The sequence below is a fragment of the Arachis ipaensis genome, chromosome B8 (genome assembly GCF_059453495.1).
Source record: "Arachis ipaensis isolate K30076 ecotype BB chromosome B8, ASM5945349v1, whole genome shotgun sequence".
NCBI lineage: Eukaryota > Viridiplantae > Streptophyta > Magnoliopsida > Fabales > Fabaceae > Arachis > Arachis ipaensis.
Window position 1 is genome coordinate 110,865,753 of NC_142443.1, and position 72,089 is coordinate 110,937,841.

The following is a 72,089-nucleotide window of genomic DNA, read 5'->3' on the forward strand; positions in this document are numbered from 1 at the left end:
CAAACTAAGTTTGGTGTCACCCCATGGTGCCACCAAAATGCATATAAGGACCCACCAATAGTTAGTTAGTTAGTTGGAATTCATAAATAAACAATTGAATCCTTTCTTCCCTTTTATTAATATTAGCCGTAAAGTTCATATGGTCATTTTAATATCTTTTCTTACTTCTCTTAGTTTGTCTTTATAGGAAAAGAAAAGGAGCATAAAAAGGGATTGATTGGACAATTAAATGGGGGAGATTTCGCCACTTAATGAAGAGCACTACACACATGTCTCAAGAGGGAACGCATGGGGAAACGCTGCCATGCAACATTGGAGAAAGAAGACCCTTGAAGACCGAACCAATCACTCTCATTAAGTGATGATCCTTGTCCTTCCTTCATACACAACCCCAACCGTCCATCAAGCAACAATCCTTGCAATCCACACCTTCCATCCACTCATGATCTCCCTATATAAGTGAACCTTAGTGCATGATCATTCCTCACACTCAAATTCTCACTCTCCACACTTCATACTTTCGGCTTGCTCAAACCCCTTTCATCACACTCTGTCCTAGCCAACCTATTCCTCATCTCTCCGTATCCTCCAACCTCCATCTCAAAACAGCAACTCAATTCATGGCATCATCAAGCTCAAAGAGGCAAAAGAGGAAGGAACCCATGGCGAGTGTCCCTTTCGATGAGAAGAAATTCAAAACTGCCTTTCATGAACGTGAATTCGAACGGATAAGGGCGAGAAAGATATTGCCAGAGTTAATCTTCCAAATCAATGCAGATGAGTCACCACAAATTCTGGAGAAAATCGAACAGAGGGGGTGGCAATTGCTCACAAGTCCAGAGGGGAAGATCAATGGAAACCTCATCAAAGAATTTTATACGAATGTAGTAAGAGAGGATAAAACCAAGGCCCCAACCTTCAAAAGTTACGTAAGAGGAAAAGAGGTGGACTTCAGCCCAAATGCCATAACAAGAGTTCTTCACCTGAAATCACCTCGTTTTGATGAGGAAAGTTATCAGGCAAGGATAAGTAGAAGCCCTGATAATAATGAGCTCTCAGAGATAGTGGCAGACATCTGTGTTATAGCAGCTGATGCCAAGGCATCTTAGGCTAGTTTCACTAGCCTTTTTCTTTTATTTTTAGTTGTTTTATGCATTTTCTTGAGCCTTAAGTAATCATTTTGGGCCAAATAGTCATGCTTGTCTTAAATCATTCAACATGAAGATTTTGATGCAAATTCCATGAGTTTTTAGTTATATTCCTTGAAAGCTATGAATGGAAGAATTCTCATGAATTTTTGCAAGACTTTGATGCAATTGTTTGGATGATTTCAGGGAAGAAGAGGCTAGGCAAGGAAGCAACAAAATCAATAAAGGAAGCTTGAATATCACATGTGGAGTTTAAGATCCAGTTTAAGCTTAAACTGGAGCTTAAACGCCAGAATCATGAAGGCTAAGAAATGCTGAAACTGAAGTTTAACCTCCAGTTTAACCTTAAACTGGAGGTTAAACGCCAGAATGAGAATTCCACTCAGGAAGCATTTCCACGTTTAACCTCCAGTTTAACCTTAAACTGGAGGTTAAACGCCAGAAGTAAGAAAAGCACCAGGGAGCCATTTCCACGTTTAAGCTCCAGTTTAACCTTAAACTGAAGCTTAAACGTGTTCGACAATTCCACACTCCAGGGTTGCCTTCTTCCATTTCCACGTTTAAGCTTCAGTTTAACCTTAAACTGAAGCTTAAACGTGCTCGAGCTTGTGCCTCCAGGGAGTGCCAGCGTTTAAGCTCCAGTTTAAGCTTAAACTGGAGCTTAAACGTGTTATATGGAACAGCTTGACCATGCCTTCTTCAAACATAAATAACTTGAGCTACAAAACTCCAAATGAGGTGATTCAAACTGCATTGGAAAGAAGACATCTAGAGCTTTCCAAGCATATATGGCATGCATGGTGGATACTAAAAATTGAGGGAGAAAACAGCCCCGTAATGTGCATAGAAGAGCATAGTACCAACATGCAATCAGGCCAGCTGACCTCTTCACCTTCCATGGAGTATAACTCGAGTTGTAGAGATCCAATTGAGGTGCTTCCAGTTGCGTTAGAAAGCTGACATCCATAGCTTTCCAACGAGGTATAATAGTCTATATTTGGCATCAAATTGGCAAGGTTGACAAGAGAACAAAGTGACGACTCAAGAAAGGGGGGTGCAACGTTTGAGTGTAGTTTAATGGATCATTATCCTTTTTGGATCAATTATGTCACTCTACCCTTCAAGCAAGCAAGTCCCATCAACAACACCAAATCAAGGCCACAAGAATCATCTAGAATAGTTTATTTTCATTTGATTGTAATTTGCTTTGAATTTCATTTTCATTTTGTAATTTAGGGAGCCTATTTAAAGGCCTTAGTTTCTGCATTTGAAAAGAGGGGGGATTGAAGGGGAATCCAGCCCCTGAGGGGGACTTACTTTTACCTTTTCATTTGGCTAGTTTTCATATCTTTGTAATTGAATTCAGAGCTATGACTCACTAAACCCCCTTTCATTGGGTTAGGGAGCTCTATTGTAATTCAATGAATCAATAATAGTTTATCTTCTTCTTCAATCTTTTCTCTTGAATTTTGTTAGAAAGCTTCTCGATCTAATTCCATTGGGTAGTTGTCTTGGGAAAGAAACTACCCATAATTGGAATCCTTCGGAACCTTGGGAAAGGAATGGAGGATTCATGCTAGAGAAGCTTTCTCACAGTGAATTGGATTGGGGTTTGGATGGATATTGTGACATGTAATCCTACCAAATTGTGGTTCATGAAACTGTGTGGTATAATCAGTGATCGAGCATCATCTCTTCTTATGAACATTTAAACCAAGGGATTGGGAATTTGTTTGTTTTTAGAGAGAATTGGTGAGCCAAGGGATTGGGATCCAATCATATAAGATTGCCAAGCAAAATTCAATGAACGCATTGGTTGAGGAAGAGATAAACATGTTTTGATTCGGAGATCTCAATATCTCCTATAACCCAATGAATTCCCCATTTCTGATTTCCACTTTCTCTTTACATTCTGCAACTCAATTCATGCAATCATCCCCATTCCCTTTTAATTTCAGCAATTTAGCTTCTGCTCTTTAATTCATGCAATTTAAGATTCCGCCATTTCAATTTCTTGTCATTTACGTTTCCCGCCAATTTTACATTCCGCAATTCTCATCTAAATCTTGATTCCGCTCAACTAGAACACACTTCTAATCCGAATTGCTCACTCAACCAATCCTTGTGGGATTCGACCTCACTCTATTGTGAGTTTTTACTTGACGATAACCGGTGCACTTGCCGGAAGGAATTTTGCCGATCGTGCAATTTCCTAAATCGTGGCATAACAAGTTTATGCGCATCAAGTTTATGGCGCCGTTGCCGGGGATTGGTTTTCGATTGACAATTCTCCAATTGGAAGTTAACTAGATTGAGCAATTTTTCTTTTCTTTTGTTAATAGTTTTTGTTTCAGTTTATTACTGCTAATTTCTGCAAATTTTAATTTGTTTTCTTTGCTTATTCACTTGTTAGCATACTAACCACTAGCTGTTTGTGATATTGCCTCACTATGGAATTTCCACTATCTTTGGATGAGTATTGTTTGAGACTGAGCACATTGCAAAAAAGAAAGGAGTATCCATCATCTTTTGGTCAATCAAAATTCATGAGAAACTCTCCACCACCACAGAATGATTCATGTTATTATGCTCATGGTGGGTGGGAGTATCAGGAACAGGAAACGGGGTACTTCCCAGAGCCACAAAATGGTCCATGTTTTGGTGAATTTGATCACTACTCAAGTTGTGGCTGGGAAGATCAAAACCAAAGAGATTTCACTTATTCACACCCCATTCATCAAGAGCCATCACCTCTGAATTATCCAACCTCACCTCCTAGTTTTACATATCCAAATTCTTCAGCACTTGAGCATTTCTCAGCACAAAATTCCTTCTCAAATTCATACAATTCATTTCATTATCCACAAGACTCATTCCACTACACACAAGAGTCATACCACTACCAACACTCCAACCAAAGACTCTATCAGCCCACACAAAACACATACTCCCAACCACCATATCACAACCAAGATAATCAACCTCATCAACCCAATCCGAACCAACAATTTCAAGATCAATTAAACAGGATAGAAGGAATGCTTGCAACTATGGGCAGAGATGTGGCCGATTTGAAAGGCTTTAAGGAAGAAGTGATATCCAACTTACAAAATCAAGGTGCTGCCATTCAAAAGCTAGAAGCACAAATTGGATATCTATCAAAGCAAATCCCTACCCACAATTCTTCTAGTGATACCGTGGCAAACTCAAGGGAGGAATCAGAAGAACAAGAAAGGGAGAAAGTCAATCAAGGGAGATCACACTCCAATGACACAGAGAGTTGCAAAGAGGAAGGGTTCATTGAACCACAAATTCAGGAAGCTTTTGATGAACAGGATACTCCAACTGTCCAACAACAACCAAGTTCTGAGATCAAGGATGTGAAGGCAGTAGAAACAAGCACCAAAATGAGGATTGTGACCGAGAAACAAAGGACCATATCCATGAAGAAGAGAAGGTCGAAGAACAATCCAACTCCTGAGCCAACAAGCAAGTTCACTCAAGCCAATCACAAGGGAAAGCTTGCTGGAAAGAAGCATTCACAACAAGGGGCACTAACTAGCTCCTTTATCCACTTGAAGTCATTCCTCTTAACAAACTGGAGGAAGAGGAAGAAAGTCAGGAACAGCATGTCAAGCTAATGACGTTAAAGAAGCGCTTGTTGGGAGGCAACCCAACCAAAGGTAGTTTTTCTTTTCTAGTTATTTCAATAAAAGAGTTAAGTAGATTTATCTGTATTGCAAGGAGCTAAGTTTGGTGTTGCACACCAAAACAATTCAAGAGTGAATGTGAGATTCTAAGTTTGGTGTTCCACCAAAAACTTCATTAAAAGCACATTTCTACCTCAGCATGACTAGTCACTAGCTCCAACCAATCAGGGAAACTACTTAAACAATAGTTTAATTTCTAGTTCATAGTTTCTTTTTCTAGTTCATAGTTATTTTCTTAATAAAAGCACATGAGGTTTTCTGCATATGATCCCAATTGCTGCATATGGCAAGGAACTAAGTTTCGTGTTCACATACCAATCTAAGTTCAGAGGCCTACAAACATCCATGCATGCTAACCAATTCTCAAAGTGCTTGGGGAACAAGCAACTTCTAATAGCTTTGCAGGAAGACAATCAATCTCATGGAAGGAATATACATCATCATCAAAGAGAACACCAAGGCTAGGAAGGATGATGAACAACAAAGAAGATGCTAAAAGGTTGTATTGTCACTTAATTGCTTGTACTTTGAATTGCTGATATTTGAAGTTTGCATGCACCCCTGCTTTAAGTTTGAGTCATTGCAGTTTTTGTTTGTCTGTTTGTTTAATTTTCAAATAAGTGATAGTCTAAGTGTCTGGATAACTTCATCTTCTTAAACAAATGCTTGCCATGCTTGTTCTGTTTCCATAAAATAAAAGAAATGTTTGAACAAAAGTAACTCAATTCCATTTGGTAAGAAATCAAATAAGATTAAGTGGTGGTATGCATGTTTGATTGAATAGTCAGCTCACTAAGAAATAAAGTTAGAATTGTCACTTTTAGTGGAAATTAGGATGCTGTCTATGGATCTTGATGAATAAATGTCTTTGGCCATGAAAAAGAAAGAAAAAAAGAAGAAAAAGCCACTGAAAAAGGGCAACCAAAAAGCAAAAAAATTGAGAAAATAAGCTAGGCACCAATGGTTTGAACTTCTGAGACAAATGCCCGTGGTGTTTATGTATTAAGGATATGCTTGGATGAATAGGTTCTGAGGAGTGTTTCAACACTTGGTAACTTGGGTTAACTAACCCGGGATTATCAACCAAAAGTCCATTATCAAGAGCAACCTAAATACAAAACATTTAGTCACACAAAGAGGTGCTGGGTACCAATGTCTCAAGAAGAAATGTGAACTAAAATGCCTGTAGTGGATATGTGTAGTGCACTAATAAGAAAAAGAAAATGCCAAAGGCTTGAGCAACACATGACACTGAGCAACAAGGAGCAAATAAGCTCAAAGAAAAAGAAAAACAAAGAAAAGAAACTTGCCAAGGATATGTGAATAACAAGAGGCCATAAGCAGTGTTTTAGTGGAAACATAAAAAGTGACATTCTTACCTAAGAAACAATAAAGTGATGCTGCAACAACTTTCTGCATGAACACCCCATTAATCAATGTCAATTACTTACTGATATGGCTAATGAATTTACTTTCTGTTTCATTCTTTCTTCTCAATAATTCAGAACTTGCTTGGGGACAAGCAAGGATTAAGTTTGGTGTTGTGATGCCAAGGCATCTTAGGCTAGTTTCACTAGCCTTTTTCTTTTATTTTTAGTTGTTTTATGCATTTTCTTGAGCCTTAAGTAATCATTTTGGGCCAAATAGTCATGCTTGTCTTAAATCATTCAACATGAAGATTTTGATGCAAATTCCATGAGTTTTTAGTTATATTCCTTGAAAGCTATGAATGGAAGAATTCTCATGAATTTTTGCAAGACTTTGATGCAATTGTTTGGATGATTTCAGGGAAGAAGAGGCTAGGCAAGGAAGCAACAAAATCAATAAAGGAAGCTTGAATATCACATGTGGAGTTTAAGATCCAGTTTAAGCTTAAACTGGAGCTTAAACGCCAGAATCATGAAGGCTAAGAAATGCTGAAACTGAAGTTTAACCTCCAGTTTAACCTTAAACTGGAGGTTAAACGCCAGAATGAGAATTCCACTCAGGAAGCATTTCCACGTTTAACCTCCAGTTTAACCTTAAACTGGAGGTTAAACGCCAGAAGTAAGAAAAGCACCAGGGAGCCATTTCCACGTTTAAGCTCCAGTTTAACCTTAAACTGAAGCTTAAACGTGTTCGACAATTCCACACTCCAGGGTTGCCTTCTTCCATTTCCACGTTTAAGCTTCAGTTTAACCTTAAACTAAAGCTTAAACGTGCTCGAGCTTGTGCCTCCAGGGAGTGCCAGCGTTTAAGCTCCAGTTTAAGCTTAAACTGGAGCTTAAACGTGTTATATGGAACAGCTTGACCATGCCTTCTTCAAACATAAATAACTTGAGCTACAAAACTCCAAATGAGGTGATTCAAACTGCATTGGAAAGAAGACATCTAGAGCTTTCCAAGCATATATGGCATGCATGGTGGATACTAAAAATTGAGGGAGAAAACAGCCCCGTAATGTGCATAGAAGAGCATAGTACCAACATGCAATCAGGCCAGCTGACCTCTTCACCTTCCATGGAGTATAACTCAAGTTGTAGAGATCCAATTGAGGTGCTTCCAGTTGCGTTAGAAAGCTGACATCCATAGCTTTCCAACGAGGTATAATAGTCTATATTTGGCATCAAATTGGCAAGGTTGACAAGAGAACAAAGTGACGACTCAAGAAAGGGGGGTGCAACGTTTGAGTGTAGTTTAATGGATCATTATCCTTTTTGGATCAATTATGTCACTCTACCCTTCAAGCAAGCAAGGCCCATCAACAACACCAAATCAAGGCCACAAGAATCATCTAGAATAGTTTATTTTCATTTGATTGTAATTTGCTTTGAATTTCATTTTCATTTTGTAATTTAGGGAGCCTATTTAAAGGCCTTAGTTTCTGCATTTGAAAAGAGGGGGGATTGAAGGGGAATCCAGCCCCTGAGGGGGACTTACTTTTACCTTTTCATTTGGCTAGTTTTCATATCTTTGTAATTGAATTCAGAGCTATGACTCACTAAACCCCCTTTCATTGGGTTAGGGAGCTCTATTGTAATTCAATGAATCAATAATAGTTTATCTTCTTCTTCAATCTTTTCTCTTGAATTTTGTTAGAAAGCTTCTCGATCTAATTCCATTGGGTAGTTGTCTTGGGAAAGAAACTACCCATAATTGAAATCCTTCGGAACCTTGGGAAAGGAATGGAGGATTCATGCTAGAGAAGCTTTCTCACAGTGAATTGGATTGGGGTTTGGATGGATATTGTGACATGTAATCCTACCAAATTGTGGTTCATGAAACTGTGTGGTATAATCAGTGATCGAGCATCATCTCTTCTTATGAACATTTAAACCAAGGGATTGGGAATTTGTTTGTTTTTAGAGAGAATTGGTGAGCCAAGGGATTGGGATCCAATCATATAAGATTGCCAAGCAAAATTCAATGAACGCATTGGTTGAGGAAGAGATAAACATGTTTTGATTCGGAGATCTCAATATCTCCTATAACCCAATGAATTCCCCATTTCTGATTTCCACTTTCTCTTTACATTCTGCAACTCAATTCATGCAATCATCCCCATTCCCTTTTAATTTCAGCAATTTAGCTTCTGCTCTTTAATTCATGCAATTTAAGATTCCGCCATTTCAATTTCTTGTCATTTACGTTTCCCGCCAATTTTACATTCCGCAATTCTCATCTAAATCTTGATTCCGCTCAACTAGAACACACTTCTAATCCGAATTGCTCACTCAACCAATCCTTGTGGGATTCGACCTCACTCTATTGTGAGTTTTTACTTGACGATAACCGGTGCACTTGCCGGAAGGAATTTTGCCGATCGTGCAATTTCCTAAATCGTGGCATAACAAGTTTATGCGCATCAGCAGCTGACTGGGAGAGGTACACAGATAGGAGACCCAAGTTCATCAAGAGAGGAGACCTGATCCCTGAAGCCAAGGGGTGGTTTGAACTTGTGAGGAGGTCCATTCTACCAGCTGCAAATAATTCAGAGGTAAACATCAATCGAGCTACTATGGTGCATTGCTTGATACAAGGTGGGGAAATCAATGTGAATGAGCTCATCGCCGAGGGAATTCAAGATTCGGCTGAGAAGGTTGATTCAGGTGCCAGGCTTTGGTACCTCAGCACCATTCTCCGCTTATGCAATAAGGCCAAGGTAGTATTTGAGGACAGCAATCCAGACTGGGTGAACCCAGGGAGGCCAGTTACACTCGAGCGATTGGTTTATACTACACCTGCTCAACAACAAAGAAGACCACAAATAGAAAAAGCAAAAGCAAAAGAAAGAGTTTACCAAGAGGAACCTCATCAGGAAGAATATCAACAAGGAGAGTATTCTGATCCAGCCAACTTGAACATGAGTCACCTTCTAAGAGCCATTGAGGATTTGGGGATGAGACATATGGAAGGACAAGAGCAAATACTGAACCTTCAAACCAACTGGCTGAGTCAACAGGAAGCATGGCAAAAACAACAAATGGAGCAGCAGCAGGAACACTACTCCAGGCTCACTCAAGCCATCAACCAAGTGAATGAGAGGCAAGAGCTTCAAGAGAAGCACTTGCAAGAACTCAACCAGCGGCAAATAGCCCAAATGAAAACTTTCAATGAGTTCAGTGTACTCAATGAAGGAAGGCAACTACATAGGGAGGAGTTCTATGTGAACACTCAAGCCAAGTTGAACTACATGACTAGTAATATGCATCAGCTACACTATGGCATCCCTACATATGATGAGGTCCAAAAAGATTTCGTAGAACAAGAAGAGAGGAAGGTGAAACAGCAAAAGGAGACACTCAAGAAGAAGATGGAAAATGGTGGTTTCTGGAAGAAGCTGCTTGGAAAAGGCAAAGGAAGTGGGAGCACAAGCACTCAAGAGAGACACAATGAGGACAAGCAAGGATGGGAGCATGGGCACCCACATGAATGAAAGGTGGTGGAGTTCTTTTTAGTCCATCATTTTCTATGCTTTAAAATAAGGAAGATCTTGTATGAAATAGAACCTGCTTCCATGTTATGTTTAAACTTTTTAAATTCTGTCTTTTAAGTTTTCTTTCTGAATAGGTCCATGATTTCTGGTTTAAATGTCACTGCATCTTTCCCTTATTTACTTGTAAGCTTGTCCATTTTAAATCAAATGAAGAAGAGAATGTTTATGTTTTTAAAAGACCAGAGTAGAGTTCATAATGTGGGAGTGCATCCATGAATCTTTGGGGTAGTCATAAGTTAGCTAAGTTGGTTCAACCACAAGGCTAGGAGGACAACTATCTATCCTGAATACTTGACTTTGGATATACCCATGAGACTAAGTTAATAACAAGATCCTAATAAGAAAAAAAAGGGAAAGAACAATGGAAGTGAAAAACAAAAGAAAAAGAGTAAGCAATAAGGCTAGGCACCAATGGTTTGGACCTTGAGACAAGTGTCTGTGGTGCTCCTGTGTGAGGGATCTACTTGGATGAATAAGCTCTCAGGGGTGCTTTATCACCTGGTAACTTGGGTTAACTAACCCGGGATTATCAGCTGAAAGTCCATTATCAAGAGTAACCCTCACCACAGAGCATTTAGTTACCCAAAGAGGTGCTGGACACCAAAGTCTCAAGAAAAGAAAATAAATAAACTATATGCCTGTGGTGTGTATGTATGGGGGAGAGACTTGAGGGAGTAAGTCCTTAGGGGTGCTTCAACACCTAGCACCTTGAACCAACTGGTTCGGGAGTGTTGGCTGAAAGCATATCTTAAAGAGTTACCCCCTTACAGAGCACTTAGCCTAAATAACACAAATAACCCTTGAAATAACAATAAAAGGATCAATGAATAAAAGTCTCATGGGATATAAACAAAGTAAGTGTTTAGGGACATGATAAAAGTCTGAAAGCCAGTAATGGAATGAACCTAAGTTGCTATGCATGAAACCACCATAAAATCAGTGATATGACTTCCACAAGAATGACTCACTGCTCTTGGCATTCCATTCATCATTCTCTTGTTCCAGTACTTGCTTAGGGACAAGCAAGCTTTTAGTTTGGTGTTGTGATGCCAGGGCATCTTGGCCAGTTTCACTGACCTTTTCTTTACTGTTTTTAGGTTAGTTTCATGCATTTCCTTAGGAAATAAGCTAGTTTTGGGTAGATATTCACTTACACCTTGATTCAAGCATACATTGTGCATTTTACATTATTTCATGAGGATTTTGCATAAGTTTAGTGACAAATTGTAGGTTTCATTGCCCATGACTTGGACTAGAACTTTGATGCACTCTATTGCTTGATTTCAGGACCAAAGGAAGCAAGGAAAGAGAGGTAACTTGCAAGGATAATGAGAAAAGTAATTGCCAATAACACTCTCAAAGCCATCATTGCCCACGTTAAGAGTCACGTTAACTAAGTTAACGTGAACTCTAACGTGGAGAAGGGAAGTTGAGCCAACGTTAGTGACACTTAACATTGTCACTAACGTTGGCAAACACTCATGAGTGGCCACGTTAGAGCCCACGTTAACCTAGTTAACGTGGCCTCTAACGTTAAAGGGGGAAGAGGAGCCAACGTTAGTGACATTCAACATTGTCACTAACGTTGGCCTAAGGATGCAACACACCACGTTAACTCCCACGTTAACTTGGTTAACGTGGGAGCTAACGTAAGAAGTGAGAGTTGTCGACAACGTTAGTGACACTCAACATTGTCACTAACGTTGGAAGCAACCACACAACCCCCCCCCCCAAGGAGCCACGTTAACTTCCACGTTAACTTAGTTAACGTGGAAGCTAACGATGAGGAATGAATGATGAGCCAACGTTAGTGACACTCAACATTGTCACTAACGTTGGGATGGCTAAGAATGGCCACGTTAGAAGCCACGTTAACCTAGCTAACGTGGACTCTAACGTGAGATCTAGGGGCACACTAGAACGTTAGTGATAATGTTGAGTGTCACTAACGTTCTCGAAGTTTGGCAAAAGCCACGTTAGAAGCCACGTTAACCTAGTTAACGTGGGCTTTAACGTGAAGCAAAAAGGGGCACACTGGAACGTTAGTGACAATGTTGAGTGTCACTAACGTTCTCGAAGGTTGGCAAGGCCACGTTAGAAACCACGTTAACCTAGTTAACGTGGGCTCTAACGTGAGGCAAAGGGGTACATTGGAACGTTAGTGAAAATGTTAAGTGCCACTAACGTTCTCGAACTTATACTTTCACTAAATGTTAACACCCCTAACGCCCTGAGCTAAAGTCTCTGCCCACTTAGCACTTTCTCTCTGCAAGTAAAGCCAAGCCCAAATGAAGAAAAGAACTGCTTCAAACTCAAGATCCAAAGGCCCAAGACTTGAAGAGCAAACTAGAAGCTGAGAAGAGTAGTATATATAGGAGTAGCTTTGAATTGAGAAAGGAGTTCTGGAAGCTGAAGAAAGGGGATTACTCTCTGTATTTTACTTTCTCTGCAATTTCTAGTTCTATGATGTATTCTCCATCTTTATTTTCATTTTCTAGAGCTATGAACAACTAAACCCCTCTCATTGGGTTAGGGAGCTCTGTTGTAATTTGATGGATCAATACTAATGTTCATTATTCTTCTTCTATCTTTTCTCTTGATTTTACTTGAAAGCTTTCGATCTTCATCCCATTGAGTAGTTATCTTGGAAGAGAAGCTATTCAAACTTGGATCTCTTTTGAACCTTGAAAGAGGAATGAAGAGATCAAGCTAGAAATGCTTTCTCATGCTGGACCAAATTGGGTTTGGATGGGTATGTGACTATAACCCTCTCAATATTTGATTTGGGAAATGCATGTGGTATAATCAGTGACCAAACTTCATCTCTTCTCATGAGCAATTGACCAAGGAATTGGCTATTGATCAAGATTTGAGAGATTGAATTGCAAGAAATTGTAATTCAATCACTTAAGATTGCCAAGGAGATCAATGAGTGTATTGATTGAGGAAGAGATGAAAATGAACTTGATCCGGAGAATTGCAACATCTCCTAAGCCCAATGAACTCCCCATCTCTGATCTTACCCATTCTCTTTAATTTCTGCCATTTACTTTTATGAGCAAATCCCCCTTTCCCATTTACAATTCTGCAATTTATTTTCAGTCATTTACTTCCAGTCCTTTAATTCTAGCATTTACTTTTCTGTTATTTACATTCCCGCCATTTTATTTTCTGCAACTCTCAACCCAAATTCTGGATTCGCTCAACTAGAACATTCTTCTAATTAAAGTTGCTTGATCAATCAATCCCTGTGGGATTCGACCTCACTCTATTGTGAGTTTTTACTTGACGACAAATTCGGTACACTTGCCGAAGGGAGATTTGTTGAGAGACAAGTTTTCCGCACATCATGAAGTCACCAGGGACCTTTCTAGGCTCCTCCTATGGTTCGGCCATATCCTCTGTTTCTTGTTTAAAACTTTTTGAAAGGTCTCTTTCGGAGTGTTGTGCTTTAACTTGTTGTAAACGCCTCCTTAGAGTCTTCTCAGGTTCAGCATCAGGAGTCAAGAGGGGTTCTTTATCCTTGTTCCTGGTCATAAACAAGAAGAAAAAAAAAGAAAGAAAAAGAAGAAGACTGTTTCCACTAATAGGCAAGAAGCTCCTCCTTAAAGTCAGAAGAAAAGAAAGAAGAAGAAGAAAGAAAAGAAATAAAAGAAGCAGAAGAAAAATACCTTGAAAATAGTAGATAAGGGTAAATAAAAGAGGATGAAAGTTGAGAAGAAAGAATAGAGAGGGGGAGTAGAGTTGAATAATATAGATGTGAGAAGAAGAGCAGCATAAATAGAAGAAGTAAATAAGAATTAAAATATTTTTAATTTTATTTTATTTATTTAATTAATTAGTTTTCAAAAATTAAGGTTAATAATTTAAAAATATTTTAAAATTGGTTAGGGAATTTTCGAAAATAGAAGAGAGAAGAGGAAGTAGTTTTCAAAATTTAAGAGAGATGAGAGTTAGTTAGGTGGTTTTGAAAAAGAAGAGAGAGAGAGATTAAGATATTATTTTCGAAAATTAAAGAAGAAAAGAGTTAGTTAGGAAGTTTTGAAAAATAAGAGAGAGAAGATAAGATATTAATTAAAAAAGATAAAAATAAAAAAAATGAAAATAAAAGATAAGATAAGAAAATATTTGAATTTTAAAAATGAGATAGAAGATAAGATAAGAAAAGATTTGAAATTAAAATTTGAATTTTGAAAAAGATAAGATAAGATTTTTAAATTTTGAAAAAGATATGATTTAAAAATTTGAATTTTGAAAAAAGATAAGATTTTTAATTTTGAAAAGATTTGAATTTTGAAAACTTGACAACTAAGATAAGATAAGATAAAATTTTAAAATTTGAAATCTAAATTTTTATTAGTATTTTCGAAAATTAAGCTAAAATTAAGTTAGAAAATATATTTTTTATTTTTGAATTTTATAATGAAAGAGAAAAACACAAAAAAGACACAAGACTTAAAATTTTTAGATCTAGCACCCTTGATTTTCGAAAATTTTTTGAGAAAAACACAAAGGGTCACCAAACTTAAAAATTTTAAGATCAAAACATAAACAAGACTCAAGAACACCTTAAAGACTCACAAGAACACAATGAACAAAATTCAAAGACTCAAAGAAACCAAGAACCTAACAAGAACACCAAACTTAAAATTTTTATAAAACCAAGACAAAATTTTCGAAAATTGAAAGAAAAATAAAAAGAAAACACCAAACTTAAAGACTTGACACAAGATTTAAACAAAGAAAATATTTTTAAAAATTTTTTGGAAAGAAAGCTTTGAAGGAAACAAAAAATTCAAGCAAGAACAAGAACACAAGACTCAAGCAAAGAACAAAGATTAAACAAAGAAAATAAAAATATTTTTGAAAAACATTTTTAGAATTTTTGAAAATTTTGAAGAGAACAAAAATAAAAGACTCAACAAGAACATAAACAAAGTATAAAGCTAAGGATGCTCAAACATAAACTATATGAAAAAGGTTTTTGCAAAAGTTTTAAAATTTTTGGAATTGAAAAACAGGAGACAAGAACATGGAAGACTCAATACCAAGGACACAAATTAAACAAAGAAAAGAAAAATATTTTAAAAAAGGTTTTTAGATTTTCGAAAATTTGAAGAAGAAAAAAATAAAAATAAAAGACTCAAATCAAAGTTATACTCTTGCAAAAATCAAAGACTCAACAAGAACATAAATTGAACAAAGAAAAAAAAATTAGTTTTCAAAAGCTTTTTAATTTTTTTTTTCGAAAGTTTTGAAGAAGAAGAAAATCAAAATCAAGGACTTAACAAAAATAAAAGTTACTTGATCTAGGGAGTAAGACAATCTGTCAGTTTGTCCAAACTCAATAATCCCCAGCAACGACGCCAAAAACTTGGTACGTGTACGCAAACCCCACACCTCCGTACAGGCAATACCAGCAAGTGCACTGGGTCGTTCAAGTAATACCTGAGCGAGTCAAGGTCGATACCACGAGGATTGTGGTTTGAAGCAAGCTATGGTTATCTTGCAGGTCTTAGTCAGGGGGAATCAGAAGGTTGTTGGTTTTCATTCATCAAGAGAAACTATTTAATGCTAAATAAAGAAAAGAGGTAGAAAATACTGATAAAAATAGAGTTGAGAGTTGAAGTTGCTTTGTCTTTCTGAATTAACTCTGGTACTACTGTCTTCTCTGCTTGTAAATGATCTTCTTCTATGGCAGGCTGTATATGATCAACGCCATGGGCCGTGGTCATTGATCTCCTCTGCTACAGATTGAACGCCATTGGTCGTGGTCATCCAATCTGACGAAGGGTGAAGCGCTTAGCAAGTCATTCTCCTGGAGATCCTAACCAAAATGCCATAGACAAGGTCAAATCTTCCGGACCAGAGAACGCTGCTTCTTAGGATTCTAGCCTATACCATGGAGACCCTAATCTCCCCAGAAATCGGCTGAACTGGTGTCTTGAGAAGTCACCAACAAAGTCGTGGATTAACCGTCTGAGAGATGCATAAACATAGCTGTTGGCTTGTGCTTTTCAGTCACGTATTCACACGAACCCAAGGAGACGCGGGTGTTTGTCAGGCACGTTCGTCTTAATGTGATGAACAGAGCTAATTGGTTAGATCATCCTATTCACCACGATGAAGATCGGATATACATCTTAGAGATAGATCAAACACGGATCGGAGAAAAAATAGTAATACTTTAATTAATTCATAGGACTCAACAGGACTCCTCCCCTCAACCTAGGAGGTTTAGAAACTCATACTGAAGTAAAAACATAATGTAAAACTCGAAAATAGCATAATGGTCTCCAGATGTTTGAATGATTATGTAAAATACACTTTAAATACTAAACAGATGACTAGTAAGGGTAAAACAGTATATTTAGTGCTAAAATCCACTTTTGGACCCACTTGGTGAGTGTTTGGACTGAGCTTTGATGAGATCCACGTTCTACGAGGTCTCTTGGGCGTGGAACGCCAGCTAGGGAGTCCTCTTTGCGCGTTTGTACATTGATCTCTACTCTTTGGGCGCTGGCCTCCTAGAAGGGGGCAGGTAGTTGGCGTTGGAAGCCAGTTTTCAGCCTTCTAATCCAAAGCACAGTATAAACTCCTATATATTGCTGGAAAGCTCTGAAAGTCAGCTTTCCATAGTCGTTGAGTGCGCTCCATTTGGACTTCTGTAGCTTCAAAAAAGATCTTCCGAATGCAGGCAGGTCAGATTTGGACAGCATCTGCAGTGCTTTCTCTATCTCTGAATCAGACTTCTGCTCCAACTCCTCAATTTCAGCCAGAAAATACCTAAAATTGTCCAAAAACACAAAAACTCATAGTAGAATAAAAAAATGTGAATTTAACACTAAAACCTATAAAAACTTAATAAAAACTACTAAAAACTATATGAAAGTGATGCCAAAAAGCATATAAAATATCTGCTCATCAATGAGCAAGGTGGATTAGGGTGGGTAGCTACAACTGATGAGCTTCTTCAAAAGATTGTGCGAAGAGACTTGTTTGTCGCCCCATTTCAAAGCTTTTCCTTTCCCCTCTTGGTGGCCAGCCTGAAAGGAGAGAAAAAGACAGAAGATTAAGCTCAAAAATAACGACAACAAAGCAAATAGAACATAGGGTTCTCAACTACATGGTAGTTACATCATTTAACTGAGAAAGAAATACAAGCGAAGGGCATATCAACATGCACTTGATGCAAGAGTAAAATCAAAGTATAAGTAAATGAGATGAAGAGCATTTGGAGCATCAAGTTCAAATAGGAAAGAGTGGGTCATGAAAGACATGAAAGTTCATATTAATGCACAAAGGGTGCAAGAGTCATCTAAGAGTAAGCATTGACCTAAAAATTTCATCAATCAATCAATATCAAACAAGTCAAGACGCACCAAAATGATCCAAGAAATTTTCAAAGGTTGCATAGAAACATTCAACACCAATGTTAAAACAACAAATTTAGAAAATAAGGAAAAAGAACTAACTACAAATAATAGAACTAAATGCAATTAATAACAAAAAAGCTAGTCACATGTAACGAGCAAAAGAAAAGTAGAAAGAGAGAGGAGTGGAGAAGTAAAATTTTAAAAAGAGAAAGGTGAGAAAATGGAGGCATGTAAGTGAATAATGGTGTAAAATAGAAAATTGAAGAAGAAGAAGAAAGAAAGAAAGAAAATGGAGTTGGGAAGAAGAAACGGGGCAACTAAGGTCGCAAAAACGACGCGCACGCCTGGGTCACGCGTACGCGTGACAAAGAGGAAAAGACATGTGATGCGTACGCGTCCATCACGCTTACGCGTGAAATGAAGAAAAGGATATCGACACGTACGCGTCGGTCACGCGTACGCGTAAGGACTTTTCGTGCCCAGCGCACAATACCCGCATGGTTCCAGCACAACTCTCTATTTGGAACCATGCAGCAGCAGCATTTCAGCACCAAAAATTCACAATCTAGAAAAACAGGGTGACGAGTATGCGTCGATCACGCAACGCATGGGTAGGAAAAAATGGATGACGCGTACGCGTCAGCTATGCGAACGCATGGGGTTGGTTGTGCGTCTTGCACCCCACCCGCATGGTTCCAGCACAACTCTCTGTTTTGGAACCAAGTAGCAGCACCCTCCCCGCACCATTCTCGCATAGTGGTTTATACAGGGTCACGCATACGCGTCAGGCATCCGCACGCATGAGGTGCCCCTCGTATTTTTTTTTATGAAAAGGCAATTAAAGCACAAAACCAGCATCTATGCAATCAAAATAGCACTGGAACACTTAAAATTCAATGATATTACTCAAAGTAGGCAAACTAATCAAACTAACAACAATGAAAACCTTATCAAACAATCAAAATTCAAATAGATCCAAGCAAACTCAAGCAATTCAACCGAAGAAAGAAGAACAAAGTAAAACAAGCTATGAACAAGAAAGATCATACCATGGTGGGGTGTCTCCCACCTAGAACTTTTCTTTAACATCCTTAAGTTGGACGGTCAACGAGCTCCTGTTATGGTGGTCTAACCTCCAAAGGCTAACCGACGCCGAGTGATAAACCCCAATTTTGTGGTCTATCTTGTGCTTAATTTAGGAGATTTTATCAACTTATCTCACATTTATTCAATGAAATAGCATGGTTTTGTAATTCTCCCTAAATTTGTGTTTAAGAGTGAAAACATGCTTTTTAGGCCTTCAAATTGCTAATTTTGATTTACTTTGATTCCATTCGATGCCTTGATATCTTTGTTGAGTGATTTCAGATTCATAAGGCAAGTATTGGATGGAAGAAGTGAAGAGAAAAGCATGTAAAGTGGAGAATTCATGAAGAAATGAGGATTTGGAGGAATCAATGCCACGCGCACGCGTCACCCACGCGTACGCGTGAGGAGGAAATTTGCCGGTGACGCGCACGCGTGACGAGCGGCACGTGACTCACTTAAAGTGAATACACTGGGGGGCGATTTCTGAGCTTTTCCAAGCCCAAATACAACTCATTTCTGAGGCTATTTCATGCAGAATTGAAGATTAGACAAAGGCGGAGCAATTAGATTAGGTTAGCATCATGTTGTAGGTAGTTTTCTAGAGAGACAAGCTTCCTCTTCTCTCTAGAATTAGGGTTCTTAGGTTAATTTTCTTCTTAGATTTAGGTTTAATTTCTTGTTCTCATCTAGTTTTCTTTATAATTTCTTGTTCTTACATCTTCATTCTCTTAGTCTTTCTTGTTAATTTCCCTTTTTATGCCTTTTTTATGTTTATGAGCACTTTTGTTATTTTGATTTTCATTTAATGCAATTCATGTTTTATGTTTCTTTATTGTTTAATTGAATTGTTATTCTTACTTTTCTTGCATTGGGTAGTTGTAGATTTTATTATTCTTGTCCTTTTACCATGCTTTCCTTTTATGCATTCCAAGTGATGGTTGATGGGATCTTGAGCGGACAAGCCATGAAACTTATGAAGTAAATTGATCGAACCGGTCTTCAACTCAAAGTTAGCATCCAAGTCGGGATAGCGGACTTGGAGTGGTTAAAGAATGATTTCCGGTACACTCGCCTCCTTGAGAGTAACTCTCCTTGGAGTGGCCATGGTCTCAGTACCTAATTCAGTGGAAGCAATGTCAATAGAGTCAATAGAAGAGTAAACGGCTCCTCCTTCAAATGACGCCTCAAATTCAACCTCGGAAAAGGTTGGTGATTCGGCGAAAGCCACTTCACTAACCCCAAAGGCTAACCGACGTTGAGCTTGCTTAATATGTAACAATGTTCTTTCAATTTTGAGATCAAATGGGACTAATCCGACAATGAATGCGTCATTCATTAGAAGAAACATAGATTTCATGACAACAACATATATGTAAGTAAAGTAACTACCAATTACTACTAAATATAAATCCTAACTAAGAACTAAACCAACAAATAATCAAGAAAAGAACAACTATTCACATATGAACATATTCACACCAACCAATAATATGTCACACATGCAATTTCCTGGCAACGGCACAAAAAACTTGACGTGGAATAAATGCCAGCTTAGAAATTTCCAAAGGATTTTCAACTCAATGTCGCAAGTATAGCCTAAACCAACAAGTGATCCCCCATCAAAGTTTAGAAGAATGTCAGAACAATCAAATCAATTACTAGGAGTAGAATCCCAGGTCGTTTTCCATAGGAATCGCAATAGGATGCACATCATTGGTTAGGAGTATTTGGGGGTTTTTGAGTTGAGCACGAAAAAAGTAAAGTGATTGGAATTTAAAGTAATGAACAACTAGCAATTAAATTGAAACAACTAGAACTATCAATTAAACAATTAACTAACTAACAAGCATGCAATAAAAGGATAGTAATAATAGTAGCATATAACTAAATGTAAGGAATCAAGCTAAGAGAGCTAAGGAATCAAAGTCAACAAGAGAAATGACAATCAATCAATATAAGAAACCTTGGCTAGGGGTGAGAATTAGAATTTCTATCCTCATTGTCTTCCTCAAGTATGATGATAAATGTCTATTGCTCTCACTTAGTTATCCTCTAACAATTGAAAGAAAGTCAAATGAGCACAATTAACTCTAATCTACAAGTCCTAGTCAATTCCTAGTTTGGGCTGTTTTGGAAGGAGAACCAGTATACTTGCCCAAAATCATCAAGCACTCAATGTGAAAAGTGTCTGTTTCCCTTAATAGGATGGCAAGCTTCCATAAGAGTTGATTGCCAAGGCTGGCCTTGAGTGGGAGGAGGACGATTATCCGCCTACCATACCCAACTAGGAGTTGTACATCCCCTACGGCAACTACCTGAAGGAGGAGCTAGCCACTGGTGTCAAGAGGAAGCGGAAGAGTAGAGCATCCGCAGGAGAATCCAGCCAACCGCCGAAAGCCGCATCATCTGGTTCTCAGACACCCACGACTCAAGAGCTTGGTCTCTAGATTTTAGAGCAGCTACAATGCCTACAGAGGCGAATGAACAGAAGATATGAGCATATAAAGCTGTAAAACAGGGAATGGGATGACATGCTTGAGACCTTGGACACCCCTAAAGAGCTTTCCGAGGTGGAGGATGTTGAGGCATAGGTGATAAAATCCAATTTTGTGGTTTATCTTGTGCTTAATTTAGGGAATTTTATCATCTTTTCTCACATTTATTCAATGAAATAGTATGGTTTTGTAATTCTCCCGAAATTTGTGCTTAAGTGTAAAAACATGCTTTTTAGACCTTAAAATAGCTAAATTTAATTCACTTTAATTCCATTCAATGCCTTGATATGTTTGTTGAGTGATTTCAGATTCATAAGGCAAGTATTAGATGGAAGAAGTGAAGAGAAATGCATGCAAGTGGAGAATTCATGAAGAAATGAGCATTTGGAGAATTCATGGCCACACGCACGCGTCACCCACGCGCACACGTGAGAGGAGACCTTCAAGCCACGTGATAAACCCCATTTGGAGGGTTTATCTTGTGTTGAATTTAGAGGGTTTTGTCAACCTTTCTCCCATTTATCCAATGAAATAGCATGGTTTTGTAAATTCTTCTTTAATTGTGCTTAAGAGTGAAAACATGCTTTTTAGGTCCTTAATTGTTTAATTTTAATTTACCTTTGATCCCATTAGATGCCTTGATATGTTTGTTAAGCGATTTCAGATTTAGGAGGCAAAGATTGGATCAAGGGAATGAAGGAAAAACATGTAAAAATGGAGAACTCATGAAGAAATGAAGGAATCGCAAAAGCTGTCAAGCCGACCTCTTCGCACTTAATCGACCATAACTTGAGCTACAGAGGTCTAAATGATGTGGTTCCAGTTGCGTTGGAAAGCTAACATCCGGGGCTTCGAAACGATATAAGATTTGCCATAGTTGCTACACGTATGATGATACGTACGCGCACTGTACACGCACGCGTCGTTGCTGCCATATGATCCACTTAAAGCAATACGTGGCCAGCGAATTCTAAAGCCTTGTGGGCCTAATCCAACTCATTTCTGATGCTATTTAAGCCAAGGATTGAAGGGGAATCAAGATACTTTACATACTTTCACACATTAGTTTAGTTTAGGTTAGTTTTAGAGAGAGAAGCTCTCACTTCTCTCTAGGATTAGGATTAGGATTAGGTTTTAGATCTATATTAGAATTCCTTAGATCTAGGTTTAATTCATGCTTTGATTCACTTTTCCTTTATCAATTCTAGTTCCTCTTCTTCTTCTCTCTCTAATTTTGTATTTCATTCTTGTGATTCTCCACTTTTATGTTCATGCACTTTTGTTTCCTCTATTTTCATTTCAATGCAATTTATGTTTTCATGTTCCTTTATTGTTCATTTGATTTGTTATTGTTTAATTTCTTGCAATTGAGTAGTGTAGATTTAATTTTCCTTGCACTTTTTACTATGCTTTCCTTTTATGCCTTCCAAGTGTTTGATAAAATGCTTGGTTGAATTTTAGAGTAGATTTTAGTGCTCTTGACTTTGGTAGAGTAATTAATGACGCTTGAGTTATCTAATTCCTTTGTTGATTGATAATTAGAAGTTGCTAATTGATTTGGATACCACTAAAGCTAGTCTTTCCCTTGGGAGTTGGCTAGGACTTGTGGAATCAAGTTAATTCATCCACTTGACTTTCCTCCATGGTTAGAGGTTAACTAAGTGGTAGCAATTGACAATTTGTGGTCACAATTGAGGAGGATAACTAGGATAGGACTTCTAGTTCTCATACCTTGCCAAGAGTTTTGTTAGTTGCTAGTTTATTTTCATTGCATTTTACATTTCTTGTCTCCTATCTCAAAAACCCCAATATACGACCCATAACCAATAACAAGAATACTCTATTGTAATTCCTAGGGAGAACGACCCGAGGTTCAATACTTCGGTTTATAAATTTAGGGGTTTGTTACTTGTGACAAACAAATTTTTGTATGAAAGGACTATTGTTGGTTTAGAAACTATACTTACAACGAGATTTCATTTGTGAAATTCTAAACCGTACAAAAGTCCTCTCATCAAAAAATGGCGCCGTTGCCGGGGAGTTGCAATGGTGTTGTGTTATTGGTTATTGTATATACGTGAATATTGTGAATAGCTTGATTTTTGGATTGCTTGTTTGTTTTTGCTAGTTTTAGGAATTTGTTTCATTATTTCTTATTAGCTTTTATTTCTATTTTCTCTTTTTACTATGAATTCTCACTTTGGCTATGAGTTTGGTTCTAATTATGTTGTAGGAAATGAAGGCTACAATGAAGATGTGTATCAAGAATGGGATAATCAAAGGTGGGAGGAGCCATATGCATATGATCAATCTTCATGGCAACAACCTCCACCAATGCACTATGAACAAGAGCCATTCTATGATGCATACCAATCCAATGGCTATGGTGAATCTCCTTGTGACTTTCAAGAACCACCACCATATGCCTATGAGCCATACTGATAAACCACTATTTTATGGTTTATCTTGTGCTCAATTGAGTGGATTTTATCAACTCTTTACCCACTTATTCATACTATTTGCATAGTTTTACAATCCTTTCCTGATTTTGTGCTATGATTGAAAACATGCTTCTTTGACCTTATATTTGCTAATATTAATCCTCTCTTATCACCATTAGATGCCTTGATATGTGTGTTAAGTGATTTCAGAGATTATAGGGCAGGAATGGCTTAGAGGATGGAAAGGAAGCATGCAAAAGTGGAAGGAATACAAGAAATTGGAGAAATTGCTAAGCTGTCCAGCCTGACCTCTTTGCACTCAAACGGCTATAACTTTAGCTACAGAGGTCCAAACGACGCGATTCTAGTTGCGTTGGAAAGCTAACGTCCGGAGCTTCGATTTGATATATAATATGCCATAGTTGCTCTGACGATAGGCGACACGAACGCGTGATCCACGCGGACGCGTCGTAGTTCCGAAAATCAATGTGGCAGATTTCTTCTCCAGCGATTTTTGGGCTGTTTTTGACCCAGTTTGCGGCCCAGAAAACACATATTAGAGGCTATAAAGTGGGAGAATGCATCCATTCAAAAAAAGAGCTTTCACAATTCACAATTTTAGGAATAGATGTAGTTTTTAGAGAGAGAGGTTCTTTCCTCTCTCTTAGGATTAGAATTTAGGATTTCTCTTAGTTTTAGGAGTGATTCTCAATCCCAGGTTCAATGTTCTTTTTATTTCTTTTCCCAATTTCATTTATGAATTCTTCTATGTTACAGATTACTCTTTGAATTAATGTTATTTGAGGTATTTTAGAATTACGATTGCTCTCTTTAATTTATGTATTCAAATTATTTTCATTCAAGTAGATTCTCTTCCCTTTTGGCTTTGGTTGAGTCATTGGAGACACTTGAGTTATCAAACTCATTGTTGACTGAAAATTGGAATTTTTCAAGAATTAATTCGAGTTCCAATAACTCTAGCCTTTCCCAAGGAAAGACTAGGACCTGAGGAATAAAAATTAATTCATCCACTTAACTTACCTTCATAGTTAGAGGTTAACAAAGTGGGAGAAAAATCCAATTCTCATCACAATTGATAAGGATAACCAGGATAGGACTTCCAGTTCTCATACCTTGCCAAGAGTTTATTTTACAGTTATTTATTTATTTTTATTGCTTTGAAAATATACCTGTGCCCATTGCCCAAACTCCAAAACCCCCAATTTACAAACTCATAACCAATAATAAGAACTGATGAGCGGATAATTTATACGCTTTTTGGCATTGTTTTTAGTATGTTTTTAGTAGGATCTAGTTACTTTTAGGGATGTTTTCATTAGTTTTTATGTTAAATTCACATTTCTGGACTTTACTATGAGTTTGTGTGTTTTTCTGTGATTTCAGGTATTTTCTGGCTGAAATTGAGAGACTTGAGCAAAAATCAGATTTAGAGGTTGAAGAAGGACTGCTGATGCTGTTGGATTCTGACCTCCCTGCACTCAATGTGGATTTTCTGGAGCTACAGAACTCGAAATGGCGCGCTTCCAATTGCGTTGGAAAGTAGACATCCAGGGCTTTCCAGCAATATATAATAGTCCATACTTTGGCCAAGAATAGATGACATAAACTGGCGTTCAACGCCAGCTCTCTGCCCAAATCTGGCGTCCAGCGCCAGAAAAGAAGCCAAAACCAGAGTTGAACGCCCAAACTGGCACAAAAGCTGGCGTTCAACTCCACAAATGGCCTCTGCACGTGCAACACTCAAACTCAGCCCAAACACACACCAAGTGGGCCCAGGAAGTGGATTTATGCATCAATTACTTACTCATGTAAACCCTAGTGACTAGTTTATTATAAATAGGACCTTTTACTAGTCTTTTTAGGTATCTTTTGATCACCTTAGGATCTTAGGAACATCTTTGAACGCATAGTTCTTAGACCATGGGGGCTGGCCATCTCGGCCATGCCTGGACCTTCACTTATGTATTTTTAACGGTAGAGTTTCTACACTCCATAGATTAAGGTGTGGAGCTCTGCTGTTCCTCAAAGATTAATGCAAAGTACTACTGTTTTCTATTCAACTCATCTTATTTCGCTTCTAAGATATCCATTCGCACCCAAGAACGTGATGAAGGTGATGATTATGTGTGACGCTCATCACCATTCTCCCCTATGAACACGTGCCTGACAAACACTTCCGTTCTACATGAAATAAGCTAGAATGAATATCTCTTAGATCTCCCAACCAGAATCTTCGTGGCGTAAGCTAGAATGATGGCGGCATTCAAGAGAATCCGGAAGGTCTAAACCTTGTCTGTGGCATTCCAAGTAGGATTCAATGATTGAATGACTGTGACGAGCTCCTAACTCGCGATTGCAGGGCGTTAGTGACAGACGCAAAAGGATAGTAAATCCTATTCCAGCATGATCGAGAACCGACAGATGAATAGCCGTGCCGTGACAGGGTGCGTGAGCATATTATTCACTGAGAGGATAAGATGAAGTCATTGACAAGGGTGATGCCTCCAGACGATTAGCCGTGCCGTGACAGGGCATTGGATCATTTTCCCGAGAGATGACCGAAAGTAGCCATTGACAGTGGTGATGTATCACATAAAGCCAGCCATGGAAAGGAGTAAGACTGACTGGATGAAGATAGTAGGAAAGCAGAGGTTCAGAGGAACGAAAAGCATCTCCATTCGCTTATCTGAAATTCCTACCAATGATTTACATAAGTACCTCTATCCCTATTCTATTATTTATTATTCGAAAACACCATTATCAATTTATATCTGCCTAACTGAGATGTGCAAGGTGACCATAGCTTGCTTCATACCAACAATCTCCGTGGGATTCGACCCTTACTCACGTAAGGTATTACTTGGACGACCCAGTGCACTTGCTGGTTAGTTGTATCGAAGTTGTGAATCATGGTATTGGCACCATGTTCTTGGCGCCATTGCCAGGGAAAGAAAGAGCCATGAATTTTACATAATTAAAGTGTAATCACGATTACGCGTACCAAGTTGCTCACGTTGCCAGGGATTGTTCGAGCCTGGACATCACAATTTCGTGCACCAAGTTTTTGGCGCCGTTGCCGGGGATTGTTCAAGTTTGGACAACTGACGGTTCATCTTGTTGCTCAGATTAGGTAATTTTCTTTTTGTTTTAATTTCAAAAATTTTTCAAAAACCTTTCAAAATTTTCTCCTTTGTTTTCGAAAAAAAAAATAAAAATATTTTCAAAAATATATTTTTCTTCAGAATTTTTAAGAATGAATTCCAGTGTTTCATGAAGCATGTGAAGCCTGGCTGGCTGTAAAGCCATGTCTAAATTCATTTAGACTGAGGCTTCCAATTTGTTATCAAGAGCAAGCTAGTTGGTGCTAATCCACCTACTGCTGATTCACGATCTACCTGTTACATGCTAAAGCTTGGCTGGCTATTAAGCCATGCCTGACCCTTTGATTGGAGCTTTAGATTAAGAACATAAGATTCCTGGAATTCATATTAAAAATTTTGGAATCCTTATTTTTGTTTTTTCAAATAATTTTCGAAAAAATACAAAAAAAATCATAAAATCATAAAAATCAAAAATATTTTTTGTGTTTCTTGTTTGAGTCTTGAGTCATGTTATAAGTTTGGTGTCAATTGCATGTGCATCTTGCATTTTTCGAAAATTCTCATGCATTCATAGTGTTCTTCATGATCTTCAAGTTGTTCTTGGTAAGTCTTCTTGTTTGATCTTTGCATTTGCATGTTTTGTGTCTTTTCTTGTTTTTCATATGCATTCTTGGATCTTTAGTGTCTAAGCATTAAAGAATCCTAAGTTTGGTGTCTAGCATGTTTTCTTTGCATTAAAAATTTTTCAAAAACATGTTCTTGGTGTTCATCTTGACATTCAAAGTGTTCTTGGTGTTCATCTTGACATTCATAGCATTCTTGCATGCATTCATTGTTTTGATCTAAAAATTTCATGCATTGCATCATTTTACTTGTTTTTCTCTCTCATTAAAAATTCAAAAATCAAAAAATATCTTTCCCTTTTTCTCTCTTAAAATTTCGAAAATTAGATTTGACTTTTTCAAAAATTTTTAAAATCTAGTTGTTTTCATGAGTCAAATCAAATTTTCAAATTAAAAATCTTATCTTTTTCAAAATCTTTTTCAAAAATCAAATATTTTTCAAATTTTTTGTTATTTTCGAAAATTTCAAAAATATTTTCCAAAATCTTTTTCTTAATTTTACATCATAATTTTCGAAAATAACAATAACAATTAATGTTTTGATTCAAAAATTTCAAGTTTGTTACTTGCTTGTTAAGAAAGATTCAAACTTTGAGTTCTAGAATCATATCTTGTGATTTCTTATGAATCAAGTCATTAATTGTGATTTTAAAAATCAAATCTTTTTTCAAAAACTAATTTCTATCATATCTTTTCAAAAATATCTTCTCATCCTATCTTTTTCAAAAAGTTGGTTTCAAAATATCTTTTCTAACCTCCTAACTTCTTATCTTTTCAAAATTTGTTTCAACTAACCAACTAACTTTTTGTTTGTTTCTTAACTTTTTCAAAACTACCTAACTAACTCTCTCTCTCTCATTTTCGAAAATATCTTCCCTCTTTTTCAAAAATTTCTTTTTAATTAACTAATTATTCTTATTTTTATTTTTGATTTTAAAAATTTTCGAAAAATACTAACATTTTTCAAAAACCATTTTCGAAAATCACTAACTCTTTTTCAAAAATATTTTTCGAAAATTCTCCCTCTCTCATCTTCTTCTATTTGTTTATTGATATACTAACATCTTTCCTTCAACTCTCCAAAAATCCGAACCCCCTCTCTCTCTGAGTTCAGATTTTCTTCCCTTCTTTTCTTCTACTAACACAAGGATCCCTATACTGTGGTATAAAGGATCCATATTATTATTACTATTTTTTCTGTGCCATCTTCTTTGTCATATGAGCAGGAGCAAGGACAAGAACATTCTTGTTAAAGCAGATCCAGAACCTGAAAGGACTCTGAAGAAAAAAATTAAGAGAAGCTAAAATACAACAATCCAGAGATAACCTTTCAGAAATTTTCGAACAGGAAGAGGAGATGGTAGCCGAAAATAATAATAATGTAAGGAAGATGCTTGGTGACTTTACTGCACCTAATTCCAATTTACATGGAAGAAGCATCTCCATTCCTGCCATTGGAGCAAACAACTTTGAGCTGAAACCTCAATTAGTTTCTCTGATGCAGCAGAACTGCAAGTTTCATGGACTTCCATCTGAAGATCCTTTTCAGTTCTTAACTGAATTCTTGCAGATATGTGATACTGTTAAGACTAATGGAGTAGATCCTGAAGTCTACAGGCTCATGCTTTTCCCTTTTGCTGTAAGAGACAGAGCTAGAATCTGGTTGGATTCTCAACCCAAAGACAGCCTGAACTCTTGGGATAAGCTGGTCACGGCTTTCTTAGCCAAGTACTTTCCTCCTCAAAAGTTGAGCAAGTTTAGAGCTGATGTTCAAACCTTCAGACAGAAAAAAGGTGAATCCCTCTATGAAGCTTGGGAAAGATACAAACAGTTGACCAAAAAGTGTCCTTCTGACATGCTTTCAGAATGGACCATCCTGGATATATTCTATGATGGTTTATCTGAGCTATCAAAGATGTCACTGGACACTTCTGCAGGTGGATCCATTCACCTAAAGAAAACGCCTGCAGAAGCTCAAGAACTCATTGACATGGTTGCTAATAACCAGTTCATGTACACTTCTGAAAGGAATCCTGTAAGTAATGGGACGCCTATGAAGAAGGGAGTTCTTGAAGTTGATACTCTGAATGTCATATTGGCTCAGAATAAAATATTGACTCAGCAAGTCAATATGATCTCTCAGAGTCTGAATGGAATGCAAGCTGCATCCAACAGTACTCAAGAGGCTTCTTATGAAGAAGAAGCTTATGATCCTGAGAACCCTGCAATAGCAGAGGTAAATTACTTAGGTGAACCTTATGGAAACACCTATAACTCATCATGGAGAAATCATCCAAATTTCTCATGGAAGGATCAAAAGCCTCAACAAGGCTTTAATAATGGTGGAAGAAACAGGTTTAACACTAATAAACCTTTTCCATCATCCACTCAGCAACAGATAGAGAACTCTGAACAAAATGCTTCTAATTTAGCAAACTTAGTCTCTGATCTATCCAAGGCCACTGTAAGTTTCATGAATGAAACAAGGTCTTCCATTAGAAATCTGGAAGCACAAGTGGGCCAGCTGAGTAAGAGGATCACTGAAATCCCTCCTAGTACTCTCCCAAGCAATACAGAAAAGAATCCAAAAGGAGAGTGCAAGGCCATTGACATAAGCACCATGGCCGAACCTACAAGGGGAGAGGAGGACGTGAATCCCAAGGAGGAAGACCTCCTGGGACGTCCAGCGACTAATAAGGAGCTTCCCTCTGAGGAACCAAGGAAATCTGAGGCTCATCTAGAGACCATAGAGATTCCATTGAACCTCCTTATGCCCTTCATGAGCTCTGATGAGTATTCCTCTTCTGAAGAGAATGAGGATGTTACTGAAGAGCAAACTGCCAAGTTTCTTGGTGCAATCATGAAGCTAAATGCCAAATTATTTGGCATTGATACTTGGGAAGTTGAACCTCCCTTGTTCATCAATGAACTAAGTGATCTGGATCAACTGACATAGCCTCAGAAGAGACTGGATCCTGAAAAGTTCATAATACCCTGCACCATAGGCACCATAATCTTTAAGGCTCTGTGTGACCTTGGTTCAGGAATAAACCTCATGCCCCTCTCTGTAATAGAGAAACTGGGAATCTATGGGGTGCAAGCTGCTAAAATCTCATTAGAGATAGCATACAGTTCAAGAAAACAGGCTTATGGACAAGTAGAGGACGTGTTAGTAAAGGTTGAAGGCCTTTACATCCCTGCTGATTTCATAGTCCTGGATACTGGAAAAGAAGAGGATGAATCCATCATCCTAGGAAGACCTTTCCTAGCCACAGCAAGAGCTGTGATTGATGTTGACAGAGGTGAAATAGTCCTTCAATGGAATAAAGACCCCCTTGTGTTTAAAACTCAAGGATCTCCCTCTGCAACCATGGAGAGGAAGCAGAAAAAGCTTCTCTCAAAGCAGAGTCAACCAGAGCCCCCACAGTCAAACTTTAAGTTTGGTGTTGGGAGGCCACAACCAAACTCTAAGTTTGGTGTTGAACTCCCATATCCAAACTCTAAGTTTGGTGTTGGAGAGTCTCAACAAAGCTCTGCACATCTGTGAGGCTCCATGAGAGCCCACTGTCAAGCTATTGACATTAAAGAAGCGCTTGTTGGGAGGCAACCCAATTTTTATTTATCTAACTATATTTTTCTTAGTCATATGTCTTTATAGGTTCATGATCATGTGGAGTCACAAAATAAACAAAAAAATCAAAAACAGAATCAAAAACAGCAGAAGAAAAATCACACCCTGGAGGAGCATCTGTCTGGCGTTCAGACGCTAGAACAGAGCATGGTTCTGGCGCTGAACGCCCAGAATGGGCAGCATCCTGGCGCTGAACGCCCAGAACAAGCATGGTTCTGGCGTTCAACGCCAGAAATGGCAGCAAAAGGGCGTTGAACGCCCAAAATGGGCACCAACCTGGCGCTGAACGCCCAGAGTTGTGTGCAAGGGCATTTTACATGCCTAAATTGGTGCAGGGATGTAAATACCTTGACACCTCAGGATCTGTGGACCCCAAAGGATCCCCACCTACCTCATCATCTCTCTTTCCATTCATGATCATCCCTTCTGTTTTCCATTTACCACTCACATCCATACACCCACTACCTTCAAAATTCAACATCTCTCCCCCACCCAATCCCACCCATATGGCCGAATACACACTCCCATCCATCTCCTCCATATCTTCTTCTTCTTCTTCTATTCCTTCTTCTTTTGCTCGAGGGCGAGCAACATTCTAAGTTTGGTGTGGTAAAAGCATAGCTTTTTTGTTTTTTTCCATAACCATTGATGGCACCTAAGGCCAGAGAAACCTCTAGAAAGGGGAAAGGGAAGACAAAAGCTTCCATCAAGGGTCTATAGCTCAGTGGCAGAACATTTGACTGCAAATCAAGAGATCCCTGAGATACCTCAGGGGATACATTTTCTTCCACACAATTATTGGAAGCAACTAAGGGTGGAACATCAAGAGCACTCCATCATCCTTCATGAAATCAGAGAAGATCAAAAAGCAATGAGGGAGGAGCAACAAAGACAAGGAAAAGACATAGAAGAGCTCAAGGACATCATTGGTTCCTCAAGAAGGAAACGCCACCATCACTAAGGTGGATTCATTCCTTGTTCTTCTTTCTTCTGTTTTTCGTTTTCTATGTTATGTGCTTATCTATATTTGTGTCTTCATTACATGATCATTAGTAGTAGTAATTATGTCTTAAAGTTATGAATGTCCTATGAATCCATCACCTCTCTTAAATACAAAAATGTTTTAATTCAAAAGAACAAGAAGTACATGAGTTTCGAATTTATCCTTGAACTTAGCTTAATTATATTGATGTGGTGACAATGCTTCTTGTTTTCTGAATGTATGCTTGAACAGTGCATATGTCTTTTGAAGTTGTTGTTTAAGAATGTTAAATATGTTGGCTCTTGAAAGAATGATGACTAGGAGATATGTTATTTGATAATCTGAAAAATCATAAAAATGATTCTTGAAGCAAGAAAAAGCAGCAAAGAACAAAGCTTGCAGAAAAAAAAATAAAATAGAAAAAAAATAAATAAATAATAGAAAGAAAAGCAAGCAGAAAAAGCCAAAAACTCTTAAAACCAAGAGGCAAGAGCAAAAAGCCAATAACCCTTAAAACCAAAAGGCAAGGGCAATAAAAAGGATCCCAAGGCTTTGAGCATCAGTGGATAGGAGGGCCTAAAAGGAATAAAATCCTGGTCTAAGCGGCTAAACCAAGATGTCCCTAACCATGTGCTTGTGGCGTGTAGGTGTCAAGTGAAAACTTGAGACTGAGCGGTTAAAGTCAAGGTCCAAAGCAAAAACAAGAGTGTGCTTAAGAACCCTAGACACCTCTAATTGGGGACTTTAGCAAAGCTGAGTCACAATCTGAAAAGGTTCACCCAATTATGTGTCTGTGTCATTTATGTATCCGGTGGTAATACTGGAAAACAAAGTACTTAGGGCCACGGCCAAGACTCATAAAGAAGTTGTGTTCAAGAATCATCATACTGAACTAGGAGAGTCAATAACACTATTCGAAATCTGAAGTTCCTATAGATGCCAATCATTCTGAACCTCAATGGATAAAGTGAGATGCCAAAACTATTCAAGAGGCAAAAAGCTATAAGTCCCGCTCATATGATTGAAGCTCTGTTTCATTGATAGTTTGGAATTTGTAGTATATTCTCTTCTTTTTATCCTATTTGATTTTCAGTTTCTTGGGGACAAGCAACAATTTAAGTTTGGTGTTGTGATGAGCGGATAATTTATACGCTTTTTGGCATTGTTTTTAGTATGTTTTTAGTAGGATCTAGTTACTTTTAGGGATGTTTTCATTAGTTTTTATGTTAAATTCACATTTCTGGACTTTACTATGAGTTTGTGTGTTTTTCTGTGATTTCAGGTATTTTCTGGCTGAAATTGAGAGACTTGAGCAAAAATCAGATTTAGAGGTTGAAGAAGGACTGCTGATGCTGTTGGATTCTGACCTCCCTGCACTCAAAGTGGATTTTCTGGAGCTACAGAACTCGAAATGGCGCGCTTCCAATTGCGTTGGAAAGTAGACATCCAGGGCTTTCCAGCAATATATAATAGTCTATACTTTGGCCAAGAATAGATGACGTAAACTGGCGTTCAACGCCAGCTCTCTGCCCAAATCTGGCGTCCAGCGCCAGAAAAGAAGCCAAAACCAGAGTTGAACGCCCAAACTGGCACAAAAGCTGGCGTTCAACTCCACAAATGGCCTCTGCACGTGCAACACTCAAGCTCAGCCCAAACACACACCAAGTGGGCCCAGGAAGTGGATTTATGCATCAATTACTTACTCATGTAAACCCTAGTGACTAGTTTATTATAAATAGGACCTTTTACTAGTCTTTTTAGGTATCTTTTGATCACCTTAGGATCTTAGGAACATCTTTGAACGCATAGTTCTTAGACCATGGGGGCTGGCCATCTCGGCCATGCCTGGACCTTCACTTATGTATTTTTAACGGTAGAGTTTCTACACTCCATAGATTAAGGTGTGGAGCTCTGCTGTTCCTCAAAGATTAATGCAAAGTACTACTGTTTTCTATTCAACTCATCTTATTTCGCTTCTAAGATATCCATTCGCACCCAAGAACGTGATGAAGGTGATGATTATGTGTGACGCTCATCACCATTCTCCCCTATGAACACGTGCCTGACAAACACTTCCGTTCTACATGAAATAAGCTAGAATGAATATCTCTTAGATCTCCCAACCAGAATCTTCGTGGCGTAAGCTAGAATGATGGCGGCATTCAAGAGAATCCGGAAGGTCTAAACCTTGTCTGTGGTATTCCGAGTAGGATTCAATGATTGAATGACTGTGACGAGCTCCTAACTCGCGATTGCAGGGCGTTAGTGACAGACGCAAAAGGATAGTAAATCCTATTCCAGCATGATCGAGAACCGACAGATGAATAGTCGTGCCGTGACAGGGTGCGTGAGCATATTATTCACTGAGAGGATAAGATGAAGTCATTGACAAGGGTGATGCCTCCAGACGATTAGCCGTGCCGTGACAGGGCATTGGATCATTTTCCCGAGAGATGACCGAAAGTAGCCATTGACAGTGGTGATGTATCACATAAAGCCAGTCATGGAAAGGAGTAAGACTGACTGGATGAAGATAGTAGGAAAGCAGAGGTTCAGAGGAACGAAAAGCATCTCCATTCGCTTATCTGAAATTCCTACCAATGATTTACATAAGTACCTCTATCCCTATTCTATTATTTATTATTCGAAAACACCATTATCAATTTATATCTGCCTAACTGAGATGTGCAAGGTGACCATAGCTTGCTTCATACCAACAATCTCCGTGGGATTCGACCCTTACTCACGTAAGGTATTACTTGGACGACCCAGTGCACTTGCTGGTTAGTTGTATCGAAGTTGTGAATCATGGTATTGGCACCATGTTCTTGGCGCCATTGCCAGGGAAAGAAAGAGCCATGAATTTTACATAATTAAAGTGTAATCACGATTACGCGTACCAAGTTGCTCACGTTGCCAGGGATTATTCGAGCCTGGACATCACAATTTCGTGCACCAAGAACATACCTCCCTACAATTCCTTGAGAAGACGATCCGAGATTTAAATACTTCGGTTATCAATTTTAAAGGGGTTTGTTACGTGTGACAACCAAAACGTTTGTACGAAGGAATTTCTGTTGGTTTAGAAACTATATCTACAACGCGACTGTTTTTATAAAATTCTTTACTGGCAAAAATCCTAACGTCACATACCCTCAACATAACCCTCAACCATACTCACAAGCCACTTTTCACCAACCATCTTCAAATGACCCTAATCCATATCCATTCTACCAACAACCATATGAGCCATATGAACCACATATAGAGCCACCACCATCCCAACATTAATACTTTCAAGAGCCACCCCCTCCATGCTATTACTAAGATGAACCACCTCCAATGTGTACAAATTTTCAACCACAAGATGAATATCACTTTCCACCACAACCTCCCATGGAAGAATATTCATGTCCTTCAATCCAAGAGCCATATGATCCTACTCATGATATCCAAGAGAAACAAGAGTCAAGGGATCGTCTCAAGGAAACATTGGATCAATTTCAAGCAACCATGGAGTGTGTAGTGCAACAAGTGGAAAGGATGGAAAACATTGAACCACCACAACTCTACCAAGAAAAACCACCTTCCTACTATGAATCCTTCCCCCAAATTGATGAACCCTTCCATTCACCTCAACCTCCAATGGATGATATCCTTGATGTTCTTATTCAAGGACAAGAGGAGATGAAAAGGGATGTAGAACAATTCACGGCCGCCTTGGATGAGGTGGTAAACCGGTTGGCATCCCAATGCTTAAATACTCAAGGAACTCCCATGGCTACATGTGGAGAATCAAATGAAGAGCATAACATGAAGGAGAGATTGTTGGAGAATGAGGGAAGTTGCTTTGTATTGGAACAATTGGAGGAAGCTATAATTGTTGAAGAAGAGGAAGAATTGGTTGAAGACTTAGGAGATGCGGAGCCTCCATGGGAACATAGAGTTGAAGAAAACCCCTCCAAGATGATTGAAATTGATGCTAGGGAGGAAAGTGCACACCTTCCAAGACATATTCCATATGAAGACTTGGATGGGATAGAGCAAGAATTGAGTTCCCTTGGTGAGGAAGATCAAGCATCAAGTCTTAGTGGTGAAGAATCCTTTGAACATGAAGAACCTTCTCCCAAAGAGATGGAAAGCAATGTGGAGGTAAACCTCTCTTGTCCTCCCATTTGTGATTTGAGTAAGGAAAAATGTTTAGATAAAATTGTCGAACAAAGGATTACATTTGAGAAATCTTGTAAAGAGGTGGAAGTCCTTAGAAAAAGAAGGAGGGGAATTGAATATGCTTTGTCAAGACCCTTAGAATCACATTTGCCTAGGTTGCCATCTACACCTTCATTTGAGTGGGTTAAACTCATTTCTATTAGCTTTATTATCCCACTTGAATATGGTTTGTTTGAAACGGATGGCCAACTTAGGATGCTTTGTGGGATAAAGCGTAAAAGAAAGATGTTTCGTGATTGGCGTTGCAAGTCAAAACTCATTATGGTTGATGCATTAAACATGAGATATAAAGGTTGGAGTAGTGCTCACCTAGATGGGTCTAGAAGGATTGTTAGTCACTTTATAGAAAATTCACCTTGTTCACCACCCGGTTTGACTAATAATGATGATCAACTTCAAGACGGGTGTGAAAATAAAGTGTGGGATCCCGGATCACAAAAAGAGGATCAACTTTGGGAGCCCCAAGCTTGTGAAGAACTCCATCAACACTTGGTGCAACAAATAAGAAATCTTGGGGCACAATGGAGAACCAAGCATTGGTGGGAGTTTCAAGATGAATTCAAGCACAAGCCACCTTGAAAGGAGCTCCCCATAAGTCCAACTTAAGGACAATAAATAAAAGTGTTAGGTGGGAGACACCCCACCATGGTAAACTCTTTTCATTTTTCTATTTTGTAAATATTGGTAGAATATGTTTGATTTCATGTTTTGTTTAGTTTGTTGAGTTTAATTGGTATTTTAGTATGCTAAATAAGGTTTTAGGGTGTTTTGGTAGCTGTTTGGAAGTTTGGAATGCTTGGAATGGTGCAAAAACATAGAAAAAAATTTTTGAAAAAAAAAAAACACCATCGCGCATACGCGCACTGCGCGCGTACGCGTTCATCAAGCATTTTCGCCAATCCGCGCGCACGCGCCATGTACGTGTATGCCTGGATTGAGAAATTCCTCCCCCAAGCCAAAAATCCGAGAGTTGTGCGAACACTGCGTGCGCCTTGTGCCTTTGGCACAAAACCACTGACGCGTACGCGTCACTCTTCAAAAAAAAAAAAACATGCGCACGCGTACGCGTTGATTTGCACCCTGTTTTTTTCTCCTTTCTCCTTTCTCCTTTCTTCTTCTTTCTTCTTTTCTTCTTCTTTCTTTCTACCTTTCTTCTTCCTCTTTTGAAAAAAAAATTTAATAAAATAAATAAATAAATAAATAAATAAAATACTATTAAAAAAATAAATTTTTTTCTCTTTTCTTCCATTTTCTTTTATTGCATTTGCTTACTTTCATTCATTGCATTTTAATTTTGATTTTATGGCTTGTTGCAATTTTCTTTTTCTTAAGTTTCTTATTTTAATAATGGTGTTGAATTTTCCTATTCAATCGTTGAGAATTTCTTGCATTATTTTGGTGCCTCTTGACTTGTTTGATATTGTTGGGTGATGAAACTTTTACATCAATGCTTAATCTTGTATGACTCTTGTGTCTTTGTGCATTGATATGACCTAATATTGTTTTTCATTACACACTCTTTCCTGTTTGAACTTGATGCTCAATATGCTCTTCATGCTTTGACTTTACTCTTGCATCAAGTATTAGTTAATATGTCATTAGCTTATATTGCTTTCTCACTTACATGCGTAGTTAACATGTAGTGAGAACCATACTCTTATTTGGCATTAGCCCCCGCCTATGTTCTCTTTGCCTTGATATCTTTGTTATAGGCTTAATTTTCCTTCTTTTTCTCTTCCTTTAGGTTGGCCACCAAAAAAGGAAGAAAAGGAAAAGCTTTTAAATGGAGCGACAAACAAGTCATCCGCACAACCTTTCGAAGAAGCTCATCAATTGTAGCAACCCATCCACCTTACTCTTCTTTGCATGCACTGAGGACGGTGCAATCTTCAAGTGTGGGGAGGTCTTTTGACCGATCTCCATGGATAACAATTTCCTTTTCAACACCAATTTTTTTTATTTTCTTCGTTAGATAGTTGCTGCATTGCATGATAGGTTGCATGTTAGTTAGAATTTGTACATATTTTTACCACTTCTTTCCTATTAGGACTACTTGGTTAGAGTGATGATTTCTTTTCCAAGAAAAATTGTTTTAGGCACCCTACCAATTTGAAAAACTTTTCATTGAACTTGCTTGAAAAAATTTATTTTGGAACATGATTTTTGAACTAAGAACACAAGCTTGTAAGATTTGAGCCTAATGGTGTGGTTACATCTTATAACCACTTATTTTTCCTTCTTGTGTGCATTGTTCTCTTTCTATGATTGTGATCTTTGATTTGTTTGATTCTTTATGTCCATTATTTTGTGTATTCATGCATTATATTATTAAGGCCATCATTTCATTTAGCTCACTTACCCAAATGGACTTACCTTTTATCTTCCATTGTTAGCCAATTTGAGCCTATGCTTAACTCACTTTGTTCATAATTTTAGCACATTACAAGCCTTAAAGCGAAAAACAATAAAAGTCCTTAATTTGGATCTTTGATTAGCTTAGGCTAGTGTGTGTGTGTGTAACATTCAAGTATGAGAAATCTTGGGACATTGGGTGAATAAAAGGGTAGTTTTGTATTTTTGTTGTAAATATTGATAATTGGATACATGCTCATTTGTAATGAATGTAAAACCTTATGCATTGATGATCTTGTATATAGAAAGAAAAATAAAAAAAAAAGAAAAAATAATATGAAAAAGAAAAAAAATAGAAAAAGAAAGAAATAAAGAAAAAGAAAGAAATAAAAGGGGACAAAATGCCCCAAAGCAAAGCTCAATAAGGGTCAATGCATAAGTATTGTGAAATGAAAAGGAATACATGAGTATGTGAAAAAGTGAGAAAAATGGGTAGTTAGGTTAGCTTTGAAATTGTATAGGATGTTATAGGTTAGGTGGGAAGTTTAAGCTTATCAAATATTCAAATTTCAAGCTCACTTAACCATATATGCATCCTACCTTGACCCTACCCCTATTACAACCTATGAAAAGACCTCATGATACTTGTATGCATGCATTGAATAAATGTTGATTGTTAGAAGAAGAACAAATCTTAGAAAGCATGATTAGGAGAGAATTGAGAGAATCGACCCTACACACTTGAACAACTAGAGTGCAAACACTTCCGGTGAGGGTTCGATGCTCAATTCCTTGATTCTCGGCTTTCATGAGCATTCTTCTTGCAAATCTACTTGAACTTCATTTTGATATTTAAATTGGTAGGAGTCATGAGTTGTCATGGGACCTTAGACCTACTTGTGCATGTATATCTTGGAGATTGATTTATTTTTAACCAAGTAGGTAGAATCATTTTGTATTTAATTGCATTCATATAGATAGTTGCATCTAAGTAGGGTGCATTTAGTTAGATCTCATTGAATAAATGTTGATATCCTTTGCTTTCTCTTGGTTCAAGCATGAGGACATGCTTGGTTTAAGTGTGGAGAGGTTGATAAACCTCATTTGGAGGGTTTATCTTGTGTTGAATTTAGAGGGTTTTGTCAACCTTTCTCCCATTTATCCAATGAAATAGCATGGTTTTGTAAATTCTCCTTTAATTGTGCTTAAGAGTGAAAACATGCTTTTTTAGGTCCTTAATTGTTTAATTTTAATTTACCTTTGATCCCATTAGATGCCTTGATATGTTTGTTAATTGATTTCAGATTTAGGAGGCAAAGATTGGATCAAGGGAATGAAGGAAAAACATGTAAAAATGGAGAACTCATGAAGAAATGAAGGAATCGCAAAAGCTGTCAAGCCGACCTCTTCGCACTTAATCGACCATAACTTGAGCTACAGAGGTCCAAATGATGCGGTTCCAGTTGCGTTGGAAAGCTAACATCCGGGGCTTCGAAACGATATAAGATTTGCCATAGTTGCTACACGTATGATGATGCGTATGCGCACTGTACACGCACGCGTCGTTGCTGCCATATGATCCACTTAAAGCAATACGTGGCCAGCGAATTCTAAAGCCTTGTGGGCCCAATCCAACTCATTTCTGATGCTATTTAAGCCAAGGATTGAAGGGGAATCAAGATACTTTACATACTTTCACACATTAGTTTAGTTTAGGTTAGTTTTAGAGAGAGAAGCTCTCACTTCTCTCTAGGATTAGGATTAGGTTTTAGATCTATATTAGAATTCCTTAGATCTAGGTTTAATTCATGCTTTGATTCACTTTTCCTTTATCAATTCTAGTTCCTCTTCTTCTCCTCTCTCTAATTTTGTATTTCATTCTTGTGATTCTCCACTTTTATGTTCATGCACTTTTGTTTCCTCTATTTTCATTTCAATGCAATTTATGTTTTCATGTTCCTTTATTGTTCATTTGATTTGTTGTTGTTTAATTTCTTGCAATTGAGTAGTGTAGATTTACTTTTTTTTCACTTTTACTATGCTTTCCTTTTATGCCTTCCAAGTGTTTGATAAAATGCTTGGTTGAATTTTAGAGTAGATTTTAGTGCTCTTGGCTTTGGTAGAGTAATTAGTGACGCTTGAGTTATCTAATTCCTTTGTTGATTGATAATTAGAAGTTGCTAATTAATTTGGATACCACTAAAGCTAGTCTTTTCCTTGGGAGTTGGCTAGGACTTGTGGAATCAAGTTAAATTATCAACTTGACTTTCCTCCATGGTTAGAGGTTAACTAAGTGGTAGCAATGGACAATTTGTGGTCACAATTGAGGAGGATAACTACGATAGGACTTTTAATTCTCATACCTTGCCAAGAGTTTTGTTAGTTGCTAGTTTATTTTCATTGCATTTTACATTTCTTGTCTCCTATCTCAAAAACCCCAATATACGACCCATAACCAATAACAATAACACTCTATTGTAATTTTTAGGGAGAACGACCCGAGGTTCAATACTTCGGTTTATAAATTTAGGGGTTTGTTACTTGTGACAAACAAATTTTTGTATGAAAGGACTATTGTTGGTTTAGAAACTATACTTACAACGAGATTTCATTTGTGAAATTCTAAACCGTACAAAAGTCCAATCATCACCACGCGCACGCGTCAGCCACGCGCACGCGTCTGAGAAGAAAATCTGCCAGCGATGCGCACGCATCGTCCACGCGCACGCATGACGAGCGGTACGTGACCCCATTAAAGTGAATTCGCTTGGGGCGATTTCTGAGCTGCCCAGGCCCAAATCCAACTCGTTTCTGAGGCTATTTCATGCAGAATTGAAGATTGGATAAAGAAGGAGCAATTATAGTTGAGTTTTCATTATGTTGTAGTTAGAATTCTAGAGAGAGAAGCTCTCCCTTCTCTCTAGAATCTAGGGTAGTTTAGGTTAAATTTCCTTAGATCCAACTTTTAATTCTTGTTTCAATTCTCTATATTTTATTGTTCTATTGTCTCAATCTTCTTAGTTTTCCTTGTTAATTTTCTTATTTTGCCATTTTTACTTTCATGAACCCTTGTTGGACTTCTATTTTCTTTCAATGCAATTTAATGTTTCAATGTCCTTTTATGTTGATCTTAGTTACTATTGTTGATTTCTTACTTTTGTTAGTTATAGCTTTCATTAATTCTTGCATTTTGTGATGTTTACTTTTATTGCACTCTAGGTGTTTGTTAAAATGTTTTTTCTAGTATTTGAGTAGTTTTCTTTATTCTTGGCCTAGACTAAGGGAATTAAGTGACCTTGAGTCATTGGGTCTCATTGAATTGGTGATTTGAGAACCCTTAGTGGTCAATTTGATAACCATCGACACTAGCCTAATACTAAGTCAATTAGTAGCTAGGTTAGGAGTTATGGATTGATGTTGATCAAGCCTATTTGACGTACATCAATCTTGAAGTAGAAATTGTACGTACTTCAAGCATAGAGGTAGAGTAAATGGGTTGGTCCCTCATAATTGTCATACATGGTTTGTAGATAAGGATGGTGATCTCAATTCCTATGCATAGCCAAGAGTTCTTTCCCTTTCTTTATTAGTTATTATTATTTACTTTCTTGTTATTTACTTTTCTTGTTAATTGCAAAATCAAACCCCCTTGCCCCTTCATGGACAATAATTGAGCACTTCATTGCAATTCCTTGTAAGACGACTCGAGGTTTAAATACTTCAGTTAATTTTAATTGGGATTTGTACATGTGACAACCAAAATAATTAGAATTTGATTGAGAGTTATTAGTTGGTTTGGAACTATGCTTACAATGAAGTTTTTTTTCTATTTAAAAATTTTAAACCAACAATAATTCTTAACTATCAATAGGCAAATGATGTTGAGGCACAGGCAGATGACATTGAGGTACCTCCATCCCCTCAACCTGAGGCAGCACCACCCACCTGATGCATATGCATCTTGGCTAGATTAGTGAGCTGGTTTAGTTAGTTTTAACTTAGTTTCATGCATTTTCTTTTTTAATAAACAACCACTTGGATGACTTATCTCTTCATGCATTGATGCATTAAGCACTAAGTGAATTTTGGTCAATTTCATGCAAATAATGCAAGAACTTATGAGGTACAAAAAGTAATGAAAAAAGATAATGATTAAGAAGATCAAATTGCATTTAGATGGATGAATTGTCTTGTAATTTTTACATGGAATGGCAAAACTTTGATGCAAGTACTATGTTTAATGATAGGTGAAGCAAAGCCTTGAAGCAGAGCCTTGGAGCAGAGTTAAAGGCGTGGACAACGCCATAAGACAAAGGAGTTACTCTAAACAACGCCAATGCAAAGACCAACAAAGAAAAGACTTCGCGTTAACAACAAAAAAGAAAAGGCGTTGCTCTAAACAATACCAAGAGTGAAGAGCACAATGAAGGCGTTGGCAACTTGGCCCTAGGCGTTAATAACGCCTTGCTTCCCTCAACAATGAAGGCGTTGGCAACTTGATTGTGGCGTTAGCAATGCCTTCCTTCTCTCAACATAAAGATTGAAAAGCAAGCATGTAACACCCCGTTACCCTAAACCTTACCTCGCGCCGTAAAGCGAAGGATAATAAAGTGTCACGATAGCTCTAAGGCTTATATATATATATATATATAAGGAAATAGTAATACTAGAAGCCCGATAAAGGAATAAAAGCTCAAATTGCATAAAGTGAAATCACGAAATGTGAAGCGTTTACACACGATAACTAAACGCATAGGCACGGAAGAACAAGACATAATATATATAAAACCTTGTAGATAGCTTCAGGATACACAAGGTAGTACTTAAATTAAACAAGACATATATATATGATATACAAAAAGAGGACTAGTCACAGCCTACGGAGTTTAAGCTAGCTAATCAAACTGAATATAACAGAGTTTTGGAAGTTTAAAATATCTTGTACAACTTACCTCTCAAATCAAGCCTTTAAGGCCATAAAGTCTAAGATAAAAAGGTGAGAGAAAGTACTACAACAAAATAAAACAGAAATAAACAAGGAAGAAATCATACTCCGCTCTGTCACCATGTCCGCAATTTCACCGAGGTAAATCACAACCTGCATCTAAAAATCAACAACATATGGTATGAGAACCGGCAGTTCTCATTTTGATAACAGTACCCAAACATCATAAAACACTATCACACACTACACCTTACCATTCTATTACACTTCAATTAACTCAACACCCTTTTCACGTACTCTTTCCACCATAATTTAACCTTACCAAAACAACATTAAACTCATACCAAACCCTCAATTCCTTCTACTTTCCCAAATCCCTTCCAACCTTTAAATTCAACATAATTCTTATCATTATCCATAAATTACCAAACTCATCAAATTTTTCCAAAAATTCATACTCATAAATCACGATTCTCAACAACCATCAATCCAACATCAACAAAACACTTATACATCAATTCAACCTACTTTTTTTTTTTTGAAATAAATAGCTCAACACACAAGGCGGAGCAAACAGAATTCAGAAGCCATAAGTACAACTAAATAAAGATTACTAACAACTGAAATAGGTAACGCAACCTCGAGTCATCTTCGGCATCACCATCAACAACCAAAGACTGCACCACCAATCCACTCGTCGGAAAGCACAAAAGACCTGTTAGTGATTTCCTGTACTGCTGAGCCTTTATTCTGGAACACCCGATTATTTCTTTCCAACCAAATTGTCAGATTACAGCAAAGAATCCAATCAACCACCTCTTCCTCTCATCCTTTCGTGGTGCAGCAGTCGTCCAGCTCTCAAAATGTTGCTTTAGTGTACCTGGTACAGACCATTCTCATCCAAGCGCATAAAGCCAAGCACCCCATACCTGCCATGTGACCTCACACCCAAGAAACAGATGAAAAGCATACTCAACAGACTTACAGCATAAGGCACATAAATTATCAAGCGGGTTAATGACCCCTAATCTGCACAGTCGTTCTTTGGTATTCACCCTCTCAATCAGAACAAACTAAGAAAATAATTCGACCCTTAGTGGGACGAAACCCCTCCAAATAGCACTAGTGAAGCTATAGCTTGTTACTTCCTCCGGAAGGACTGCCTCCTGCATTACCTGCACAAAGGATTTAGTAGAGAAAATACCAGTTCTATCAAATTTCCAAACCACCCTATCCTCTCTCTCTGTTGCTAGCGTAACTGAACGTAGTCTCTCATGGAGTTGGTTCAAAAGTTCCAGCTCCCATTGGAACAACTGTCGCCTCCACTGAAAGCTCCATATCCACTCTAACCCATTCCAAAACCCGCAGTCACCTATGACAGATCCTTTAAGGTTTGAAACCGAGAAAAGTCTAGGGAACAAATCTTTCAAGACACCACCATTTAACCAGTCATCTTCCCAGAACCTGATTGTTCTACCGTTTCCCACTTCCATTGACAAGCCTCTAATCATCTGCTCTCTGATTTGTGGCTCTCGAATTTGTAGCTGACAAATGTCTCTCCACGAACCCCCTCTTAAAGGAATAGGTTGACCATGTAGCATCTCAGACGGATTCATGTTATTACAAGAGCACACTACTTTCTTCCATAAGGGACAGTCCTCCTTCGAGAACCTCCACCACCATTTGAATAGAAGAGCTGTATTTCGAACCATATAAATAACTTTTATCCACTCCATACCATTTACTCAAATATAACATCATTCAATCCACAACATCATCATCATTTAACATCATAATTCATCAACAATTCAAACATATCCTAACGTTTACTAGCCTAAGTGTCCAGAAACATTACATATTACATAAAGGAGACCGAAATCATACCTTGTCCGATTCCCAAAATGCGCCAAATACCAAAACAAAGCCACCAAGCCCGATCCAAAGCCTCAAACCAACTCCAACAAACACTAAAACTCAATCTAACATCATAAAACATACCAACATCAAACCTAAGGTTCACAAAATAACTAAACGCAAGGATTTAGTGAAACCTTACCTTACCCACAAGATTAGGGACAAAACCCAACAATATTTCAATGCTAGATCACCCCTAAACAAACAAAATCACAAAATCTACTCAAAAATAAAACTAAAAAATGCGAAAATGCTAGGGCTGAAAATTGGAGCGCGATTTTAGAGATCTTACCTACAAAACTTAGCTAGAAATGACGGGCTCGGCGAGAGCAATGCGTGGCCCAAATGAGGCTGAATGCGTCTTAATGATCATATATCTATGTTGGATTTGGGCCCAACTTGGACCCAATCTAACCCGTTAGCATTTTAGGTCCGTTTGGCCTTTGGGCCAAAACCTTTAGAATTATTGCCCAATTCTTAATTTCAAATTATTTTTATCTTTTCAAAACAATAAATTAAATTTTCAAAATCTTATTTTCTTAAAACACAGTACCAGACAATTTAGGGCCGGTACTGCCGGCTTAAGCACCGGTACACATTTTTACAAAGAGATGAGAAATCAACAATTCCCTAAGTTCTTAGAAATCTTCCAAAAGCTTGAAATTAACATTCCATTAGCTGAGACTTTGGAACAGATGTCACCGTATGCAAAGTTTCTTAAAGAACTCATCACCAAAAAGAAGAGTTAGAAAGAAAGAGCAATTGTGATCCTCACTCAAGGATGTATTGCTATAATTCAAAAGGGTCTTCCACCAAAACTTAAAGATCCAGAAAGCTTCCTAATACCATGCACCATTGAAAACATGACAATTGACAAAGTCCTTTGTGATTTGAAATCAAGCATCAATCTAATGCCTCTCTCCATGATGAAGAAAAATGCTAATAGAGGAGGTTAAGCCTACGAGAATGTTACTGCAACTTGCTGACAAGTCTCTCAAGATACCCAATGGAGTGGTGAAAAATCGATTGGTGAAGGTTGGGAAATTCATATTCCCAGTTGATTTTGTAATCTTGGATATGGATGAAGAAGGGAGAAACTCAATTATTCTTGGAAGACCTTTCTTAGCCACAACCAGAACAATAATTGATGTTGAAAAGGGTGAAATGGTTCTCATAGTGCATGATGAGCAAATGGTTCTCAATGTTTTCAAGGCAATTCAATACCTGAAAACTGTATGAGAATAGATATAGTAGATACTTTGGTTGAAGAGGTACTTGAGACAAACCACTATGAAGAGCATGAAGAATAAGTTCAAGACATTCAACTAGAGGACTCAGAGGGAACACAAGCAACCGAAAGATCACTTGAGTGCAAGAAAGAAGGGCACCAAAGCAAGAATTGAAGCCTCTACCTCGTGCTGAGGAGACTTTTCCAGTGATCATCAACTCTACCTTGAGTACAGAAGAAGAGGAAAAGCTACTTGATGTATTGAGAACTTACAAGAGTACACTAGACTAGACAATTGATGATCGAAAGGGTATAAGCCTCACAATTTGCATCCACAAGATACTTCTGGAGGATTCAACCTCAAAGAAAGCTTAATCCCACAATGAAAGAAGTAGTTCAAAAGGAGGTGATGAAGTAGGATGCAGAGATTATATATCTTATTTCTAACCGCCCTTGAGTTAGTCCCAAGTGGTACCAAAGAAGGGAGGCATGACTGTTATCTCTAACGAGAAAAATGAACTTATCCCCACAAGAACAGTAACTGGGTGGAGGATGTGTATTGATTAAGGAGATTAAACAATGCCACAAGGAATGTCTATTTTCCTCTTCCTTTCATTGATCAGATATTAGAAAGGTTGGCTGATTATGTTTTTTATTGTTTTTTGGATGAGTATTCTGAATATAATCAGATAGTTGTGGACCCCAAAGATCAAGAAAAGACTTCATTTACTTGTCCCTTTGAAGTCTTTGCATATAGAAGAATGACATTCGAGTTATGCAATGCTCCAACAACCTTCCAAAGATGCATGTTCTCCATCTTTCCTGGTAAAAAAGTTCATAGAGGTCATAACTTCCTTTTCTATGACTTCTACCTTTGCCTTGTCAACTTCTATACCCTTATTTGAGATTTTATGACCAAGAACAATCTCCTTGGGTATCATGAAATGACATTTTTCAATTTAAAACCAAATTTGTTTCTTGGCATCTCTTCAAGACAAGGATAAGATGATACAAGCAAGTATTAAAAGAGTCATCAAAAACAGAAAAATCATCCATAAATACATCTATGAACTTTCCTACCATATCGAAAAAGATGGAGAGCATGCATCTTTGAAAAGTTGCTGGAGCATTGCATAACCCGAATGACATTCTTCTATATGCAAAGACTCCAAAGGGACAAGTGAATGAAGTCTTATCTTGGTCCTTCAGGTCCACAACTATCTGATTATATCCAGAATATCCATCCAGACAACAATTAAAAACATGACCAGCCAACCTTTTTAACATCTGATCAATTAAAGGAAGAAGAAAATGGTCCTTCTTGTGGCATTGTTTAATCTCCTATAATCAATACACATCCTCCACCCAGTTACTATTCTTGTGGGGATAAACTCATTTTTCTCATTAGAGATAACAGTCATGTCTCCCTTCTTTGGTACCACCTGTATTGAACTAACCAGGAACGGTCAGAAATAAGATATATAATCCCTGCATCCCACAGTTTCATCACCTCCTTCTAAACTACTTCTTTCATTGTGAAATTAAGCCTTCTATGAGGTTGCACCACTAGCTTAAAATCCTCCTCCAGAAGTATCTTGTGGATACAAATAGTGGGGCTTATACCCTTTTAGGTCAATTATCCATCCTAGTGCATTCTTGTAAGTTCTCAATACATCAAGTAGCTTTCCCTCTTTTTCTATATTCAAGTTAAAGTTGATGATCATTGAAAAAGTCTCCTCAACACCAAGGAAAGCATATTTGTGACCTGGAAGTAGAGGCTTCAATTCTTGCTTTGGTGCCTTTTCTTTCTTGCCCTCAAGTGATCTCTCAGTTGTTTGTGTTCCCTCTAAGTCCTCTAGTTAAATGTCTTGAACTTCTTCTTCATACTCTTCATAGTGGTTTGTCTCGAGTACCTCTTCAACCAAAGTGTCTACCATATCTATCCTCATACAGTTTTCTTTCTCAGCAGGGTATTGCATCACCTTGAAAACATTGAGAACCATCTGCTCATCATGCACCCTGAGAATCATTTCATTCTTTTCCACATCATTTATTGCTTTGGCTGTGGCTAACAAAGGCCTTCCAAGAATAATTGAGTTGCTCCCTTCTTTATCCATATCCAAAATTACAAAATCAACAGGGAAAATGAATTTTTCAATCTTCACCAATAGATTTTCCACCATTCCAGTGGGTATCTTGAGAGACCTGTCAACAAATTGCAGTGACATTCTCATAGGCTTAACCTCCTCTATTAGTAGTTTCTTCTTCATGGAAAGAGGCATTAGATTGATGCTTGCTCCCAAGTCACAAAAGACTTTGTCGAATGTTTCCAATGGTGCATGGTATAAGGAAGCTTCCTGGATCCGAGTTTTAGTGGAAGACCCTTTTGAATTATGGCAATACATTCTTGATTGAGGATCACAATTTCTTTCTCTTTTTAACTCTCCTTTTTTGTAATGAGTTCTTTAAGAAACTTTGCATACAATGACATCTGATCCAAAGCCTTAGCTAATGGAATGTTGATTTCAAGCTTCCGGAAGATTTCTAAGAACTTAGGAAATTGTTGATCCCTCATCTCTTTGTGTAGCCTGTGGGTAAGGGAATTTATGGACATATAGCTTCACTTCTCCCTTCTTTTCTTGTGGTTGTGGCTCCATGATTTTCTTGTCCCTTCTTGAGGCTTGTGACTCATTGTTCTTCTTGTGATCCACCTTGTCATTTTCCTTTATCTCTGTTTCTTCCTTGTTGATATCCTTAGTTTCTTCTCCCACTGTCTTGCCACTCCTCAACTGTATAGCCTTGCATTCCTCCTTTGGATTAGAAATTGTATCGCTTGGAAAAGCATTAGCTCTCAGCAAGTTGCTTAGATAATTGTCCCACTTGTCTTTCAAGGTTTCTTATTGAAGCCTCTTGATTTGTTTGTCATTTCTTGGGTTTTTATGAATCTCTCTATCATTGATTCTAGATTGGAGATCTTTTGGGAGTCTGGATGAGGTTATGTTTGTGTTGAATTAGATGGTTGTTGGTGAAAATTGTTTAAGACATTTGAAGGGGTGTTGTGTGTTGAATGCAAGTGTGAAGAAATTGTTCTGGGGTTGGAAATGTGTATTTTGTGATTTTCTGAATTGGTTATTGTTAGTGGTTGGTTGGTTGTGGTTGTATTGCGAAAATTGTTGGAGTTTTGAGTTCCTTTGCCCTTGTTTCTGATTCTCATCCCACCTCAAGTTGGGATGATTCCTCCATGCTAGATTGTATGTGTCACCATAGGAGTCATGTTGAAAAGAACTTGAGGTGTTGTTTATGTATTGGACTTGCTCTGGGCCTTGTTGCTCATAGGTGAATGGTTCAAAACTTTCTTCAAGCTGATTCACTCCATTTGACATTTGATCTTGGCTTTGTGTGCTCACAGACGCTAGTTGCAATCCGTTCATCCTCTTAGTCATCATCTCCATTTGTTGTTGAATCTATTGGTGCATGAGCTTGTTTTGGGCCAAGATACCATCCACACCATCAAGCTCCAATACTCCCTTTTTTGGAGTTGTGTGCCTCTTCAAAGAGTAGAAATATTAATTGTTCGCCCCAATTTCAATGAGATCTTGTGCTTCTTCGGGAGTCTTCATCATTTGGAGTGAGCCTCTTAATGAGTAGTCCAGTTCTTTTCTTGCTTCTAGAGTTAAACCTTTATAGAAGTTTTAAAGTCGTACCCACTTATTGAACATGTCTGGTGGGCACCTCTTCATCAATGCTTTATATCTCTCCCAAGCCTCATAAAGTGACTCTCCCTCCATTTGCCTGAAAGTTTGCACCTCAGTTTTCAGCTTAATGATTCTTTGAAATGGAAAGAATTTGGCCAAAAATTTGTTAACTAAATCATCCCAATTGGTGATTCTCTCCTTTAGAAATGTCTCTAGCCATTGAGATGCCTTATCCCTTAGGGTGTGTGTGGTTCAAGTATTACTTTGTTACAAAGATTCCATTCCCATAGGAATCAAAGATACCCAAGGAGAAGGTGGGAATTAAAATGATGGTATTTTGATTCCCTGGAATCAAACTTGCTTAGGAATAGCTTTTCAAACTTTGAACCAAACATGACAATATGATATTCCCATCTTAAAATTCCTAGGAATTATAAAATAATTCCTCCAACCACACACACCCTTAGAGAAAAGGGGAATAAAAGCAACTTGTATATGTTTGGTTGTACCCTATTTGTCTTGACCCCGTATCACATATTCTTAAGAACACAGACAAATGTTGATTGGGGTCTTCCATGGGACTTCCTCCATACTGACAATTGTTATGGACTAGAGTCATGAGCTGAGGTTTGAGCTCAAAATTGTTTGCGTGCACATTAGGAATAAGTATACTGCTTCCACAGTTCCTGAAATTGGGGATGGTGTAAGAAGCTAACACCCTCCTACCGGGTTGAACATTATTGTTAGCAACCTCTTCATGTTGATGGGGTATATCATCTTCCATGACTTGATCTAGGTCTTCTTCCTCTTCACCGATGACCCCTTTGCCTCTTGCTTCTCTCCTTAGCCTCAGGAAAGTCCTCTCGAGTTCAGAATCAAAAGAAGTTTATCATTCTCTTCTTCCTCCTGGCATACACAGAACACAAACAAACCACTTGAAAGAGTGATCACTCTCAAGCCAGAGCAAGGTTAGAGTTAGGTGACACCAAGTGTCAAACAGTTAGTGTGCAAAATAGAAGAAAATAGTTTAATCTAGGTATCCATCAACTTAATAATTGTCAATCTATATCAATCCCAGCAACGACGCTAAAAACTTGATACGAAAAAATTTATAACAATAATTCCACCGGCAAGTATACCGGGTCGTAGTCAAGTAATAACTCACTTTGAGTGAGGTCGATCCCACAGAGATTGATGGGTCAAGAAATGCCAGTTAAGTGGATATTCTAGTCAAACAAACAAGTGGTGATTTTGTGTATTCAACAGCAAATTAACAAGAACTTAAAGTGCATTAGAGTAAAGAGCAATGAATTGAAATAACTGAAAGTAAAGGCTGAAAGTAAATAACTGGGAATGTAAAGAGCGGAAACTTAAATTGTAAGAAATTAAATGCGGGAAGATAAATAAGCGAGTTAATAAAGACAATGCGAAACATTTGCTCCAAATTATTATTCTAACCTTATCTCCATTGCTCTGTATAGTGCCAAAGAATGATGTCGTGGTTCTCCTCAAGCTCCAATTACAAACTTGTCTAACATGTCAAATAGTATGAAATTACAATGTTAGAATTAGTATCTGTGTATTTCAAGAGTTATGTGATATATTTCCAATATATGATATGTATAAACCAAAAACTATCCCACATAAGGTACGTGTGAGGAATTGTAGAAATTGTACGTTTCTTAATTTGAATCTTCATTGGAAAAGTACTTCTCATTTTACAAATTTTTCTCTGCATGATATTTTATGTGTAGACCAAGCCAGTTTATGTTTAAAAACAAGCTTTATGTCAGTTAACAGATCAGAAGCACATATTTAACAGATATAGTTCAAAAACAATTTGGTCAACTGAAGGCTATATACATAATATTTTACTACTTAATTATCCAAACTATTCTAAAGGCATCATAAATTCATAATATAGAATTGGACCAACATGAGTACAATCTAAGCTAGTGATGTCATAAGCAATAACAGATAATAACAATATCAATTATTGAACGATTAACAGATTTTGAGGGGGAAACCAGCTAAATCAAGACTAACATTGGCATACCATGTATCAGTTTCCTATGTAGTTTCAATGTTACGTGCTGTATATTAGGTTGACGGCAAGCAACAGTGATGGCTGAGAAGTATAACAATTGGAAAAATTAATTAAGTGAACAATGAAAAGATTTGGTCTAAACTAATAACACTTGAAACCAGTTCAACATTGGTAGATAATACCTCAATTCTCTGTGTCGTTTCAATTTCCAGATGTCTCTGTCAAAAATGAATGTCGAAACACAAATTCCACCCATTTCCAGGTCTAATTATGCGAGCAAAGCCTTATTTTGATTGCAATATCACATACCCGCAAATCTGGGCTCATACCATAAAAAGGGAAACTAATTAGTTGGGTTAGTAGTTTGTGCATTAAATCTGGGCTCATACCATTAAAAAGGAAACTAATTAGTTGGGGTAGTAGTTTGTGCATTAAATGAACTTGAATGCAGAAACTACTACTTGATTCAGACTCACCTTTTTGCATCAAACCATAATAAAGACCCTTGATCAGACTCACCTTTTTGCACCAACCGTTGCATAGAATCTGCTACCTACTTGATTCAGACCATTGCTCAGGTAGTGCGCTTCAACTTCATTAAAAAAGTTACAAAAAAGATTAAAAACTGGTGATTATTCTTTCGGACCAAGCAAAAAGCCTTATTAAGCTTCTTTTAAAATCTTTTCCTTCCAAAGATGCATTTGCTTTCCAAAATTGGGTTCAACATTAGAAGAACAGAACAATAGAAGGACATCAGAAATACTTTTGAGACATGCAGATTAACCAAGCAAATTAACTAAATGCAATGTCAACCGAAAATTTAATCAAATAGAACACAAACTCTGCAACTTTAATAAAGTCACCAACTCCAGTCTAATCCTCTCAAATGATATGAGTATTTTTTTTTTTTATTTTTTTTTTTTCACAATGATAACAAAAGGAATAAGTATACAACTTAACATCATGAAAAAATGAAATGCATTTGAAGGCCGATACATAACATTAGTGCAACATTTACTGAGATAATATACTGCGCGTAAAAAGAAATTACTCTCATCAAAATCTAATCAAGAATAAAGAAGTGTAAACAAGGGCCAAGCACAGTTCTTGTATACCTATGAAAGAGTAGCTTCAGGGACACGATTAAGACCTTCACTAGATATTGATCAGCAGCTTCAGGAGATCCTATAAATTAAACTTAAATCAGTTATCGGAGCATATAAATGCAACTTTGGTTTTATTCGTATAATCCATTTTGTTCCTTCATGAAAAATTTGGACAATTGGAGTCATTAAAACTAGGTTACCGTAGCTATAGATATACAGCATCACTAAAGAACAATTTTTTTCAAACATAATAAAGTCCGTTAATTAGACTCGCTTTTTTGCATCAACCGTTCTATAGAATCTGCTACCTGCTTCACTTAAAAAAATAAGCAAAAAAGTTTAAAAACAGGTTAGGACTTAGGAGTTAATATACTAATTGAAAACAAACTTCTGAGTCCCATATCTAAGTACGAAATTAAGGTTGAACTTTATAAGGAAAAACAAAATAAAACATTGACCAACAAAATTATGGTCCATAATAGACGTGAATGGATTGAACATTATTAAAGTTAAATAAAAAATTACCAAACTTGCTAAGAATTGTTATGAACATTTTTGCGTTGAACATTTTTGCGTTGAACATATTTGCTAGATTACAAGAACATATTTGCTGTCTGAACTTAACTCAAATCCTTATAACCAATACTCAAAATAAAAAAACCAGTTTAGCATCCATAATCCTAAACCAAAAACATAACAAAAGAAGACATAATCGTAACAAAATTTTCGAATAAGTGATCGTTTCAGAAACAAAATTCAAAACAGAACCAAGAACAGTTAATCAGTCCCAAAAATAATTAGAACAAATAATTAGAAGTTTAAAAAATAAAATAAAAAATAGATTTTCAATAGCTAACTGCAAATAGGAATAAAGAAACAAAACAATTTACCTGAGACATCCACATACACAGAGTTTGATAGAGCAGGTGAAGGATTTTGAGGAATGCGACTATTTTCTGCGCTGATTGCACTGCGGAGGACGCTAACGGCACCGAGTTCAGCGGATGAGTTAGGGCGATTGCTTCGAAGTGGGGTTGCATCTAATGAACAACGGCCGCTGCCACTGCGAGGGAGGGAAAGCGTGCGCCAGGCACTGCGACGGTGGAGGGGCTGAGCGTCGTTGAGGAGCAGAGTGCAGACCGGCTGAGGCTGAGTGAGTGTTGAGGGAGAGCCTGGACTCTGAACTTGAGTGGAAAAGGCTCTAACGGCGTTCGAGATGTGGAGTGCCAGACCGGAGAGAAATGAGACGCCGGAGACGACAGATATTGAGTGCGACACCGACACCAGCCGTGACATAGTTGAGACAGCTTGAGGGAGAGACTGGCGAGAAAGACACCGGAGAGAAGACAGACCTTGAGGTTTTAGGGCAGGGGTGGTTGATCAATGACCATACTAGGGCACTTGTAACAATTTAAGATATAATTTTAATAATTTTATTAATATATTTTAATATATTAGGATCATGTTAGGTAACCAATAATTTTTTTAACAACATAAACAATAGATCTTAAAATTGATTCAATTTAAGTAAAACACACTACACTCCCAAATTTCTCACATAAATCTTAATATTAGAATAACTATCCATACACCAAATAAATTGAACATCTGATATATATATTGTTCACATTATTTAATATTTTTATTATCTACTTATATTTTTTCAATATTTAATAACTAATTTAAAAAATCAGGCTTTATTTAAAATACAATATTGTATACAATAAGTTGAGATTTTTTTCCTCATCATAATGTCTATATTTTTCAAAAGGATAATTATAATTTAACTTGATTGGATCCTCAAAGTTTGAGTTGTCTGACTGGAAATAAGTTTTACATAGACAATAAAAATAAAATTCAAATAACAGATTGGTCTTTAATAATATTATAGTTTAATAATATTTAAAAATAAAAAGATTTAATTTTTTTCTTTTGGTAACTAGTTAAAAATTAATCATTTATAGAAAAGCATAATTAATTCTTTAAAAATAACTATAGATATAGAATTTTTATTCAATTTAGTTTTTTCTTCAAAAAGATAAATGTCTTCTCTCCCATAAATCACCACATAAGGATTCAGTACAGATGAGGAATTAGATTAGGGTTTAAGGTTATCGTAAAAAACGAAAGTTGTCCAATCCTAAATTTCTCACTCAATCACATCATCATGTCATTTTTAAAGGCTTGATTCTAGTATCGACAACTTCTCACCATCTCTTCTCCTTTCACCATTTGTTCTCCCCACTACGTCGGCCTCTATCCTCTTTCTCACTTCGCATCGTCTCATCTCTAAGGTGGCGTTTGTTTTGAGGTACTAAGACAGAGACTGAGAGACTGAGACTCAGTATTATGTTTGTTAGTTCAGAGACTGGTACTAAAATTTCTGTCTCTGTCTCCAAAATTTCAGTATTTCAGTACCTCCAAAAAGTAGGGACATAGGGGACTAAAATTTTTAAAGATGGAGACTGAAACTTTAATAACATTTTATACCTAAAATACCTTTATTTCAATTAATTAATTTCAATTTTATCCTTTGTGCAAATTAAATTAGAGTTTCATTCTTGTTTCAATTTTTGTCTCCCATTTTGTACCAAACAGAATACTGAGATTTATTTCAATCTCCGTCTCTTAGTCTCTGTCTCTCAATCTCAGTTTTTCTGTCTCTGTCTCTCTACCAAACGCTACCTAAGGTATGTTAGTTCTTTCCCTTTTTAGAACTTAACCCAATCTCCTTCTCACTGTTCTTCATCGAATTCTAAAGCTCACCACCACTATCGCTCCTTGATAATAGCATTTACTCATTATTTGGTTGTAGTTCTCATACAAGCTTCCCCAAAGATCCCAAAACTTTCCTTATTGATATCCACAATTTCCAATTTTATCAAACAGTTTAAATTCTTAAACTTCTTCTAAATGCTTAGGTAATATACATGTTCTTTGGTTCGTTAATTGATCTGTTAAAAAATTTAATTCTCTTTCATATTTTTAATTTCATAATCTGTTGACCCTTGAGAATGTTATCACTTTCGAACCACAATGAAAGAAAGGGAGATTTGGTTTATCATTCTTACAGAATTAGTGCAAGTTTAGGGTTTGGTTCTTTAAACCAATTCTTTCAATTGAAATATTTGTTATCTAATACAATGTTATCTTATCTTCCAGGAATTCTAAGAGAATATTTGTTATACAAGTTAATAGATAACATAAGGTGTGATTTACTTAACCTTAGCATAAGTCACTGATATATTCTGGATTGTTTTTTTTAGTCATACATGTATCAATCTGTAGTTTCATTGCAAGATCTATTTTATTGTTTCATCAATGGTAGTTTATATGTTTTATTTATGCAGAATTTTGCTCATTCATATGTTTCGGAATGTATTTGTTTAAAATTACTTCTTCAATATATTTATACATAACTAGCAACATCATGAATTCTTCACTGAGGTGGATTCTTCTTCCACTTTGAATTTTTTTTTTCAAAAAGAAAAAATGAATACGTTGTGTTTAAGTGGGGAAACCAGAAAAGTGATTCTCTTTTCTGATTTTTAGTGGACTCTCATATGAAAAATCAGATTTTGGTTGTTTGGTGGGTGAAATGACATCATTTGCTATAATAAATAGTACTCTTTTCTGATTTTCAGTGTGATCTCACATAGAAAATTAGATTTTAGTGGTTTTGGTGGGAGAAATGACATCATATTCTATTATAAATAGTATTATCTTCTATTATTTTGTCAAAAAAATATTTGGTTAATGAGAGTAGTTACCGTAACTTGTGGTCTACTCTCACTTCTACTCTCCTTTTTTATTTTTCTTTTCTTATTATTACTCCATGATGTAAAAGAATGTGAGAAGAAGAAAATTTGTCTGATTGGTAAGTGAAGAAAAGATGAACTGAAGAGGTAGACGGAGATCTGGTGTGCTCAGGTGCAACACTAGCGAAGCACTTCTAATAGCATGAGTTTGCTTTTATTAGTTTTGTTATTCATGGTGGACAATTCTTAATTGCTTAAATTGAGGAATATTGGTTTGTTTTTCATAATGGTTATACATCACTAGCTCATTATTGTTGGTCTTGTAGTTTTGTTATTTTACTTTATGAATGGCAATATGTTTTAGAGGCTTGCACTTATGCTTAGATGGTAAATATCTATGGATCTACTAAAAATAGACATACCAATTTGAAAATATATATATATTTGAAAGATCATCTTTGTTTGCTATTTATGATAATATGAAATATACAAGAAGTTTTTTTTTTACTTAAGAACTTTTTCTCTAATGTATGAGTATATACAGGAAATCATTCAATGATGTTAATGTTTGAAGCATTGGATCCTGTCAGGAGGCTCAAATTTGATTTGGTTGAGGTGATTATTTTAAGTTTATTATTTTTTTTAAGAGTCTTTTTTCATGTACTGATATTTTGATATACCTACATATAGAGATGTTAAGTTGAAGTAGGTTAGTAGGTTACATGAATTTAATGAAATTGTCTAATAAAAAATTTATAGTTTTATCTGTTATCTTAAGATATTTCCAGTGATTCTATCATAATCTAAATTTCAGTAGAGTGTGATCATTTTCGCCCCCAATCAAGAGCATATCTTTGATAGTACTAAACTCCACTGCAGGTGAACTAAAAGCGGCGCCTCCACCAAAGAAGGGTTCGGCTCCAGCAAACCTTGAAATAAATTCTAAACAAATTATATCTCATATGAAAATTGTTTTTTCTCTCCTAAATCCTACCTTCTCAACCCCATTTTTCATCTTTTGGTTTGTGTTTCTCTTCAATCTTTGCCAATTTTTTTCTTTTATAATCATGCCTTATATGCTTATTTTTTTAATTTATTGTTTGTTGCAGTGGATATAAATTAAATTCTATTTTTTCTTTTTTAATACAATTTCATTTTATGTTTTTTTAGTCCTTTCAAAAATATGAATGTTGCTTTATTTTATCTCAAGTTCGAGATTGAATCTTTAGTTAAAAAAAATACTTCATACTTAACAATGCTAGATGATTTTGTTTGTATGTAGTTAGTAGTAGTTGGTTGTTTGGTTTTGTTTTTCAATTCTCAATATATAGGAAAAGGATATAGTACAAAAATGAAGGAAGTTTTGTGAATTTTAATTCGAAAAAGCGTGTATTACTATTCTGTATCTTTTCTATTTTTATTTGATAGAGGAAAACAAAATAAATTGTTTCTTGAATTGATAGTGAAGGTTAAGTCAAATTGTGTTTGTATTGATTTTGAATTTGGCATTGGCATGTATTATAACTAGAACTAAAATTTGAAGCTAAATATTTGTTTGGCCAGTAATTTTGTCTTCTCATATATCTTTAATTTTTGCCAATATTTTACTCAATAAACTTGACTTCTGTTTTTTAGCAACATTTAAAAGGAGTATTGGTTTATGCAAAAGATGAAACTACTCAACTTTCTTAGCTATTGAAAGTGCAAATTTATCTGTTTCTTTCTGAAATTATGTTTCAGTTAAGATGGAAGACTAACTTCTTACAATGTGTTTCACTTTAGAAATAATGGGTTCTAAAACTTTTTTTGAGGAATTACCTATTAATCTTACTCAAATTTTTTTCACTTTTTTATTTTTCTCCATAAAAAGAAAATGAGGTTAACTTCTTTCTATCTCTAATTAACTAAAGCCATGTAGATTGAAGGTCTTCTAACTGAAGGCCTTCCATTTAATTGATTCTAATTCTGTGAAAGAATTTTCCAAAGAACCTAAAGATGCTATAAGAAGGGTGAAAAATAATATTATTATTTGACATGTGTCTTTCTTTATCTGTTAAAAAAAATAGTTTTGGCTTTAAGGATGAGTGAGTTGATTATGATTATTACTTCATTGCACAGAATTTGGTGTGTGAAAAAATTATAATAATAGACATGAGCATATATTCTACATATGTCAAAGTTATCAGAGCTACCCCAAAGTTCATATATATTGATTATTGAGAATCAATACTTTCTTGAATCATAATATAATTGGGATTTTCAAAAAGAACTCGGCGAGTTTGAGAATTTAATTAAAGGATATGTTCTCTTAGAGTTATATGATAAGCAAAGATATAAAATAATCCTTTTAGTTTTTATAAATTTCTCCCCCATGAGAAGTTTTGTGTGTATATTGTGACTCCTATGTGGCTTGAAAATATACCCACAGGCCACAGGTACAACTACTAAGCATATTCTATTTTGGCAAGTAAGCTTCCTTTACCACTTCAAAAGGTGTGACTTGCGATATGTTAATACCTTTAGTGCTCCTAATGCAGCTTTGTGTGTTTCTTCTTATTCATGCGTTTGTCTCATATAGATATGTTAATTTCTGGTTAGTTTAAAACAATGCAAATGTTATATGTTTTATGTGACATTTCATTCCTTCTTCAAATTAGACACCTTTCAACTATAATCTTCTTATTTTTTTAACGGTTATTTCTGAAATTTTTAATTATTAAACAATTAGTTGATAATATTATTGTAAATTTAATTAAAGGATTATACATATGATATTTTAATGATTTATCTTTGTGAATTTTAATTGTCTTCCTAAAATTAAGAAATTTTCTTTAAAATGTGAGCTAGCTAGCTAGTTACTAAGAAATACATGTATTTTTTTTTATAGTTCTACACTCACAAATCTCCAAAGGAGGTAAGATTAGGCTTACGGTAAGAAATACAAATGTGTTCTATGTGATATTATTTAGATAGTAATATACATGCAAGTATTACTTATAATAATACAATTTTGACATTGCAAAATCTATGGCTTATAATAATAGCATTTTGTGTAAGAAAATTTGGAATATACATGCAAGTATTACTGCTACATTTCCATTGCATAATTTGTCTATTTCTCATTTATTAATTGAGCATATGATAGAGTTGTAAATTTTGCAAGTCCACAAATCAATGTCAGGCTGGTTTGCAAAATAGTATCTTATTTTTGTATTTATTTATTTGCTTATTTTAGAATAAATCTTGAATATGGTCTGAAAAATTTTGTTTGAATATTAATTGGTTTTTAAAAGTTTAATAGCATTAAATAATTCTTTAGCTTTTATACTATTTCGATGATAATTGAAAACACATAATTTGATGACCTTTCATAATTGAATTATTGATCTGAAAATCAGGTATCAAAATGTCAAACGGTAATTTGCACTTTGTTTCTCTTTTTCTTATTTGATGGTTTAGGATAATTAAACTTTTTTTTATCTTTTTTGGTCAATTTGATACTTATTGAGTGAAATGCTTAGTAATTAACCAATTCATTAGAAATGACATGCTTAGGTTTTGATGGTTGTAAAATATAGTTAATTACTTTAAAATTTCTTTTTTGTTTTGTATAGGGGCACCAAAACATGGAGACTATATTAATTTTAAAATTTAAGAATGATGGAGTGTGTTGAGTGATGTTGGTAGCAATTGTTTTGCTTATTTTGTTATGTTTAGATGGATGATTTGTAAGACCCTAAATTTTAAAATTTTAATAATAAATTATTTGTGGTTTATTTTATTTATTCAAGGATATATTTTTAGAGACTTTTATATTAATTGGATATTTAAATGTTGAACTTTGTTTTATAAATAAAAGAAAATTAATTTAATTATTTCTAATTTTTATTTAATTAGTAGTTATTTGAATATAATTTGTACATTGATGAACAAATAGTACTTTCTTTGAAGATAATTTTAGTGGATTAAAATTAGTTTTTAATACTAGGCATGTTGTGCGGGATTATTATTTGAAATCTAGTGATAGTGAACTGTGAGGAAGAGGCATGACACGGATTTAACCTTTAGCTACTAATTGGTTAGGTGGTGAGAGAAAGTGAGTTTGCGATAGACTTAGTGTCAGAAGCCGGATCAGTTTCGATTTCACCACATAAGATAACACCGTTATAATCGGAAGAGCTTAGGATTTAGTTGATGGAAGTAGTAGAAGAGAAAATCTATTCGACTAAGTGTTTCCCTATGGGGGGAACCGGTTATGTCGGTGAAGAAGAAAGACAATATCAAGAAGCTTTATGCAAGAAAGAGAGTGTGTGAAAGAGGGGAATCGTCGGCTTAAAAATTTCTTCTCAATAAGAGAAATAACTTCGTTGCAAGTATAGTTCCAAACCGACAAATAACACTCAATCAAAGTTTAATTTTGGTTGTCACAAGTTCAACCCAATAAAAATAACTGAGAGTATTAGTCCGGGGTCATTCTCCCTAAGAATTACAATCGAGTGCTCAATTATTGGTTATGAGGTTCAAGGGGTTGGGTTGATAAAACAAGAACTTAAAAAGGCAAGAATTTAAATGACAATAAAATAAATAAAAAAACAACTAAGGAAAGCAATTACTAAAAGAGGCATTCATGGCAAGGATTGAGAATCAAGGCTTTCTATCCTAGTCATTAATTATCATACAATAGTTGTCAAGAGCTAATCCTATTTCATCATCTCCAACATCGGAAGAAGGTATAATGTTATCTTCACATTGAGAGATAGTCAAATAGGACTAGTTAATCCCAATCCATAAGTAATGTTAATGGATACAAGACTAACTAATCACTCTAGATCACCAATCTAAATTGGGTATTAATGACTCAAGATTGTCTAATTTCTCTTTCCAAGCCAAGAATGCACAGAATCCTACTCTAAACGTAAGCCAAGCATTTTATCAAACACTGGGTATGCATAAAAGTAAAAGCATATTAAATTGCAAGAAATATAAAATCTTAACTACCAAATAGAAGAAATTAACAACAATAACTCAAACAAGCAAGAAAAGAACATAAAACATCAAATTGCATTAAAGGAAATTAAAATCAACAAGAGTCATAAACATAAAAGCAACAAAATAAAGGAAATGACAAATAAAACTAAGAGAGTAAGGATGTAGCAACAAGAAATTGATGGGAAATGTAAATCAAAACAAGAATGAAACCTAAATCTAAAGGAGATCTAATCTAATTCTACCATAATTGTAGAGAGAAGAGGGAGCTTCTCTCTCTAGAAAACTATCCTAAAACATGATGCTAAGCTACAGTAATTACTCCCCCTTGATCCATCTTGAATTCAGCCTCTAATAGCTCCAGAAATGAGTTGGATTTGGACTTGGATGGCTCAGAAATCGCCCCCAGCATCTTCACTTTAATGAGGTCATTGGTAGCACGAATCCTCACACTTTCGTATTGTTGTACCAGCAAGTGCACTGGGTCGTCCAAGTAATACTTAAGCGAGTCAGGGTCGATCCCACGAGGGTTGTTGGCTTGAAGCAAGCTATGGTCATCTTGCAGGTCTTAGTCAGGCAGATCAGAAGGTTGTTGGATTGGGCAATTCATGAAAGGAATATATTGTATATATTAAAATCAGTAATAGGGATAGGGTTAAGGATTGGAGTTGCTTTGCCTTTCTGAATTATCTCTAGTACTACTGTTTTCTCTGCTTGTGAATGATCTTCTTCTATGGCAGGCTGTATGTGATCAACGCCATGGGCCGTGGTCATTGATCTCCTTTGCTACAGATTGAACGTCATTGGTCGTGGTCATCCAATCTGACTAAGGGTGAAGCGCTAGCAGTTCATTCTCTTGGCGATCCTACTAAAAACGCCACAGATAAGGTCGAATCTTCCGGATCAGAGGATGCTGCTTCTTTGGATTCTAGCCTATACCACGGAGACCCTAATCTCCCCAAAATTCGGCTGAACTGGTGTCTCAAGAAGTCCTTAACGAAGTCATGGATTAGCCGTCTAAAAGATATATAAACATAGCTGTTGGCCGTGCTTTCCAGTCACGTATTCACACGAACCCAAGTATACGCGGGTGTTTGTCAGGCATGTTCATCTTAATGTGATGAACAGAGCTGATTGTCTAATCATCCTATTTACCACGATGAAGGTCGAGTACATCTTAGAGATAAATCAACCACGGATCGAAGAAGAAACAGTAATACTTTTATTAATTCATAGGACTCAGCAGGGCTCCTCCCCTCAACCTAGGAGGTTTAGAAACTCATACTGATGAGAAATACAAAGTAAAAATAAAAAATAGGACTAAAAAGTATGCGTTTTCCCTAATGATTATGTAAAATACACTTTAAATACTAAACAGATGACTAGTAAGGGTAAAATAGTCTATTCAATGCTAAAATCCACTTTTGAACCCACTTGGTGAGTGTTTGGGCTGAGCTTTGATGAGATCCACGTGCTATGAGGTCTTTGGGCATGGAACGCCAGTTAGAGGGTCCTCTCTGGGCATTTGGACGCTGGTCTCTGCTCTTTGGGCGCTGGATGCCTGGAAGGGGGTAGGTGGCTGGCGTTGGACACCAGTTTTGGGCCTTCTAATCTGAAGCAAAGTATGGACTATTATATATTGCTGGAAAGCTCTGGAAGTCAGATTTCCATAGCCATTGAGAGCGCTCCATTTGAACTTTGGTAGCTCCAGAAAAGCTCTTCCAAATGCAAGGAGGTCAGATCCGGACAGCATCTGCAGTGCTTTCTCTGTCTCTGAATCAGACTTCTGCTCCAGCTCCTCAATTTCAGCCAGAAAATACTTGAAATTGCACAAAAACACAAAAACTCATAGTAGAATCCAAAAATGTGAATTAAACACTAAAACCTATAAAAACTTAATAAAAACTAAACAAAACATACTAAAAACTATATGAAAATGATGCCAAAAAGCATATAAAATATCCGCTCATCACAACACCAAACTTAAACCGTTGCTTGTCCCCATGTAACTAAAAACACAGTAGGATAGAAAAGAAAATTAAGATACAAATATATTTCTAAGTTTCAAATGAAGCTTGGTTACAATTAGATGAGCGGGACTCAGTAGCTTTTTGCTTCTGAATAGTTTTGGCATCTTACTATCCATTGAAAACTCAGAATGGTTGGCATCTTTAGGAACTTAGAATCCAGATGATATTATTGACTCTCCTAGTTCAGTTCTTTTTTATTCTTGAACACAACTTTCAGAGTCTTGGCCGTGACCCTAAGCACCTTGTTTTCCAGTATTACCACCGGATACAATAATGCCACAGACACTTGAACTGGGTGAACCTTTTCAGATTGTGACTCAGCTTTGCTAGAGTCCCTAGATAGTGGTGTCCAGAGTTCTTAAGCACACTCTTTTTACTTTGGACCTCGACTTTAACTGCTCAGTCTCATGCTTTTCACTTGACACCTTCACGCCACAAGCACATGGTTAGGGACAGCTTAGTTGAGCCGCTTAGGCCAAGATTTTATTCCTTCAGGCCCTCCTATCCATTAATACTCAAAGACTTGGATCCTTTTACCCTTGCCTTTTGGTTTAAAGGGTTATTGGCTTTTTCAATTTGCCCTCCTTTTCCTGTATTTTTTGGCAGTAATAGATTTTTCTGCTTTTTATTTATTTTTTCTTTTTGCCATTTTTTCTTTCTTTTTTGCATGCATATAATTTTTTTTGCAACAAGCTTTTTCTTTTTCTTTTTGCTGCTTTTTCTTGCTTCAAGAATCATTTTATTGATTTTTTTGGATTATCAATAATACTTTTCCTTTTTCCTTATTCTTTTAAGAGCCAACATTCTAAAATTTTAACTTTAAATATGCACTGTTTATTCATACATTCAGAAAATAAAAGCAATGCCACCACATCAACATAATTAAACTATTCTTATTATAAACTTGAAATTCATGTATCTCTCAATTCTTTTCAATTAAAATTTTTTTTAAGCAGGGTGAGAGATATACGGAACATTTTACAACTTTAAAACATAAATGCAAATGATCATGCAACTAGAACAGGAAAACAAATAACATAACAGAAAATAGAAAAAATAACAGGAAAGGGATGTAAAGAGAACAAATCCACCTTTAATGGTGGCGGCTAGTACTCATCTTTGAGGATCCAATGTGTTGCTTGATCTCTTCTATATCATCCCTTTGCCTTTGTTGTTCTTCCCTCATAGTCCTTTGGTCTTCCCTTATGCCTCTTTGATCTTCTCTGATTTCATTGAGGGTGGTAGCATGCCCTTGATGCTCCTTTGGTAACCCATGCATTAGCATAGAACTCTTGTACCATTAGAATCCCAACATCCTGAATAGGATTGGTTAGGACTTCCCAAATTTTTCTCCGGATCTCTCTTCGGATTTTTGGATACTCATTCTTCTTGAGCATGAAAAGGACCTCAGGGATTACTTTCTTCTCTGTCACTACTTCAAAGAAGTGGTCTTGGTGGACTTTGGTGATGATTCTCTCCATCTCCCAAGATTCAAAGGGAGTGGCTATTGCCTTTCCTTTCCTCTGTCTAGAAGAGTCTCCAACCTTGGGTGCTATGAATGGTAATGGAAAGAAAAAAGCTATGCTTTTCCAACACCAAACTTAAAACTTTGCTCATCCTCGAGCAAAAATAAGGAAAAGAGTAGAATAGAGTAGAAGAAGAAGAAAATAGAAGGAGATGGAGGGAGAGAGAGAGATCGGCCGTGGGGTGTTTTGTGGTGTATAAGAGGTGTGTGTATGAAGGGTTATGAAGTGGGGTATTTATAGTAAAGGGGTAGGGATAGGTTCGGCCATAGTGTGGGTTTTGGGTGGGAAATTTGATTTTGAAGTAGGTGGGGATTGGTGGGAGTTATGATGGTTTGGGGGAATGAAATGGATGTGATTGGGCTAGGGTTTATAGGGAAGTGTGTATGGGGAAGTGTAAAGTAAGTAGGGTAGGTTGGGTAGGTGAAGATGCTGTGGGACCCACAGATCCTGAGAGGCTAGGGAATCCAGATTCCCTGCTTCTCTGCATTAGCGTTTGAACACCCAGGGGCTGCTCCCTGGCTGGCGTTCAACGCCAGCAATGCTGCCCATGAGGGGCGTCGAACGCCCAACAGGGATACCTTGGCTGGCGTTCAACTTTAACACTCCATCCAAAGTGTTTTGTTTTCACTGCTGTGAAATTCTGTCTCTGTTCTAAATGCTGCATATGATCACGACTCTAAAAGAAAAACTAAAATAAAATAAAAGAAAATAATAATTAACTAAGGTTGCATTGCCTCCCAACAAGCACTCCTTTAACGTCACTAGCTTGATGGTTAGCTCCTTACGGAGGTGAGTATGGGCTCAGATTTTTGTCCCTTACAGTGAATTTTCTTCCTGTCTTCTCATGAATGAGCTCCACATGCTCTAGAGACAGAATATGACTCACTGTATGTGGTAAGGCTGGCTTCTTAGTGAAGACAACTCTCATGCCAGGTGGGAGGCCTTTAGTTGGGACTTTCTTGTCCTTCCAGCCTTTAGGTACTTTCTTCCTAGTACCTTTGTGCTTAGAGCTTGTTGGTGGCTGTCCAACACCAAACTTAGAATTGATGTCTGGGAACTCTGTAAAGCTCTGCACAGAAAGAGAGGGTTAGCACACTAGGTGTTGCACAATTATCTCTCTTTTAGAGGGAGAATTGGGATGAGGCGTCTTGAATAAGATGTGATTCTCCTTTAATTGTAGGGTCAGTTCTCCCTTAGCCACATTAATGATAGCATTGGCAGTGGCTAGGAAAGGTCTTCCAAGGAAGACAGAGTCATCCTCATCCTCTCCAATGTCCAAGACTATGAAATTTGCAGGGATGTAATAGTTTTCAACTTTCACCAAGACATCCTCTACTAAGCCATATGGCTTCTTCATTGTCTTATCTGTCATCTCTAGTGAGATGTTTGTAGCTTGCACCTCAAGGATTCCCAACTTCTCCATTACAGAGAGTGGCATGAGGTTTATGCTTGACCCTAGGTCACACAGAGCCTTATCAAAGGTCATGGTGCCTATGGTGCAAGGAATCAGAAAGCGTCCATGATCTAGAAGTTTTTGAGGTAGCCTCTGCTGAACCAAAGCATGTAGTTCTTAGGTAAGCACTGGAGGTTCTTCCTCCGATGGCCTTGTACTAAATAACTTGGCATTCAACTTCATAAGAGCTCCTAGGTATCGAGCAACTTGCTCTTCCCTAGTGTCCTCATCCTCATTCGAGGATGAATAGTCATCAGAACTCATACACTGCAAAAGTGCATTCAAAGGAACCTCAATGGTCTTTATGGTTTCCTTTGGTTCTGGGTTAGAGGGTTCTTGAGTGGGTTTTAAGCACTCAAAGGGTGTGCTTTGATTGGCATTTAACGCCATCTCTGTTAGTTTATTGGGCGTCAAACGCCCTTGCTATCCACCTTGACTAGCGTTAAACGCCAGTCCCTCTAACATTTTGGGCGTTGAACGCCCAGCAAGGATGTCCTTGCTGGCATTCAACGCCAGCTTTCCTGGGTGAGTGGGCGTTGAACGCCCAGTGAGGGGTTCCTCACTGGTGTTCAACGCCAGAGAGCCTGCCTGGTTGGGTGTTGAATGCCCAGTGAGGGGTTCCTCATTGGCGTTTAATGCCAGAAAGCCTGGGTGTTTGGTCGTTGAACGCCCAGCCAGTACTCCCTGGCTGGCATTCAACGCTAGCTCTGCTGCCAGGATGGGCGTTGAATGCCCAGTGATATGTCCTTCATTGGCGTTCGCCACCCCATTCTCCTCTAATTCGGCCTTCACCTCTATGGTTACGACCTTGTACTCTTCTCTAGGATTTACCTCAGTATTACTCGGAAGAGTTTCAGGAGGAATCTCAGGGATCCTCTTGCTTTATTGACCGACTTGCACCTCCAAATTTCTAATGGAGGACCTTGTTTCATTACTGAAACTATGAGTGGTCTTAGAAAAGCTGAAAACCAGAGTGACTAAGTCAGAGAGGCTCTGCTTAGAGGTTTCCATATTCTATTGAGAAGATGAGAATGGTGGTCTGTTATTGAACCTATTCTGGTTCCTTCCACCTTGATTGTTATTGAAACCTTACTGAGGTTTCTGTTGATCTTTCCATGAAAGATTAGGATGGTTCCTCTATGAAGGGTTGTAGGTGTTTTTATAGGGTTCTCCCATGTAATTCACCTCCTCCATGGTGGGTTGATCAGAATCATAAGCTTCTATGTCAGAAGAAGCTTCCTGAGTATTGCCAGCTGCAGATTGCATTCCAGTCGGATGCTGGGAGTTCAAGTTGACCTGTTGGGTCAAGATCCTGTTCTGAGCCAATATGGCATTCAGAGTATCAATTTCATGAACTCCTTTCTTCTGAGAAATCCCATGGTTTACAGGATTCCTTTCAGAAGTATACATGAATTGGCTGTTTGCAACCATTTCAATGAGTTCTCTTGCTTCTGCAGGTATTTTCTTTAAGTGGAGTGATCCAGCTGCAGAGCTGTCCAATGTGATTTTGGACATCTCAGATAGACCATCATAGAACATGCCTATGATAGACCATTCTGAGAGCATGTGAGGAGGACATCTCCTGATCAATTGCTTGTATCTTTCCCAAGCTTCATAGAGGGATTCACCTTCTCTTTGTCTGAAGGTTTGAACTTCCACTTTAATCTTGCTCATCCTTTGAGGGGGAAAGAATTTAGCCAGAAAAGCATTAACCAGCTTTTCCCAAGAGTCAAGACTCTCTTTTGGTTGGGCATCCAACCATATCTTAGCTCTGTCTCTTACAGCAAAAGGAAAGAGTATTAGCTTGTAGACTTCAGGATTTACTCTATTAGTCTTTACAGTATCACAGATCTGTAAGAACTCAGCTAAAAACTGATGTGGATCTTCCATTAGAAGTCTATGGAATTTGCAGTTCTGCTACAAAAGAGAGACTAACTGAGACTTAAGCTCAAAATTGTTAGCTCCAATGGTAGGTACAAAGATATTTCTGCCATAAAAGTCAGAGGTAGGCATGGTGAAGTCACCAAGGACCTTTCTAGGCTCCTCTTGAGGTTCAGCCATGTCTCCCATTTCTTGTTCAAAACTTTCTGAAAGATCTCTTCCGGAGTGTTGTGCTTCAGCTTGTTGCAAATGCCTCCTTAGAGTCTTCTCAAGTTTAGGATCAAGAGTCAAGAGGGGTTCTTTATCCCTGTTCCTGGTCATAAACAAGAAAGGAAAAGAAAGAAAAGAAGAAAGCTTTTTGTATCACTTGGATCAAAGAGCTTCCAGTTAGATGTGAAGAAAGAAGAGAGAAATAAAAGTGAAGATAGAAGATGAGAGAGTGAGAGAATTCGAATAGTAGAAGTAGATAGAAGAAGAAGTATAAATAGAAAAGATAAATAAGAATTAAAATATTTTTGTTTTTATTTTATTTATTTATTATTTTTGAAAATTAAGTTAATTAATTTAAAAAGAATTGAAAATTAGTTAGTGTATTTTTGAAAATAGAAGAGAGAAGAGAGGAGGGAATTTTTTAAAATTAAGGAGAGATGAGAGTTAGTTAGGAAATTTTGAAAAAGAGGAGAGAGAAGAAGGAAAGAGTTTTCGAAAATTAAGAAAGAGATGAGAGTTAGTTAGGAAGTTTTGAAAAAGATGAGAGATAAGATAAGATATTAATTAAGAAAAGATTTGAATTTTAAAGTAAGATAGAAGATAAGATAAGAAAAGATTTGAAATTGAAATTTAAAATTAGAAAAAGATAAGATAAGAAATTAAAAATTTTGAAAAAGATTTTAAAAAGATAAGATTTTGAAAAAGATAAGATTTTTAATTTTGAAAAGATTTGATTTTTGAAATTTTGAAAACTAAGATAAGATAAGATAAAAATTTGAATTGAAATTTGACTTTTTTATTTATGATTTTTGAAAATTTCTTTAAAAGATACGATAGAAAAGATATTTTTATGATTTTTGAATTTAATGATGAAAGAGAAAAACAAGTAAAAGATACAAAACTTAAAATTTTTAGATCTAATGCTCCTTGTTTTCGAAATTTTTGGAAGGAAACTCAAAGGAACACCAAAATTAAAAATTTTAAGATCAAAACATAAAAAAGACTCAAGAATACTTTGAAGACTAACAAGAACACAATGAACAAGACTCAAAAGACACAAAGAACACAAGAACATATGAAGAACACCAAACTTAAAATTTTTAGAAAACCAAAGACAAATTTTCGAAAAACAAAAAAGAAAATAAACAAGAGAACACCAAACTTAAAGAATTGACACAAGAATTAAACAACAAAACTATTTTGAAAATTTTTTAGAAAGCAAGACTCAAAGAACACGAAAATTTAACCAAGAACAAAATAAAAAGACTCAAACACCAAACTTAAAAATTGAAACAAGATTCAAATAAAAAGACACTAATTTTAATAATTTTGGAAAAAGGACTTAGAATTTTAGAAAATTTTTAACCAAGAACATAAGTACAAGACTAACCAAAAACAAAGTTTGAACAAAGAAAATACAAATATTTCTTGAAAAAGGTTTTAGTTTTTCGAAAAAGAAGAGGAAGAAAACAAAAACAAAAGAAACCAAGAACAAAAATTAAACAAAGTTTTTTTGAAAATCTTTTTGATTTTTTCAAAAATTGAAGAAAATAAAAATAAAAGACTCAACAAGAACACAAGACTCAAACAAAGAACAAAGATTAAACAAAGAAAAGAAAAAAATATTTTTGAAAAAGTTTTTTATAATTTTCAAAAATTGAAGAAGAAAATAAAAATAAAAGACTCAATAAAATAAAATAAATTACCTGATTTAGGGAGCAAGACAATCCGTCAGTTTGTCCAAACTCGAACAATCCCCAGCAACAGCGCTAAAAACTTGGTAGCATGAATCCGCACACTTTCGTAATGTTGTACCAGCAAGTGCACTGGGTCATCCAAGTAATACCTGAGCGAGTCAAGGTTGATCCCACGAGGATTGTTAGCTTAAAGCAAGCTATGGTTATCTTGCAGGTCTTAGTCAGGTGGATCAGAAGGTTGTTGGATTGATGCAAGGGCAATTCATGAAAGGAATATATTGTATATATTAAAATCAATAATAGGGATATGGTTAAGGATTGGAGTTACTTTGCCTTTCTAAATTAACTCTGGTACTACTGTCTTCTCTGCTTGTGAATGATCTTCTTCTAAGGCAGGCTGTATGTGATCAACACCATGGGCCATGGTCATTGATCTCCTCTACTACAGATTGAATGCCATTGGCCGTGGTCATCCAATTTGACGAAGGGTGAAGCGCTAGCAGTTCATTCTCTTGGCGATCCTACTCAAAATACCACAGACAAGGTGGAATCTTCCGGATCAGAGGATGTTGCTTCTTTGGATTCTAGCCTATACCACAGAGACCCTAATCCTCCGAAAATTAGCTGAACTGGTGTTTCGAGAAGTCTCCAACGAAGTCGTGGATTAGCCGTCTGAAAGATGTATAAACATAGCTGTTAGCTCGTGCTTTCCAGTCACATATTCACACGAACCCAAGTAGGCGCGAGTGTTTGTCAGGTACGTTCGTCTTAATGTGATGAACAGAGTTGGTTGTCTGATCATCCTATTCACCATGATGAAGATCGAGTATACATCTTAGAGATAAATCAAACACGGATCGAAGAAGAAACAGTAATACTTTTATTAATTCATAGGACTCAGTAGGGCTCCTCCCCTCAACCTAGGAGGTTTAGAAACTCATACTGATGAGAAATACAAAGTAAAACTTGAAAATAGGAATGTAAAGTATGCGTCCTCCGTAATGATTATATAAAATACACTTTAAATACTAAACAGATGACTAGTAAGGGTAAAACAGTCTATTCAGTGCTAAAATCCACTTCTGGGGCCCACTTGGTGAGTGTTTGACTGAGCTTTGATGAGATCCACATGCTATGATGTCTTTGGGTGTGGAACGCCAGCTAGGGGGTCCTCTCTTGGCATTTGGACGCTGGTCTCTGCTCTTTGGGCGCTGGACGCCTGGAAGGGGGCAGGTGGCTAGTATTGGACGCCAGTTTTGGGCCTTCTAATCTGAAGCAAAGTATAGACTATTATAGTTTGCTGGAATGCTCTAGAAGTCAGCTTTCCATAGCCGTTGAGAGCACTCCATTTGGACTTCTATAGCTCCAGAAAAAGCTCTTTCGAATGCAAAGAGGTCAGATCCGGACAGCATCTGTAGTGCTTTCTTTGTCTCTGGATC

The 72,089-nt window shown here is 36.8% G+C and overlaps 1 protein-coding gene and 2 non-coding genes across 10 annotated transcripts; 1 reads left to right on the forward strand and 2 right to left on the reverse strand.

The window, feature by feature from the left end:
* Positions 1-16,117: 16,117 nt before the first annotated feature.
* Positions 16,118-54,486, reverse strand: LOC107614110 (uncharacterized). 8 transcript variants are annotated; one of them, XR_015896504.1, is made up of 8 exons: positions 54,000-54,486; positions 53,119-53,188; positions 52,523-52,595; positions 52,186-52,320; positions 52,013-52,084; positions 51,415-51,487; positions 16,792-16,879; positions 16,118-16,619 (listed from the first exon to the last, which is right to left on the reverse strand). XR_015896504.1 is itself a non-coding variant. In XM_088496991.1 (3 exons), exons 1-3 carry the CDS (start codon positions 54,403-54,405, stop codon positions 52,592-52,594), a joined length of 480 nt encoding a protein of 159 aa, XP_088353117.1. In that variant the 5' UTR covers positions 54,406-54,486; the 3' UTR covers positions 52,328-52,591. The 8 variants fall into 8 exon arrangements, 1 of the variants encoding a protein (XP_088353117.1); XR_002352748.2 differs by having other exon boundaries at positions 16,118-16,879; XR_015896506.1 differs by lacking the exons at positions 16,118-16,619; positions 16,792-16,879 and adding an exon at positions 20,746-20,766.
* LOC148549256 (small nucleolar RNA R71) lies at positions 28,733-28,836 on the reverse strand. Its single transcript, XR_015897735.1, has one exon. It is a non-coding gene; the product is annotated as a small nucleolar RNA R71 (small nucleolar RNA).
* A 13,937-nt stretch (positions 54,487-68,423) lies between the features above and the next one.
* Positions 68,424-68,530, forward strand: LOC148549257 (small nucleolar RNA R71). Its single transcript, XR_015897744.1, has one exon. It is a non-coding gene; the product is annotated as a small nucleolar RNA R71 (small nucleolar RNA).
* The last annotated feature ends 3,559 nt before the right edge of the window (positions 68,531-72,089 follow it).

Coding starts and splice junctions, on each gene's coding strand:
- LOC107614110 (XM_088496991.1), bottom strand. CDS start 54,405: ATGTCACGGCTGGTGTCGGTGTCGCACTCAATATCTGTCGTCTCCGGC. Junction 53,189..53,999: donor TGTGTATGTGGATGTCTCAG/GTAAATTGTTTT, acceptor TTTAATTTATAG/GATCTCCTGAAGCTGCTGAT.